Below are 66,445 nucleotides of genomic sequence, written 5' to 3' on the forward strand. Positions count from 1 at the left end.
ACTGTATCATGTTTCAAATATGATCTTTCCCTGTTGCTTGAAGGCTAAAATGTTTGTTCACCAGTTTTTTGACTGAAGAAAAACCTCTATTCCTTGGAATACGTATCAAAACCACCTTGTCGGTAAATTAGTTCTATGAAGATGAAGACGTTGACCACTGCTCCAATTAGTGTCATTGCTGGCAACAATACCCAGTTCAGTTCTATTTGTTATAAGAGCGTATTAACGCCCCAAAATGACATTCTTTACTATGGACTCTAAGCTAACTGGTCAGGAAATAGATCCAACCAAAGGGGAACTCTTTGGCAACCAGACTTGGAGCGTTCTAGATCATACTATAGTAGGTCTACCGTCTAATTGTCATCAGACTTTCCTGCCAGCCTACCTTGCCTCGCAGTAGCCCACTTGAATCCCTTTCATCCAAAGATCCGGCACTGCAAAAGAAAAGAAGAAAAAAGCCTGGGCAGAACACCAAATTCTATATCTAGTACCAAAACGGGTCTGTCCCTCTGCTATCCTTTTCGATTTATCACTCTTGTAGGCCCGAAAACTGCAAACACACAAGCACTAGTGAAAAGCATATTAAACAATTTGGAAGATTACAATCCTCACCAGTATTGGGGGGGGGGGGGGGCTCAATTGAACCCCCTAAATGCCTATGGAGTTGTACCATTTATTCAGAAATAACAAATAAAATATATACATGTATATCCTTCGCCCTCTTTATCATAGCTTCCAATATACGCGTACTTAAATTTTTAGCTTTATACGAAACGAGCAGCTTCCCGAAACATCTGAAACCGCCTTCACAGAGTAATCATTAGTCCTGCTCCTTATGTTTCATTTATAACTGCTATTTTCAAATTCCTTACAATATAACCCCAACCAGCGATGCAATATCATCTGCATATATGTGCGTGTTGCAACTTCGACAATATTTCAAAACCAGATTCAATAAGCTTCAAATAATCTGTTCCATTTTAGACTATAACTTCTCTTATCATTTTCATTATTATTTATTATTCTTATTTCAGTATTCGGTTTTACCTCTACACCACTGCAGAAATAATCAAGCCAAATTACTGCATCCAGCCCATTAGATACATTTTCATAATCAACGGGCCACCAGCACGAATATTTCACACGCTGTCCAATTCCAAGAAGAATATATACTTTTTGGAACCTGGTTTCTGATTGAGCAATCGGTAAATTTCGTTTGATTGGCCAGTATACATATATGGCTTATTGCATTATTAAGGCATCCGTATATTGTGTCCCCCGAAGCAACAAAGGGGAAATGACAGTATGGTACAAGATTTCAGACACTTTCCAACACAGGCCCATGCAACACAGGCCCATGTCAATCGACTACATCAATTTCTACTGAATGCCTTCAAGAAATTAGCTCATAATTATAAGCTCATCATTATTATTTATTATTTTATTTGCCGCCTTGATCATGTATACCAAATCTATAATATATTATCATTATTTTAAATGATACTATCGATATCATCTCAGTTCAAATCATTGATCAGCCAAATAGGCCTATTTGATATATATCTTGAACCATGAGGTGTAAGGTTCAATTCTGAAGCGCTTTGAGCGGTTAGAGGTTGATAAAGCGCTATATAAAAACAAGTAATTCAATTCCAATAGGGTCTAAGCATTTCCATTCTTTCAGTTTAATTTCCACAAGATATAAACCATACAAAATCATAAAAAATCAAGGTTCCTTGTTAGGAGGCCCATACTATTATAATAACTGCTCGTTGAACCCCTTGACTTCAATCTAAACTAAATTGGGGATTCCAAGCTAATTCGAAATTACATCCGATTATCATGTGCATGGTAAGTTTACTTTTACATGTACCATGTTTCCTCGAAACTTCGAGCTCACAGTTCTACCAAGCATCGGCATTTAATTCATGCAAAGTGAATTCCCAAAACCAACCTCCTTTCAAGGCGTACATGTTTAAACAGAACTGCTTGGTGCAAGTGGAGGTATTTATATTTATAATGCTTATCAAAGTGTATTATTACAAAATGCTAATCACATAATCATAATGATAAGCATCATCTGCTACTTTCCAAAATAATGACTGATTCAACAATAACATTTGAAAGCTGAGTAGAATATATAATTATTACCGCTACCGGTCTATCCACATAATTTTGCGACCAAGAACACAGCTCTCGCTGGCCCATAATCCAGAAAACGTCAGAGAGGTCAAATTATAGGCCTAACTGAACCATCTGATAATAGGGTCTATCCCCAAACAGACATGTAAAACCGCGTCTACTGTAAGTAGATCTAACGTTAGGCCGAGCCTAGTTTCACTCTGTGGTGTCACCATGCACTGCTGCAGTGCAGTAGACTACTTGTAAATTTATAACAAAGTGACATTTCCCACTCAATTATTTATCAATAATACCGAAAAGTTTGAACTTTTCGCCAATCACTAGTAGACCCTCTATTTATTTTATTATTTTCACCATTTTTCAAAAACGGTGGCTTAAAATTAATCATGGTCCTAAATAGATCTTAGCCTAGTCCATAACTAGGCCTTTTAAAATAAGCTGTTAGTGTTAGCGCCAATATAGACTACAATTTCCTTTTGATTTTCCATCGTATACATATTATCGATAGGCTACTAGCCGAAATTTTAGAACCGCAATGTTGGCATTCACTGGGCCAAATCCAAACCACCGGCTTCGAAATTGTATATTACAACCGTATAACCATAGGCCTAGGCCCTATGCACTAGGGCCTACGCCTATATACGCTACGGTAACCAACGTTAAATTAAAATTGTTGAACTCATTCTCAAAACCTCCAATCTCCATCATGACACACCTGGACCTGGTTCAGACACCAAAACAAGTAGTCAAGTAGGACCAGGTCTAGGCCAGGCAAGGCCTGTGCTTAAATTTTGAAGCTAACCCCTCCCTTTTCCATCATGATCGTAATTAAAACACTTGGACCAAGTTTAAAATTTCCAGGCCAAGTCCAAGTTATGTCTAGGATCTATGGCTTGACATTTGACCTACAGACCCCAATAGCGTTAGCAAGCCAAATGGCAAATAGACCCCCCCCCCCCTGTTTGCCTGACTACATTAACTAGGGCCTAGGCATTTAATTTGCCTAGCACATGGGAATGGGATCTTCGCGTGCTAACGTAAAAACCGGGGGGGTATTGAAGGGCCATGAAATTGAAAGAGATTTGTCAGACTCAGAGTCAGAGCGTAACTAATCGACTTCTGACCAATAAGAACATGATTTTTTTTTTTTTTTTTTTTTTTTTTTTTTTTTTTTTAAATCTCAGAGTCAGACTTAGGGCCTAGGCAGGCCTACCTGCGCTAGTCTAAAGAAAACTCCACAAGTTACAAATCACCCCGATACTCCTACTACTTGTACTAGCAGTATCACTGCATGTACTCTGTCTCTGTTACTCTGTAAGACTGTAGCAGGCCTCGATCATTCAACAAGCCTAACTAACAATAGGCTTAAGTTAGGCCTATATAGGCCTACTACTACTAGTAGTAGTAGTACTAGTACTTTAGCACCTACTACTACACTAATCCAGACTGAGTCTAGCCTAGGCCTAGATCTATTCCTGCTTCCGTACTCACCGGATAGGCTAGGTCTTGCAGAGACTGGAACTTGTAAATTGTCTGGTACCGACCCCGTTCCGTCTGCTAATCCAGACCGTTGCCTCGGCTCAGCCACAGGCACAGGCTTCACATCATACTCGGTCTCGGGAGCTAGTAGTAGTAGGACCTCTGACTCGGGCTCTGACTACCGTAACATTCAATACTCATAATCATGATGAATCCCAGTCGACCGTATGTCGTTGAACGGAATTCCATCTAGCAGCTCGAGTCAATTTCTCATCGTTGCGGAAACCAAAAAGTTCTAGGACCCAGCCGATCTACTTAGTGTTATACGGTACTAGTTATAGCGACAACACGTAGTCGTAGCGTAGCGTAGCTCCTCGTACCGTCGTATAAAACTCGGTTCAAAGCAGACGGTCGTTAGGCCAGGCAAGAAATAGAGAATCCTCAAGTAATTCGGACAGCATTTACAGCTGCATTAAGCAAAATTAAGATGATTCCCGATCGATGATGGTTTCAACAAAAAATCTTGTAGATCTCGTTGTACTTTGTAGAAAAATTACAAGCGAATATTTTGGACGTTCATCTCCGTTGAAAGCCAAGACTAAAATGAAGGAATTTTCGCGCCTTCGCCTAGGCGCGCGCGCCAAAATATGGGCGCTCCTTGCGCCCAGTATAAATTATTGTCATTGTGCGCATAAACAATACCGTCTGGCGCACCATTGTGACGTATCACCTCGTCAACCGCGCCATTCCAAATTACAAACACCTTCATGACCTGGCTTTGTTCGCCGACCTATAAATCATTTTAAATCGCCGAGTCGTCTTTAAAATACATTATTACTGGGTAGACGGACTTGGAAAGGTTTCCAGTTGCCCCACTTTTTCTTAATCGTCGTAATAGAATTTCACTTTGTGGATCGATGATTCATGCGTCATTATACCTAATTAATGTGTGGTTTGCGGAGAGGGCATGACCCATTAACACAAAAAGTATTCGTGTGTTTGCACGTCCGACTGATGCTAGATGGCAAGAGTACGCGTGATATGCAAGTACCCTTGCGCAAATGAAGTAACCTGCGCGGAGGTATACCGACACAAATACATAAACGTTCCCCTTAAATTCCAACTTTCTGGTCATGTAATCAAGCGCCTTGATAATTTTATCATCTCAGATAATTTTTGAAGCAATTCCCCTTTCCAGATACAAAATTCTGCAAGCATATTTAACATTATATTAGTACACATAGACCCTTATTCGGTTGTCCGGTTTTATTTAGCTTAGGTCATGGTCTAACTCTGTGCCGAAATTATGGGAGGCCGAAAATGTCAAAATATGTTGATATTGAATGTCCCTAATGTTCAGTGTGCTCTTTCGTTATGCAATAAACTAACGCAGTTATTATGATTTAATCAAATGATTCGTTCTTTTGCCGAAATCATGATCGTGATATCACATGTGAGAGTTGGTATAAAAATTGATACATTAACCAAACATGATGGCTAAATAATAAACACATGACATGGTATGTGAAGTTTCATTGAAGGCGAATTTAATCACCAAACATTTACTGCCATAATTGAGTTTTAATCAAAAACGAATCATAAAAAATCACAATATTTACATTAGATTTACAAGATTAAAACAAAATCATGGAACATACAAGGAATACAAAAAAAGCAGGTTAAAAATAAGAAAAAAGGGATAAAACTTTCAGGGATGAGGCGAGACGGGAAAGTGACCAACTTTTGAGAAGAGAAAAATACACAACCAGGCCACATGGGCATAAGAAAATAGGAGCAGGAGATGTATATCGATACGTCTTGACAATCAGTCCTGTATTCTGATTCTGTCTCTGTATGACTGGCACGAGTTAAGATGTGTAAAGACCATACAGTCACCTATCTGATCAAGACATCTATCAGCGCGACCAAACCTCGTTTGATAGAGAAACATACTGATGAAATCTAATCCGCAAAAACCTTCGTTAACAGGTTCTGGTTAACCAAACTACGTTGAGCAGACTCCCTTGAACCAAAATATTACTCGTATTACCGAATGGTTGGGTTAAGTTACTGAAGGTAAACGACGACCACAATGCCCTATCCATTCTGTAAATTTAAATAACTTCATTTCATCTCTTTAACCAACTTCATTTCATCTCTTTAACCAACTTCATTTCATCTCTTTAACCACATAAAAGTTGACGTCTCCATTTCAAGAATGTTTTAAACTGTTGCCATAGCTTTGACAGGTCGAATGGATTGGATGAGTCAATGACTGTAGAAGTGGCTATGAGAAAGATTCACAAACGAGCGGATCCTATGGCAGACTCTTCCAAGAGGACGGAGATTTCATCAACCATATTCTCACTAGCTCATTAATATGAAGTAAATGAATAATATCGTTAGTGACTGCTGAAATGCAACTGTCAAAATATTTTTCTTCGACAATTTACCTGTTGCCATGCAGCGTCAACTGTCATTAAAAAAACTCCGAGTTTGAGCGAATGCTTGATGGGTGAACCAATGGTAGCTTTTGCGGTTTTTAACCGCTCGTGGGCTATCCGGAATGGCAATGAATGGCGTTACCCCTTTCGGCATAATTCGACTCACATCACATGAATGTCCGATGCTCTTTCGTCATGATGTTATGCGCACGCGTATTGGGGGGATGGCTCCCACGTTGTCTCGATAAAGCGCTATCACGGGAAGTCTTTATCTTAACACTGCATGGTAGAATATAATTGACCAATAACTGGAAGTTTGATTCACGCTTTCAAGAAATTAAGTGACGTATTTATATGTCTCAGAATAAAAAAAAGTAATGGTAAGCGGAGACAGTGATCTAAAAATATCTTATAAAAAGAATAAAAACAAAATAGATAGTAAAGAGAGAGAGAGAGAGAGAGAGAGAAAAAAAAAGAAGTGAAAAGTAATCAGCATTAATGATGGGCATGTGCGATTGCTGGTTATTAGAGAACAATTTCAATGGACATGCACTTTCTAACATGAAGCCGTCGCAACTCTGTTAAAGAAGGTGTTCCGATCTTTTAAAGTATTACCCCCTAAAGACCTACAATGACCTACAGATACATATGTATATAATTCATTGGGAGTTTCCCAAGTAAGTAAGGGTCATTGTAATCGCAATGCCAAGAGGACTTATTTGATAGGCTTACCACCTTCAGTTTAAAGATTAACTAGTTTGGTTCCCGCCCAAATCTTCGGATGACCGTATCCTATAAACAATGCCCGATGCAATGCCATTTGTAATCTTATCCTTGATTTAGGGTGTGATATCTGTCTATTGTTAAAATAATCAGGATTTACTTCGTGGGGGGTAATTTCTCGGGTTTATTTTCATTTGGTCCAATGCCAATTCGTCCAATTGCCAACTCGTCTACTATCATTTGGTCTCCCATCAGCTCGTCCAATATCCACAATGGTCTAATTGCCAGTCCGTCCACTCACCATTTCGTCTGATAACCAGTTGGTCCAATAGCCATTTAGTCCATATACCATTTGGTCTAACTAGAGTAAGTGTTAATAGGGCTAAATTAATGAAAATAAAACGAATATAAGACCAACTGGATATGAGACGAAATGGTCATAGACGAACTGGTGATTAGACGAAGTGATGATTGGATCAAGTGGTTATTGGACCAAATTGTTGTTAGACGAAATGTTGATGGACGGAATGGCATTAGACTAAATTAAGGTAGACCATGTGATGAGTGGACAAATTGGCAATTTACCATTTCTTGCAGCTAATTCATGCGAACGCAATTTCAAGCATTGTCACGCAAATAATAAACAATGCATATTACCATTTTATATTTTTCTGTTGCCCTGTAGCAAACGTCACCAAGAGAATGACAGGTAACGATGACACCTTTCAATATTTTATACAAATCTGAATTTCTATTAGTTTATCTTTACTAAATCACTTACTCAAAGAAAAAAAAGGTGGGCTTAAAGTATTAAATAACTAACGAAATGTAAATTCACAACTTCTGACCGAGAACTTGAAATTATAAAAATTGAAGCTAAAATCATCATGACTACTTTTCCGTTCTTTAGTTGGATTAGCCTTGAAAATGGTTTGATCAAAAGACAATGGCGATCATTTAACGTGAGTTGTATAAAGGTTAAAGATAATTTCAAATTGTGACCAATGTGAATATTAAACGTACATACGCTTAAGTCATCTAATACGACAGAGGAGAGGGCAAGAAGGATGTCTCTGAATGCTTTCAGGCCTGTCAATATTATATAGCCTCATCAGAAAAGACAATTACTAAATTTTATATGACAGTCAAGGCTTTCTTTCTACCTTGATAACTAAAAGAAATCCAACAAAAATGACCTATCACTCGAGACGGCATTGTGATAGGCTGTGGCTACTATGACATTTCCTTAACTAACTTTTGTGAAAGGTATGAGTCATCGCTATGCCGAAGAAGGCAGGCCTATATTCTCTCTTCCTGAAAGATTTTGAAAAATATGCCTCTCATTTTACGAGGATATCTCTAGCTCGGAGCAATAATTAAAACAGATTATGAGAAAAGGTTGGCATACGATCCCTTCAAAAATATTAAGCGTAATATTGCATCGTAGAAAAAAAAGTATATCCAAAAGGAAATATTAGGCTTTGTTTCGTTTGACATTTTATCAAATATTTCTTGGAATACGCTTGCTTTGTCACCCAGGGTCAATTTATTTCAGGAAGTGTTGCATCCTATATGCTTTTCATTCAAAAAGTAAAGATATTTGAAAGACATAACTGAATTAAACACGTGATTTTTAAACAGGGCGGAAGAGTTAAAATGTATATTTCGTTGTCTCATTGACGTCAATCTGAATATGATATAGATTAGAAAGAGAAACGAGGCAAAGAATAAAGAGAAGCGGTAAATTTATCGTCTGACATCACAAAAAAATTAATTAAACCAAGAAAAACTGATAAATGATGGTATAAAGACGATTATAGCAGCAACAGGGACGATATAGCATCACTGACTGCTTTTAAAAATTATTTTCAGCACTGGCTTACAGGTGGAGGGCTTGGGGCCATGCCACACACCTCCCATAAAAGGTTTCATAGCCAAGAATGAAAGGGGACAAGAAAGAAAAGGAAAGGAAAATTTGTATAATGTGAATTTTTTTTTTAATGTTATGTCAAATTCTATCAAAGTTTTTGGTCGCTCGCTTCGCTCGCTCGCAGCTTTTTAAAGATGTTTTTCATAAATGTACCCTATACGCCTTGTCTAGCCCCCACAATTCTTTTTGCTCATTACGCCTCTGATTTCCAGGGTATATTTAATTTAAGAACAATATGACACAGTTTGACATCTTGTTTAGGTATTTTATTTTATAAATGTTGGTATATGGAATCACAAGTTCGGGGATATCATATTTTCATGTCTTTTCCTTGTAAACAGTCGAATTCATAGCACCATCCTCATTTCAGATTTCACCAATTCCAACAGAGTCCAAGTCATTTCCCTTCACGATTGGCTCTATCAAGAAACAATATAAAACAATATAGAGGCCTTCGTCAAAAATGAATTGATTTGAAAACAAAAGATCTCTCATCTGTTTGGTTGTCTTTGCCCGCTGTTTGCCAAGGTCGGGACTTGTTTCCTGTTTTTTTCTTTTATCTTCTTGTCTTTGAAAATCGCTTGGGAGGCCACACGGCTCATAAATATGAAATATCATATTTGAATCAGTGGGGGATTGCAAAAGGAAATGTTAAAGTATCACCAAATTGATATGTTGTCAATGAAGAAGTTTAGCTGAAGACGGGATAAAGGAATTGCATGAGATGGAGGAGGGCCTCGCGTCTTTTGAAGTGTGCATTGGGGGAAAAAAAATTGTAAAAATATTTATCAAAATCATTCATTTCAAAATCATAGTAATGGTATATTGCAAAATGTTACAATATCAACAAAACACTGTTCACAAAAGACAAATAATTATCCATAATACAGATAATTGTACAAAATATCATAGTATTTTAACATATTCATACAGGCGGATAATTTTAGTAACAAAAAATCAAATATATGAGCCATCTATAACCAATATAAATTAACAAAATCATGCTTTAATAGTTATGCAGAAAATTCATTGCTCAACATTAAGGAAACTGAATTAAACACCACCCTGACATTTATATCGGAAATCTCCAGAGATTTGTTAAAACAGCACCTTGTTAAAAATCGTTGTTGTTTTAATACTTATAGACGTTGTTTTAGCTCCTATCTGGTGTTGGCCCAAACCAAGCTGATGCAGTTTCAACACTTACCGAGGGTCTCAGCTGAAATAAAATCATAGGATTCCTGTACTATGTCCAGCTTGGTACTTGGTATAATTTATCGGTAAATGTATAAGCTTTATGAAATATTATTTATTCTATTTATCAATCATAGCAACGTGTCTATAACAAAATCAATGCTGCTCTATGAAATATAAGTTAAATCATAAGGGACTATTTCTAGTCTATTATTGTCACAACATCAATACTAATGCTCTTTGTACATCAACTGAATGTCAAGATGAGCAATGTAAATAGTTGAATCTACTTTAGGATATCGCGAACAGGATACTGCTATTATAGGGTGGTGTAATGGATCTTTCTATGTACTTTGTTGTTTAAATTAAGGTGACCAGCGGGAAACCAACATCGATAGCTTGAAATAGGACTAAGCAATTAAACCTGCATTCTCAACTGTAATAATAATTCATATGGTGCTATGTTCTGACGAAATTTTTCATGTAATTTTAGAATATTTTTAGCAAACGTTTCTGGATTTATTTATTTTAGCGCTGAGAAACGAACATGCAAAGTTATATAATAAAAATTTCAATGCAAATAATGGGACAGATTAAATACAACTTGAGATATCAAAGAAGAAAAATTACCAATTAAAACGATTGTTTTCATTCTCATATTTGTTTATTGATTCATGTTTTTATTTATTGATTAATTAATTAATTCATACATTCTTCTATTTCTGCATTTGCATTAACTCTTTATTTTGCACATGTAGGATAATAACAATAACGCAATTCTTGTATAGCTCACATCACATTATGTCATAACGTCCCCATGCGCTTCCAAAGGACTTGGATATTACATGGACCTATTACAAATACGTCCATGGATATTATAATTACCATGGCTTTAGCCCCGCAGCCTTTTACAGCACGGTTGCATTATTTCAAATTCCTGTCAGGTACCCATTCATCTCACCTGGGTTGAGTGCAGCACAACATGGATGAATTTCTTGATGAAGGAAATTACACTGTAAAAATGAAGTGACTGCACTACGAGTGCTGATTTTTTAATTTAAATTTGAACGACCCTGTTTCAAAGTCAGAAGACTAATCGACTGGGCCACAACGCTCCACAGGATAGAACTGACGGTAACTCAATCGCTACACTTTATGGCCATTTTACTCAATATCCCTGAATATTTTCTTACATTGGAACCTGCCATTGCGTAGATAAACAGCAGCGATGTTAAAATTATCAATAATTTTTATTTCATTATCAGAAATTGATTATTTGAAAGCCGCATCTGCATACTGTGGTTGGTAACACCTCCGCGCAGGTCGCTCCGTTTACACAAGGATACTTGACGTATGTACTCTTCCGACCAACAGCGTTAGTTTGGATCTGTTATTTTATATGTCAAGGGGCGGGCGTAGGCTGGGGGTGCAGTTGGTGCACGTGCACCCTCCCGCTGAGCCAAAGGAGTTCCGACACTGGCAAGCACAACGATATTTGTGCCCCTTCTTCTGCTTTCAACAACTTTAGTTCCACATCCCCAGGATGTGCACCTCCCCATGCTCAAACCAGACTGCGCCCTTGTATTTATTCACTAATTCATTTTTATTTATTTATTTATTTTTACATTCATTTACCTAATAATTTACTTATTGATTTACTTAATTAATTATTATTATGGTTTATTGGTCATAACAAATCATAAAATCGTCTGTTTGCCTATTATCTATTTTCGTTTTTTTATTGATTGAATGATTTACTGAACAATTTGTGTTTGTTTATTCATCTATGCCTTTATGTATTGATATATGCATTTGTTTATTCATAGTTATCGTTAATATATTCATTTGTACATTAATTGGTATACTCATTAATTTATTTATGCATTCAATTTCGATTAATTTAAATGTCAGTTGTTTACTTACTTATTTAAGTACTTTTTCAATATTCATAATAAATGTTCTCATTTAGGCCTGTACATTTTGGGATTCTGGGAAATTATGTATTTTTCTTTACTAGATTCCGATAACCACTGGCTAATTATGCTTAGCCAGGGTCAAATGTTCAACTGGGTGGATCAAAGTAGCCAGAAAATAGGCAACAACAATCGGATGCGTTACATTAAGGTGGCTTTAAAATATTTACCGCGTTTAATCTCTCACGTGTTTCATGTGTATTGGTAGCTGAATTCGCCGAGAAAGGGAGGAGAGGGGGAGGGGGGGGGGGGGCAATAGGAGGTATTAAATATAGGAAATCTTGATGGTCATAGGGGGTGAGTATTACACCTTTGGAAGGTAGATCTTTAACAGGTGATATGAGATAGGGTGATATAAAAAAAATAAGATCACAATATAATGAGGCCATTTCATCCTTCCTGTATTGTGATATAGATTGAACGAGACCGGTCCGTATAGGTTACCAAATAGGTGTAGCTACTTACAACATGACCCTGCATTGTTATTCATTCCATACTGTAAGTAGATCCCCTTACGGACATCATAGATTCCCTCGTAATTGTGATAATACAGTGCATGGTGGATCAGTGGTGGAACGCCGCTTAGTGAACGGCAGGTCATGGGTACGAATCCCGGCCGAGTCATTTCAAACACTTACAAAAAGTGACCTTTCTTGCTTGTCGAATCATAATGGAAAGGGTTATGATAATATAAAGGCCAGTTGGCAGGTTGGAGTTTGATGGCTGAAGTGGCTACCCTTTTGCATTTAAAGATTGATTGCAAATTGTTTATCTCGCATTAACTTAAAAGTGCTTCAGCGAGCCACTGTTCTGTTTCGTATAACAACTTTCAAACAACAAATTTTAACGATGTCGTTTGGCAGGTTTGTTAATTAATTCATCATGTTTATGAAGCTTTTCTGTCTACAGTATTATTCATTTTTTATGTAATCTTTATATCAGTTCAACGCCGCTTTGTGATTAGTTATATGGTTAATCAAAAGCGACAATAATAAAAATCGTTCCTTTTTTAATAGTAATTATTTTTTATGACCTCGCAGAGATGTATAATTTGCAGGTCATTGATTTTCAATCTGCTAAAAAATATTTCATTTGATATGCTTTGATTGAGTATTACTCACTCTTGAAGCAGAAGCGTGTCAGTCAACGAGGATTACTAATTCTTTTGATGCGATTACAAAGACTATGATAATAATTTATGAACATAAAATTGCTTTGAATGAACGATGAAACTCAAATAATGAGACAATTGGATTAACATTCTATAATAGATACATATGAATAATAGATACAAGGACATATATGGCCTCATAGAGCTCTTAAAGAACAAGAGAATTTAATTGATAAAACAAAACCACTTCCGCAGTTCGGAGTATTAAGAAGGTCCTGAATAATTTTAGTCGTGTCGCGATGCGTCGCCACAGTAAGTTCGACGGATCATATTTGCTGTACGCATTCCTTGTTTTTCTCAGCATAAAATATCAGCTTGAAGGCTGTAAATTCTGCCCCCTTCTTTGTGTGATCGAAGTTCGTCATAGATTAAATGAAACAGATCATTGAGGTGGGTTTTTCTAATAATCCATTATCAATTTGAGTGGGGGCAATGACGTCATGTACTTCTTCCGCCCACACTTTATAGAGATGTACATGGAAATGGGGGAGGCGCGAAAAGGGCATCGGTTTTTACCGAAGTGACAATTTAGGTTCTAAATGTTGTGAATTTGATTTCGTTATCCGCTTTGAGGCAAATACATGTAGCTTTGTTTGTATCATACATGCATGATGCATGAAGACGTACATAATGACAGATGGGATAAAGGATCCCTTACAATTTACAAATGAACAAAGTCAAGCAAACGAAATATATGTATACTAAAATCGTAGAAAGAAAAAATGAACACCACATGAATTATCATGATAGTTATTCCATTTAGATAGGCCATATGGACAGTTATTTATACGAAAGTCTATACTAATCATCTTCGAAATCACTATATATTGTTTCATTCATGTATATTTTCTTGTCATATTGTTTAATCTGAACTATTTATAACATTAGTCCTGTATTTGCCCTAAAATGGCAAGTAATCTTGACCTATTTTATTGTACTTCCATTGTTTTCTATTCGAATAAAGTGACATACAAGCAAGAAGAATAAGGTCGTGAAGATCTAACCCTGCATTACTCATGGTGCATATTAATTAGCTTATAAATCTTAATACATTAACTTTCCATTGTATCAACCTGTAATTTTTTCAAAAATGTAAAGCACTCTTTCACATAATAATTTTGAGAAAATCCTTAGGCCAGTTTCGTTTGCACGCCAATGTAACATACTTCAGAATTCCTAGCGGGAAATTTTAATTTATTCATCATTTCCTTTCTTTCCTTCGCAGTATCCTGTCAATTGGGACAGCTTTATTAACCAGAACATCATTCTTCATGACACAGTCATAATGGTGAAACCTGCCCCAGCCCGACCAAATCTATCACGTTATTTCCAATGATATACTATCGATCTATTTGGAGTCGGTTTCACTGGTGTGACGGAGCATTATTAATAATTATAATATTCCGCATTTATATAGCGCTGAACACATCGGAACGACGTCTCTAAGCGCTTTACAGATATATTATTACCCCGGTCATCGGATCCTTGCATGCCCGCATACAATGTATGCACCTTCTCCACTCCCTCGGGAGCATTCCAACAAGAGTTCCAAGACTCGATTGCCAGGCATACTACATATAGGCTTTCACATCCTACCGGGTACCCATTTAACACCTGGGTGGAGAGTGGCAAATTGTGGATTGACGCCTTGCCAAAGGACGCTAGGCCATGGTGGGATTCGAACACACGACCCTCTGATTACAATGCGAGAGTCATAACCGCTACACCACGGTGCTTATTCTGGTTCCACCTTCAAGCGAAGACATTGTTCATATTATCAGGACTCGGGTCTCACAAGTTTTGAAGATCTACACGATAGCTCCTAGATGATAATCTTATTATCGGAAGTTAAATGGCAGGATGTCGTCTGCGCCGAAATTGTTGACGAACACAGATCCAAATATCTGCTTGTATCTGTCAAAGACGGTTAGGCTGTCATATGGTTAACCTCATTTTAATGAAAGCGTCAAGATCGGCGATGCCCGTTATGTTATGTGTCATATCAATACTGTTGGTACTTATAAACAAGGCAAGAACGATAATTAGTCCAAGTGTTTATTAGATCATGTTAGGCAATGTTTATTTCTGATTCACCTAAACAAACTTGAACACCACTAACGCATCAAACAACCGCGCTAGTCTGGGAGACAACATGTCAGCAAAGTTAAAGGATGTCGTCTGTCCCGAAACCTGTAAAGAGCAACTTCATATTAATGTTTTTCTGTTGAAGACAAGAAGGCTGTCGGATTAATTAACATTATTAATGACGCTGGAAGAACACCGATGCCCGTTACAAGTTGAGTCACTGAGTAGTATCAAACACCTTGATCATAGAAAAACAATTGCGATGATAAAGTACTGCGCCAATTTTTATAAAGACTTATCATAATTTCGTAGTCATTTTATTAAATTTTCATTTAGGACTATTTCATTTTTAATATGATCTTTTTGCCACTATGGTAACTAAACATGGAAACAGGGCTAAGCGGGTAATCAAACATTGGTGATCTCCATATGCAGTTTTTTTTTTTTTTGGGGGGGGGGGAACGCCCCACCACCCCCACCCCCTTCTCCTCCACGGCTCCTAGTTTGTTTCTTTCAAGTATAAAGCTTCACATAAATCCATGTTCGTTTGATTCAATTTACTTTGAATGTCTTTGGTACAATTATATTGTAAACATAGATGTCTGTTCTTATATATTACACGTGGGATCATGGGTCGATTTCAGTGGGTTGGGGATGAGCAAATAAGCTAATTCATTGATATGACCTGATGACCACAACTACGTCACATCTTACGTCATTGTCGTGTTTGCTTTGTCTATAGAGAGCATTTTGTGTCATCTTGGGACCTCTTGGTAATTATTATACTGCATATAGGTGACCGTCGACGAGACACTGGTTTGATATGACAGTTAGGAGTCTTGTCAGTATACAGTTAATTTCCTTGTGAATTAGTTTACATTCTTGTCATCGACGACATCATTCGTCTAGTAGAAGATTACGAATTGGCGCCAGGAACAGTCTTTTAATACCAACGGACACATAATTCTCACTTTCTTCTTTTCGGTGAAGGTATAAATGAAATGATAGAGTCACATCGACGAAACCAACTTCAAACCGATCGATAGTGTGTCATTGGTAATAACGTAATAGCTTTGATCTGTCTGGAGACGGTTTCGTTGGTGCGACTGTAACCGAAACTGACTCCAAACCGATCGATGGTCTGTCATTGGTAAAAACGTAATAGCTTCGATCGGTCTGGAATCGATTTCGTAGCTGTGACTGCGCCATTTGGGAGTTTCGCACCACGACGCAGAACACTTTCAAAGACATAGAAAATGTATTGTCAAGTTCCCATCAAGACAATGACCTCTCAAGAAGTCTTTTTCCAAAATATTGGTGAAAATCAAAACAGCAGCTTCGTCCTGGACTCTGGACAAAAGACATATATGCAATATTTTTCGTTAGCTCCGAAATTAAGAATGATCTGCTGTTCAACGGTTTACCAGTTTTCGACAAAGACCTCCCAGCAGTTCATTGTCATTTGACGAGTATTTTCCACATATTTACTGTGTTCTTGAGTTCGTTTTGCGTCGTGGCGCAAAAACCCGGTAGCATGGTTCAGTATAACCGACTCTAAACCGACCGATGGTAAATATATGTCTTTGGTATTACGGTCTGGATTCGGATACATTGGTGTGTCAGTGACAGGAGGCATTCCTAAAATCCCGCAATGGTGAAGTATTCTTATTCCTCCTCCTCCTCCTCTTCTTCTCCTTCTTCTTCTTTTCCTTCGTCTCCTCTTCACCTCCTCCTCCGTCTTCCTTTTTTCTTCTTCTCCTTCTCCGTCTTCTTGTTCTTGTTGTTCTTGTTTTTGTTCTTGTTCTTCTTGTTCTTGTTCTTCCTTTCTTTTTCTTCTTCTTCTACTTCTTCTTCTTTTGGTTTGGTTACAAGAAATGATGAATCATGAAAGACTGAAGTCATTGACTCATTCTTGTTCATGTTGTCATTTTATAAAATCCACGGCTAAATACAAAGTCTACATTTGAGAGTAATTACATTTTCACCTAACCGTCTTTCAATAAGGGTGTTAAATGATCTTGGCTTTGGAAGGTAATTAGCGTGACATGGGTCATATGATGTAAAGGTTATAAGGCCTCACGTCGCTTTACCTTTTACTGTTCTGTTATTGTTGATTTAGATCGCAATCTATTTGCATAACAGCTAATCCATGATAAACCCATTCAATTTCCTACAATAATTTGTATCTTTTCCAATCTAAAAACGATGTTTTGCTACTGAAGCATTTTTTAAGAGGGGAAGGACACTCAAGGTCCATGGCCCTGGGAACGATTTTTACACACTCTTAAAATAGTTGGGCAAAAATGGCCAACTTTTAACCAACCCTGGGCAACATACTGTCCACACAGCTCTTTGTTAAAATCTGCCCAAATTGGGTAATAAAAACTATTAATTGGGTATAAAATTTGCTCAATTTGATAATAATTTCCCAGAATACATATATTTTTTACCAGCATACATTACCCAACACAGTGGACAGTATGTTGCCCAACATTTTAAGTGTGCGGGGGTGCTGATGTAAATTTGACAAGCAAAAATAAAAAGCGTTTTACTATAAACTGTAGGTCATTTTGGTCCCGAGAAATTTGACCACAAAATGTAGGTCATTTTTATTACATTTCTCCATTTTGCCACATCTACCAGCGTTCCAGGGGGTGCTGCATATCGAGAAGAGAATAACACACGCAGCACCCCCAGGAAAATCTTGGCAAACCCACAGCATCCCCGCTTCCCTGGGCCACGTCAAGATCATTTAAAAGACCACTACTTCTGAAATGCGTTTTGCGATCACAATCTGTATGTCTTGATAAAACAAAATATTACTCTTGAAAATTATTTTGATCTTAAATAACTTAACTTAGTACCCGATAATAATATGATCCACTTTCCTTTTGAATACGTATCATTTTTAGATCATGGAAGATATTTTTGATGAGCTACTTAATTTTTCTCCATAGGATACGGCTACTTAACAACGACTTATACTTCCAGTCAGGTGGTTGCCAAAGGCACTATCTGTTCCCTTCGACACGCCCCTTAGGGATTTACCTTAATCCCCACAAGGCGGATTTAAGACACGTAGGATCTAGAAGAATATAAGACTTCTTTTTATTCCTTATTTTTTGCTGAAAACAGGTGTAAATTATTAGCATCTTTATCATCATTAAAGTGTTTTTATATAGAACTTTTTGATTTTCAGGTAAAATATTAATTTATACTTGGGAAGAAAGAAAGATATTATTTTAAATCGATGTCCTATTTAGGGGAGAAAAGATCGCAAAATCAATGGGAATCGTAGATCACATTTTAGCAGGTGGACAGCTTAACTGATAATGATATTATCAACATGATTGATTTTCACAATGATTTACTTTTTAAATCGTGTTTTATTGCATAAAACAAGGGTCCACCCTATTACTCACATTGTCTCTCTTTCAGTCTTATGGTTACCAACTTGCCATCACTTTTATTTGTACTTTAGATTCTCCTCACACCTATTTCCCCTTCTACCCTTATCATTTTGTTATATCAATCACCCATCTTTTATTCCTCCTGCACCGCTCAGTCGTTTTTCATTACACTCTCATTACCGAGGCGCTGCTCGTCCGCTTCGCAGCAGCCAGGCAAAACCAAGTGTCAGAATGTGATCATTAGGACATGGAAGAGGGTTTATAAATAAAGCCGTGACAGCTTTCGGTAATAATATTAATATCCGCTAACTCTTAGCTCTCTTTCTCTCCTTCGTTTTGCGATTTTCCCCAGGCGCGCGACTGCTGCCACTGCGATATGCCTTCATTGCAATACAACGGGAGCGCGCGGCACGGCAGTCAACAAAAGCGTAGACCCTTGACAGCTTACCCTTTTAACTTTCCACCAATCTGCTCACAGACACACACACTGGTAAAAGCGAGATATCGTCTGCCCCGGTCTGCACACTTTTGCACCTGAAAGCGTAACCCAACACGCATGCGCGAACTTGTCTGTGTGTTTGCTCCGTTCATTACTCGGGTTTGTTATATGAGTTCATCCATCGGGCGAGTGCTCAAGAGTGAATGGGGGAGAAAGGACGCAGTCGTGTTTCGAAGCTTGCATGGAGCAGTCGTTGCGTGTGCGACTGTAGTTATCTGTGATTTTTTTTAAAGGAAAATAGCAAATCCAGGATTGTGGAAATAATGATTGCAGCCTTCCGCTTGGAACTTATTTCTTGGAGCTAATACATTACCCTTATCCTTTGAAACAAATTAGATTACACTGTCATGTAAGTATTATAATTTATTTTATAATCTTTGTCTTTATTGCTCGTATAAAAGCTGTTACCGAACAGTTTACTCCTTGTAATTTTATTTTCAAAGTGTTTTTAGTAATTTAGTGAAAGTATAAATGGAAGCACTTGTGCCTCTTTTTAAAAGCACTCTTATAACAATAGATAAAGGATACAAAAGTAGGTATATATTTTTTATCAAACTTTTATTTTGGAGATCTATAGTGTTACACTGCAAAAACTCTGGTGTTGATTTAACACCAGCCCGGAATCTATATATGTCCACACCAGAGAAGCGTTAAACAACACCAGTTTCGTTTTGGTCTAACACCAGATATGTGTTTGTACAACACCAATTAGTGTTAAAACAGCATCGGTTTGATTCCAAACTGGTGTTGTTTCAATACTTCTCTGGTGTGGACAAAATTGAATTGAATTGAATTGAATAATATAGATTCTGGGCTGGTGTTAAATCGACACCGGAGTTTTTGCAGTGTACAATTAATATTTGTATGTATATTTTTACAGGAGATGATGAAAAAAACTGCTTTGCTGATTCGAGTGCTTCTTTTTTTATCCTGTATAAATATATTGAATAAATAAATGAATGAAATATGTATTGATTAAAGTGACCGTGTAGCCAAAAAAAAAAAAAAATTGCTTTATTTTGTCCTTTTGCCAACGAGACTATTTTTATTCATCCACTATACTCCTAATATGCAAATTTATTTTGTCAATTCACACGACAAATCTTCTTAAACCCAACCTATATCGATGAAGCACCTGTCCGGCATTATAATCGACATTGAATATCAGGGATGATTGTGGGGGAGACTAAGGAGCAGAAATAGACCTTCAATTTTAATGATAAATATAGGAGATAACTCTCCCTTCTACTCTCAAATGAAATCAGCTGATGTGTTTTCACCTTTGCTTTGGATGAGTTTTATTTTAGAAGTGCTGTGCTATTTTGCGATATAACCTTCAATTGCCAAAACAGTTACAGCTAATGTTTGCGAACTGTATTTCGTTCATGTTTTTTTTTTATTACAAAGGCTTATTGTCATGGTTGTCTATTTGCATTTGCCAGTCAAAATGTGTCTTTGTCTCAAATCTTTTGAACTATTTTTATATTAAAGATTGGATAAAAAAAATCCTTGAAATCAATCAACCAATATTTAAATAAATAAATGAGAGCAATCTAGACATTCTTAAAACGCAGACTTTATTTTACTATGTATATGCCGTATAGAAGATAATTCTACCATAGTAGCTCCATGATTCTACCAAGGAATCTCATAAAGAATTCCCAACAAAAGACGTTCTTTCCAGGTTGCCCAATCGGTGTCACAGCATTTGCTCCGGGAGTTAGAGTAGGATTCTAATAGATTTTCTGGTTTAGAATAATGTAATGATTTTATTTTATATTTCTAGGCTAGACTTTATATTTGGCTTTACGTGTAGTAATTGTTGCCGGAGCAACTGTCATTGAACCGCGCAATCGGTATAATTTGTGTAGATGTCACACCAACATCCCGCACCGATCGATACTGCATATAAACGAAAATATCGCAATCGTTTCTATCGGTTTGGAAGTAGTTTCTCTGACGTGAATGCGGTATTCCATTTGAAAGCAAGTGATCAACCGTCTACACTAAAAAAAATGTGGTGTTAAAACCGACACCGTGACCAGATGGTGTCCCTAGAAGAACACGCTCTAAGGTGTTTAATACGCCGTGGTGTTACAATTACATCCTCTACATTAAATATAACACCAAACACTATTAAAGTAACAACGAAAGGTGTTACAATAATAACACTCATGGTACTGAACTAACACTGGGAATTTTACACCGAAGTAAAATGACTGATGACACCAGTTAGCACCGAAGTTTTTTCTGTGTCTTGTCCATGAGGCTATGGACCTATACATCAATTGCAGCGAAAGTGAACAAGTTCACCAAGCGTTATCAAAACCACATTTTGTTTTCATGGGGGAAACCCCGAAAATTAATGTGTAGCATCTCAGATATCAGGCAAAGCTTTTCATTGATGTGAGATGATATGGATCTTTCTTTATTATCACAAGTAAAATCTTACACGACCCCAAAACTTGTTCCCTCTCAACTCCGGTTTGAGAGGCAAATGACTCAACATCTTGGAACAAATCAGTATTATTGGTTTGGATTGGATTACTAAATATTCGTTTTCTAAAGAGGTGCGCATTTTTGTTCAGGTGGCATGAGGGGGGGGGGGGGGCTTCAGAGATCTACGTCAATTGTTTCGCCTTGTCTGGTAGATAAAATCTGCAATTTACGAGCCAAGTGATGTCATATATATTATGTTGACGTTTGATAGGGGCAATGCGATTTCCAATTGTTAATGTAGCAGCAGACATTCTCACAATGGATGAAAGTTTGTATCTTGTTAAAAAGTGTTAATGACATAGAATTGAGTCCAACCCACATATTATTTTGTATTTAAAATGTAGGTAATGATATGAGCGCATTACAAGAACAAATTATGGCCAGGCATAGTGGCTCAGTGGTAGAGCTTTCGCCTCATGAATGGAGATCTTGGGATCGATCCTTTTTGGAGTTGATTTAAACAAAATGGTATCTTCTGCCTCCTTGTTAGGCGCTCGATATACAGGTAACATGGGTAATGGAATGGATAATGAGACAATATCACTATCATAATGTGCGGGACCCAGTGGTCACTCATCTGACTATTTGACTCATGTGCAACGAACGACCGGGAGACGTGTATTTCATTAGTATTCGAATATAGTCCTCTTGAATAGAAATATGATCCAGATTGTATGTATACACTCTAAACAAATATTGGGTAAAAGTGCTCCATGAGGGTATGTGTCCGACCAACATTGGGCATTTCATCTGGGCATTTTTATTTATCCATTGTGATGAAAAGTTTGGCGATTCTGAAGTAATTGCTGCTTATTTTTTAATCCTACCGGACAATATGCTTCCCGCATTGGGTAAAATACTGCACGAAATTGGTTGACCCAATATTTTTTACAGTGTAGGAAGTTACAGCGAATGAAAAGCACCGTCATGCGTTTCTTAACTTGAAGGACCTGGATTCGTATCGCGGTCAAATAAGAACAAATAGATTTGATTTTCTTTTGCTGAATTAATGAGTGATCCTGGTCAGCCAGTTTCTCACACTCTGAATGCGTTCCCCTAATTATACTCCATTATAGAAAGATAAAAAGTGACAGAGAAGGGCAGAAAAGTTTAATGTGGTTTCTAAAACTAACCGAGTTCGCAATGCCTGAATGCTGAGTAGATAAGCCATTAATCTGTTCGAGAGAGGGCATCTTGGAATGTTTTCAGCTCTGTTTGCCTTCCCTATAAGGAAGTCACATCAATCTAAAGGATTGTAATTCATTATCATTATAACATTCATTTGAAAACGAAAGGTGCAACATTCACTCCCTCGTCATTTGTAAGGCAAAATGAATACCTCTCGTTTTAGCCCCCGCACTTTTCCTGCTTTTTTTAGCCCTACGAATAAAACGCATTAAAATGTTATTTATATTTTTGATATTCGTACATTTCCTGTCTTCATGGTCTTGAAGTGGGTGAAACCTTATTACTTGCCCATAAAGTATGTTTGATAGGGCAAGACCTCGTGCCATTAACCCTCGTGTCGATTTATCGAAATTAATGATTCGGTTTATAAATAATTATTATTAATGGAAACTTCTCACTTTCATTAATTACGCAGTGATAGCGCTAGTACATGTATCATGTGTTGCTTAATTCAATATAAAACATGTCGTCATATAAATAAGGGTTCAGTAAATACACATCTTATCCTGTTTTTGTGTGCTGTGCTCTTAATTGTAACAGTCGTTTCAAATTGTCTTATCTTTTTTGGAAAATCACGCAGGTATATACTAACTGTAAAATGCGATTTATCAAAATCTATAGAAATGCTTTATTTTACGATTAAATACCCATGCAGTCAAAATCCCTCTCCGTTGCATTGGTAATTTCGATTCTTGTAATAGGTTTACACATCGAATTATTTCGTTGTATATAACTATTTATTAAAATTGGTACATATTGGCCAGAATATCACAATTATGATTAGAAAACATTTTAAAAACATCTAAAACTTTCATTTATTCAAGATTACCTTGAATAATACATGCGAATATTTAATTTGGCACAGTACTTTGACTCTTGATCATTTTTCAATTTCCCTTTATAGATGAACACGATACTCGATTCCCTTTTTTCTTTGTTTTACTACTTTCTTCCTTTCTTTTTAATTTGTGATGTAACTGTTTTTATCTTGACCTGTTTGTTTTCTTCTCTTTTTGTCAAAAACCCATAATGCTCTTCGTTATATGTCAACCTATTTTCCCTACTCTACTGTTAATTACCCAAGGTTAAAATCACAACTTATTTCCAGAGGGTTTACCAATACACGCTTTGCTTTTTAATAAGTCCTTCATTTTCATTTTCATACTTTAACTATGACCTGTAATTCTCAATTATTTAATTTTCGAAATGTGTTTTCAAAACTGCAACCGATCACTTTTGCATATTATTTCTAACTGAACTATCTATTATGACGTTTACTCTGCTTTGTATATTATGTATCTATATGTTTGTTGTTACGTTTATTATTTGAAATGAAAATAAAATAAACTGAATTGAAATTGAACTGAAATTGAAAAAAAAGTGTACGACCCAGATATGCATGGTGGCAGTGGCGTAACTACGGGGGGCATGGGGGGTCCCCCCCCCCCCAATCGGCTGGCAAAAAAAAAAAAAAACGGGGAAAAGAGGGAGAAAGTGAGAGAAACGTAGTGGGAAGGAAGAAATTATTGTTAGTCATGTTATATTATATCATGATTATGTTATGTTATATTACATAAAAATAAAATATCATAACTTTATGAAACATAACTTGCTCAGGGCCTATGTCTCATTGTTCCTGATGCTCGCATTTTCTGTTTAATGAGATATATAATCCTGTTGTACTAAAACCTCCCGTTTTCAAGTCAATATACACCAAATATATTTCCTCGCACTTCGAATTATTATTGTTTTATGTAGTGACATATCATTTTAAGGTCTTAATATAAATCATATCGCGTTCGCATTAGTGGATTAGTGAGATATGTCTGCTCTTCATGAATTCCTAAAATCAGTCCTTAAAATGTCCTTTTTCTGATCTGAATATCAAAAATTTCAGCTTGCGCTCGCATCATTTGGTTAGTGAAATACGCATGGTCTACGTGAATTCCTACAAACAAGCCTTAGAATGCCCCTCTTCAGGTGTGAATTTCTTAATTTTCGGCTCGCGCTTCGCGCTCGCAATATTTGACTAGTGAGATGCGTATGATAATCATGACTACAATGACTACAAAAAGTATGTATTTAGGTGTAATTCTAACAAAATCAGCATGCGCTTGGCACTCGCATTAGATGACTATGGTGAGATATGTGTACTCTTAATGGATTCTTAAAAAAAATAGCCCTTAAAATATTCATGTTTGGGGTCAATTTATACAAAAATTTCAGCTCGCGCTTTGCGCTCGCTTCATTTGGTTAGTGAAATACGTATGGTCTTCGTGAATTCCTGCAAACAAGCCTTAAAATGTCCCTCTTCTGGTCTGAATTTCCTAAATTTCCAGCTCGCGCTTCGCGCTCGCAATATTTGATTAGTGAGATGCGCATGTTAATCATGATTACAATGACTACAAGTGCTTTATGTGTTTGGATGCATATAATTCTAACAAAATCAGCAAGCGCTTGACACTCGCATTAGATCACTATGGTGAGATATGTATACTCTTAATAGATTCCTAAAATATAGTCCTTAAAATGTCCGTTTGGGGTCAATATATACAAAAATTTCAGCTCGCGCTTCACGCTCGCATTGTTTGTTTAGCGAGACAGGAATCATGATTACAAAAATTTGCTTATAATGTCCCTTTTTAGGTCTGAATGTCAAAAACTTTCAGCTCGCGCTTCGCGCTCGCATTATGTGATCAGTGACATACATATCCGTTTAATGACACTGTCCTTAAATGTCTCTATTAGGTCAGCATACCTAGCAACTGAGCGCGCTTCGCGCGCTCACCAGGTGACTCAAAATTTTTGCTGGTGCCCCCCCCCCAATGCCGTGACCCACGGTACGCCACTGCATGGTGGTATTATTTATTGATTTAAACATGTCTCTTTTTAATTGTAGGTTTATGTTTATATGATTTCGAGCACTTTTCTTATTTGCTATATACATAAGTTGTATAACACAAAATCTGCAACTAATATAATTAAACAGAATGAAATTGAATATCAATACGAAAAATCCTTGGTCAACTTGTAACTCATGACCATAGCCTTCATCTTCACCATTGTCACCACCGTTCTTATTATCTCCATCTTCATCATTAGAATTATGAAAAAATATTACAATTCTGCTTTATAAATGTATTAATAAATTTAATGACTTTTTAATCCAGGGTTGTCATTTTTTTTCAAGCAATCTGCTTATAACGACAATCCTTTTCCTGCGAATTGTAAATGTTAAAGTTAGTTGGTATGAGATAATATTTGTTAAGAATTACATTTTATTTAAATATTTTTTTGTCTTTATGATTCATGCAAAAAAAAAACAATAACCAATACATTATGTTTGTTATGTAATAATAAGCGTATTATATACAAATGTTATGGGGGCAGAAGAAAACAATTAATCAAATCATATCAAATCAAATAATTCAATCTATATACCCTAATTCTGTTTGAATAAGGATTGAAAAATAAAAATGATGGATGTAAAAACTGAAATAGGTAAGCCAAGTAGCTAGGTAAAACATAGCCTCTCGTTGAACCTGCCTAACATGTAACTATATCCCGAAACATGATGCATATGATAAAGTGTTCGCATTGCTTGTCGAGTGCTGGGGCGGTTTCGCTCATTTGAAAATACAACCCAAGTCTACGTAAATATTTGCTATCATTGTACAATAATACACCAATAATGAATTTAAAACGATGATTTATGTCGGTCAGTGGTCTGTCTTGTTAACAATAAGTATATAACACAACAATTCCCTTATTTGATAGCCCCCCTTGTTTTTACTATGGAGTACAAGCGTTGTAGATAGTATCAAACAAGCCCGGATCAAACCCGTTTTCTAAGTTTGTTTTCTCAAGTTTATTTCCCTTTCGTAATGTCTTTGTCAGAACATGCAAGTAGATATTTATTCCGGTTTATCATCTATTATGTATTTTTATCATTAATGGAAACTTGAATCTGTAATAATCGTTCTCTCTCATCCATGTGCATGAATGTTTGTTGAACGCGAGGGTTGATTATGTCCTATTCCGCCAACCAAAGGTGCCGAATGTTCAAACACTTGATGAATGAATTACCACTCTTCTAAAGAATGGGCTTTACAGGGGGGAGTGTCATTATGATATAATTCTATTTATTTATATTTGTAAAGACACCAGCCGTCTTGTGAGATCACTCTTGGATTGCCTGTCCTAGCATCGCCCACAAAAGACCCGAGTAGACTCTGGCTAATAGCAAGCAATGTGAACGCGTTCCTAATCGCTATTCAATATGGCGATAATGAGGGTGACGTTACCGCTTGACTTTTCATAATTTCCGACAAACATGAACATTTTTGCCTCGGGCATTTCTAAAGTCAAATCTCACCCTTTTTTCATGTTCTCTTGCTACGTGATATAATGTGTGCCAGGCCAATGCAACGATACATTCTATACACAAGTTGGCAACTAAAAAAAGATTGAGTAAAAGTTTACCCAATATTGGGTAAGAAGGGAACGTGCGCATATATTCTGTCCCATATGAGGCCAAGTGTATGTTTGATATGTAAACCTGAACATTGGGTAACATTTACACAATACGTGGTATCATTTACTCAACAAACATGCATGTTCCCTTTTACCAAATATTGGTTAAGCTTTTTTTAGAGGATATCGAAAATGATCGTTGGAGTCAAAATATTGCTAATTTCAATGGTATAACGAAAAACAAATCGAAGCATTAATACGTCTATACCTGTGAAAATTCGACATTCTAAATGATTTTATTGAGGATAAATTACTTCTACTCTATTGTTTTATTTAAGATTAATGCATTTTCCTGACTATTACAAAGTAAGTTTTTCAGCTGCTTTGGTTATTCCGAGCAGAATTAATGCAGTTGAAGTAATTGTGTAAATATAAGGGTGATTCATATACTTCAGCAAATCTCTTTCCACAACTATTCTGTCGGCATTCTTAATTATACTTCGTAATTTCAAACCCATATCTGTGGCAAAATCGATACAGAACATTGCACGGAACATTTTGTATGGTGCAGTTTGCACGGTAGGCTAATCCATGAAGAGTGCGTAGTTGCTGGTAGCGACTCTTTTGAAAGGAATTCCCTGAGGAAAATGTGTCGAAAGACTGAGGAAAATGTCAAGGAAAGATATCCGACATACGAGAACCATTTCCACCGGTTTTTATCCCTAAGGTTTCCTCAACTATCAGGGGGAATGGCCATACGTCGACATCTAACCATTCTGAAAAAGGAGACTCATATGATATACTCCTGTTTATGTTATTTGGAGTAAAACATGCGCCTCGGCGTTTGACGTAATTTATTCATTTCTACGATGTATATTTTACTGGTGTGTTTGTTTTGATGAATGTATTGATGGCCTCTTTGATCCCGAAAAATAGTTTACAATATCTTCCAGTAGCATGGATAGGCCTAAACATTGCAAAGTCGAAATGTGTTGGATTGAAACTCACAAGCTACATCATAGTGAATGTTTTTATTTTGTAAATACTTTATCACATTTTGTTAATGGAATATATTATATAAAAAAATCATCCCTTGAAACATTTCAAAAAATGTCTTCACAACCATTCCTAGTTGTTAAATATTGCTATGCATTTGTTGTTTTATTTCTATCAATTTTCAGTCAACCCTCTTTATTCTTGAACTTTCATTCAACAAAAACACGTAAATCAAACCATTGTAACCAAGTCATCACCGCGTTTTATAATCCCTTCTATGTCCTGGGAGGGTTTCACCAGGCATTTTGCCAGTGATCTCCACCGACAAAATGCTCCTAGCCAGTTAGATGCAAAGCTTTCTATACCTTTGGTCCGTTTCATAAAACTTGTTCTGAAAACAATTGTACAATAACAGTTAAAAGCTACTGAAATCCTTCAATCTGATTGGCTGATAGTAAAGCTGTTATAGACGATCACTTCATGAAACTCTTTCCAGACTGTCGAACTTGAATGTTCGTCGAGACACAGGACGTCGAACCCAATACTCGAGCCACAGTCGCAGTGGCTAAACCGATTCAAGACCCACCAAATGTATCACGTTATTTCCTATGAGACACCTCCGATCGGTTAGGAATCGGTTTCGTCGGTGTGACTGCAGCAACAAAGTCATCCAATCAATCACTAAATGAACAAATGGAACATTATCCCTTCCCAAAATTTCCAACCCCCTTTCTTCGAAAGTCATTAATTTCTGTCTATTTTGCCAGTCATTGCTCTTAGATCTGATTACCAGTGATATCAGAAAGAGGAATTATCGTCTCTAAGCAGTATGTTCGAATGTCAGGTTGAAAAAACCACTATATCATGGTTGTGTTCGGAAGTGGCGTAGTCTCCCGTGTCTCTGCTTAAGAACGGTGCTTGCCTTTGGAAGGTCCGATTAACGGATGACTCAAAATACATTCACATAGAAAGGGGGATACTGGATGCGAATCTCAAGAAGTCATACTGCACACTGTACAATGAAATTTATCAGGGGTGTGAGTGGTCACAAATAAAAAGATCTAAAAAAAGCTGATACTTGTAGAAAAAGTCTGAAATAGAAACAGCTCCCATACTTTTTGTACAGAGGAAAGCCCAAAATAAGCTGAAATTAAGCTGAAAATCAAAACGAAAAAAACTCAGAAATCAGATAAAAATCTGAACTCTCACATCCCTGAATTTATTTAATGTTTTCTTATGAAAACATATAACCATGATAACAGTGTATAAGGAATTGCAATGTCTTTTGAGATATTTTCTGTTTTATGTCATCGGTTTTTATAATTTTGAAATGAATTAGTGTGATCACTCTTGTTCTTTATTTCTATCAAATGTATATATATATTAAGAATATTATTCATTTTTTTGTGAATTTATTTCATTGCAGATCCTCTATCACCATGCAGTACATGACGTCATCAATGAGCCCTGTGCTCCTGAGTGTCTTTCTTATCCTATGCCAAGTACTTGATCCCACCGCTGCCATCGGTTGTATCCGACCACCGTCCTGTGATACAGATGAGGAAGCAGGCTTTGCCAGTATGCTCTGCGGTCAAAGACGTCTGAACTGCATTCCTCAGGAACAGCACCACGCGCGCTTCCTGGACATGCATGGCAACAGGTTAACCAACCTGCTCCAAGATGCCTTCCGACAGTTCTACAACCTTGAGAGACTCGACCTGAGCTCCAACGAGATTGCCTCCATCACTCCTGGGGCATTCTCCGGACTGCACAACCTCACTAGCTTGATCCTGAAAGGGAACAGGATCCAGAGCCTCAGCGCCAGTACTTTCTCGGGTGCAACCAAGTTGGAGACCCTTGATCTGTCCAGGAATAACATATCCACGATCACTGTTGGAGCTTTTAACGGCCTGAGCCAACTCAGGACGCTCTATTTGAACGAGAACCAGTTAGATTGGCTAAGACCTGGTATGCTTCAAGGTCTACCTAGGCTCGCCCTTCTATCTTTCCACAGCAATGGTATGCGTACCATTGATGCAGCTGCCTTCCGAGGACTTACGCACCTTCGTGCTCTTCAACTAAACAACAATAACATCGCCACAATGGACAATGTCTTCAACTCCTTGCCATCACTGTCAACGCTGTGGATTGGTGAAAACCCATGGGAGTGTGACTGTCGAATGGAGTTCCTCAGGAGGCTGTTGGTGCCCAGGCACACCGGTGCTGCGGGTGTCCTGGATGTACGACACCCTGTGATCTGCACAGGTCCAAGTCTCATGAGGGGACTTGATATGAGATACGTCAACGATCCTCTTCAATGTACCAGACCAATTTTCAAAAGGGTAAGTCTAGTATACAATATTCTGAGGAGCTGTGTCATTTTCACTTCGTTATTCATTGTGCGTTGGGGAAATTTAATACAACTCATTTCTAATTCATCCAATATGAGATGATATAAATTAAAATGATATGCCTTTATATCTTCTGAACACAAAAGTTCTTGATGATTACTCTGGTTTGATGTAGCGACGACTAAATCCTCACACCCATGAGTCAACTTTATAACGCTGAGTGTAGCTACTTGCCGTCCGGGGTCAAACGTCGATTACCAAAGGCAGTTAGCCAAATTTTCAAGATTAAAAAGAGCTTTAGATTTGCGACGCAGCTTTTGTGACAAGGTTATATTCGGTAAAGAATATAGTTTTTGCTTGCGACGATCGAGAAGCTACTTCCTGTCTTGCGCATATGCACAACTGTGTTTTGGTCAGACAAACGTGGAGGGGAAATTAAATGACAAGTCCATCCCAACAAAAAATTGATTTGAATAAAAAGGAAAAAATCCAACTAGCATAACACTGAAAATTTCATCAAAATCGGATGTAAATAAGAAAGTTCTGACATTTTAAAGTTTCGCATAATTTCACAAAACGGTCATAAATTATGCACATCCTGGTCGGTATGCAAATGGGGAGTTTGATGACGTCATTCACTTACTATTTCTTTTGTATTTTATTATATGAAATATTCAAATTTTCTCATTGTCAAGTGAAACAACAATCATCCCTGAACATGTAGAATTAGCATTGTTTAACACCATGTGGTTTAGTCAAGTTAGTCCTTATTGTCAAATCTGTGTAAAAAATGAAATATTGTATAATTCAAACAATAAAAACAAAAGAAATAGTGAATGATGGACATCATCGACTTACTCATTTGCATGTCACTGAGTTGTGCATATCACTGTTTTGTGAAAAATAAGCAAAATTTTGAAATGCCTTAACTTTCTTATTTTACATCCAACGAAGTTTGATTTATCTCTATTTACTTAAATCAACATTTTTCTGGGGTGGACTTGACCTTTAAGTAAAAAGAGAATTAAAAGAAATAATAAGGGGGGCGGTGACGACGCGTCGCGACGGTAGACATGTAGGCGGTTACAAAATTACGTCATGATATATTAATCCACACTGCACGCTCTTTTGCTACTACATGACTTTAGAGATTCTTATACATGTCTTATAAACCTTAGGCAACGAAATAGCTTGGAAATGGAATCCATGTTTCTTGGAATTTCTCAAAAGAACTTGAACAAATTAAACAAGTAAAGATATTCACTTTACGGTTTATTTGTGGGATGTTTCATTCTTATTTTGATTATTCCGCATTGTGGCCTCCTTTTCGGGGGAAAGTTTATGATCTAATTAATCCTTGATGAATTGACAGATGTGTCTCCTTAAAATCATTGGAAGGCAAGAGCAAAATTTAAATCAGACATCATCACCAATTAACCACAACGCCTCAGCCAATTACCAACTTCTCTCACAATTAACACCTATACTGCTAGCTGTTGCCTAACGGCTATAGCACGGTGGCAGTGATCTTGTAGGGAAAACCAAAATTCAAGTTGATGAATTCAAAATTGAGTTATCAATCTTCCCTCTCCGCGAGCCGAGATCGTATGCGCGGGAGATTTGTAAAAAGACATGGCCGCCGAACGGGGTTATCAGTACTTCCGGGGTCGGGTACTGTTTCCGGTAAGAGCCTGGGGATTGCCCAATTCATTCATCAAGACGGGATAACAATCTTCTCAAATATTTTGACGAATGAATGAATGAAATGGATTCCTACCTGACCAAAGTATTCCCGAACAAATTTCTAAGAACTATTGCCCCACATCTTGGGATCTGTAAGATATGACCTAAATTTGCGCACCTGAACTTGCAGGATATTGAAACACAGGATGTTTATTTTGTTCGTTTGACTTGAGCACCGCTGCGTGGTCAATTTCACAGTTAATTGCCCCTTTCCGAAACAAATTTCTCTCTTTTTTATTTTGGTAATCACAATATTTTCTTACTCGATTTTTAAGACGCTCTTATTGATACACGTATATCCGAATATCGAGACTTTTTCATTAAACTGAATCTATTAAATTAAATCTGAATGTATAAATTTAAAGTTTAGTAATTTGATATTTGAATATCTCTTCATCTAACCTTTATATCACACCAGGAACCGGAAGACTAATATCGTAGCCAAATTCGATAAGGATTTGAATAATTATAATCTAATTCATGCCAAAGTGATATAGCAAATGATAAAATACCAAACCAACTATACTTAATTACTTGAATTAATGTTCTCATGGAATCAAATAGGTCCATGATGCAATCAAGAATACAATGAGATCCTTGCAGATGATCATGCATGGATGTTTAAATGTTCCAGCTGTAGCGTAAGGGTGTAAAACAGTAATGTCAATTACTGACGGGGTTACCGCGTTACCGCGGCTGAAATAAAACTAAATAAATAAATAAACTACATAAAATGAAAACTTGAAATTCGAAAATCCAATACAATGTTCATTTTCATGATTGTAGCCTTTTGTAGGCCCTTCGTCAAACCTTATTTAACTTTATAATAGGGATGCCGCCCCCTCCCCCTCCCCACCCGATTTCCGAGCGGGTTCAATCCAAAAATTAAGATGCCATATTCCACCCTTCAAATGCAATGCTGGAAGCACCCTTTTGGTTTCAGCTATGCACCCTATAAAGAGGTTTTTGCACCTTTTAGGGTGCAATAATTAGCTGCATATTGCACCCATTTGGGGGAATGTACCTTTTAAGGATGGTAGAAATGTCAGTACCTTTTGAACGCAAGAATCGATTAACCCTAAAATGTGCAAAGTTGAATCTTTTAAGGTTGGAAAACGGGCATTTCAGTGGACAAAATGGAACAAAGGTATTTTACACCTTATTCATTTAAGGTGCAAGATGACACCTTGAGTATTCCCGCCACTGTTGCGTTACGGGGTGCACTTGAACGTTTTTTTTTCTTCATAATAACAATAAGCATGATAAGGTATATGATATCAAATATTCATGCAACAATATTAAGTTCAATAGTGAAAGCCAATTTCGGCTCATCCGACAAGTTGGATCTGAAAGTTTGTAAACAGACATGCGATAAGTCCCTCAGATTTGGGCGGGAAAATTCCTGTGGACGGTATATCCTCCTCTTTTTTATCGCGCTTAAAGAATGATTTCCATCCCAGCTTTTCGTTGATCTTCTTTGAGCACGCGACCTGACAGGCTTCAGCTCGAATTTCCAGAGAGGGGCGCGATTAAAATACAGGGCTTCTTGGGCTACACCCCTCTAACCTGCTAATCACGACAGAACAGCTAGCAGTTATCCCCATTAAAGGGGTAGATCGGGGTGAATTTAATACCCGATAATCAGTATAATATTGATATAGTCCATGTGTAAGTAAAGCAGATGAAATATAGGCCTTCCTTGGGCTGACAATGGATACAAAATAACGAAGTGATAATGAAAAAATGCTTGTTTATATATAAACAATATATAATATGATATGTTACCGAACTGACATGCGTTAAACTTGATTGATTATATCCCAAGATATCTCATTGATTTTAATAAAGTAAGAAAATATATGTGTTTCGTTGCAGGAAATTAATAAAAGTATTATAGTTATGAGTATATTGGGATGATGAGTTAATAAATGTTATCTCATCTGGTACAACGTAAGTACACCATTATTGTCTCAGTGTACTTTTATAGGTGCAACTTTGCACAGTGCGTTAACTTGGCACCACTTTCGTCCTAATGAACCCTTAATACATACGTGTAACTTTGCACCTTTCACACTAGGAGGAGACAAAACTGTTCCTACACAGTGTGGAATTGCTACAGGTGCTAATTTGGTGATTTTTTTTATTAGTGTGTGTTTTGTAAATATCGTGAAAACCGATTGTTTCCATAAGTATGAACTATGAAACATTCTGTAACAGACGTTGCCGATACGAATCCATTTTACGTATAATATACATATACAGTAATCCGTATTCCAATGTCTAACATTATCCAGAGTATTAGACTAAGAATCAACACACGTGTCTTTCACATATCTCCAGTAATTAATAACAAATCTGACACGTATTGCCTTGGAAAACCTTAAACAGTCTATTTCCATGGCAACCAATAAAATGGGGGCAGGACGCCAGATTTATTATTAACATTCTCACGGTGAGGACGAGCTAAATAAAGCGCGCTAATGAAAAGAAAGTTGGTACGTGATCGACATAAGATGAGCAACTGGGACGTTAAGAGGAAGTCATGCTGTTCGTTTGCCTATCTTTGATAAATTTACCTCTACTCGTATTTTGGTGAAGGTTTATTTTCACTGAATTCGTCTGCTTTATCCATGTTTATTTTTACTGATCATGTTTACAAATGAAAGGTTTTTTTCGAAGAGCAGAGCATTAAGTGAATTTCATCATGTTCATACAGATACGTGTCCAAAAATGTTTCACTAAACATCAACTGTAAAATAGTATGTACGATCATGGACCTACTAGTAGTAGGTCCATGGTACAATGCATACCAATCTTGTTTGTGCGATCCGATCACAAAGTAGCTTTAACTTGATATTAAGAAATATATTATTCGGGTAAATACTAAAGCGTGATAGTATTGATAATTCCTACCTTATATCTTGGTTGAGGAGTAATTAAAATTTTGTATTCTAGATTGACGATACAGGGAGTTTTTTGTGGTTTCTTTGACTCATACACCTTTTTTCTCTTCTATCTCTTTCTCTCCAGGAAAAGTTCGAGTATCTTATTGCGAGAGGACAGGATGTCTCGATGACATGCGACGCCTCGGGCATCCCTTCCCCAGCCTTGTCGTGGGTAAGCCCTAGGGGTGAACCCATCCCCTCGATCACAGTGGGTACAGCCAACATGAACTACGCCCACGCACCCCGCATCAGTGTCCGCAGCGACGGATCCCTCAACATCCGACACGCCCAACCCAATGACGCTGGAAACTACACCTGCTTGGCGCAGAACCCTGGCGGTCAAGCCATGGCCGAGATCCGGGTGACCGTCGTCAATGAAATCCCGAAGCCAACTGTTCATGCGCCAGGGAAAACAACCCCTGATATGTGGCCGAGGAAACCGACTGGTGGCAATGAACCGGAAGGAGGTTGGCCAAACCAGGAGCGTCCACCTATCGCGTGTATACCTGAAAGATCCCGCGCGTGCGATTCTGCAACAGGTGTTGTCGTAACGGCCATCGTGACATTTCTCACTACCCTGATCACGTGCGTGGTTGTCTTTTACCTCTGGTATCGAAAGCAAACAGCCAAGATCCACTTTGCCTCGGCGCCACTCCCGAACACGCTGAAAACTCCGAAGAATCAGTCATCGATGAAACCGACACTTCAACGTTTTATCAACGCCATCTCCAACCCCGCGCACCTGTACGCCAAGCCCAAGCCAACGAAAAACCAGCGCCAGGGCGGATTCAGCTTTCACAAAGCCAGCAACAAAGTGGACGACGCGAGCAGACACATTATAGCCCCGCTGACAGAAAAGCCATCCATTCTCAGTCAAGGCATGCCCGAAATGGATGCGCCCACGCCACCGCCCATGACCGGAATGAACCGGTCACACCCGAAGCAAACCGATCAGAAGAGGTTAAGTGTCCCGAGAGAACTGCTCCGAAACAGCGCCACGATATCTCGTTCTTCACACCTATATGAGAACGCAACAGCTTTAAATGACGATCCTAATTACACAGCACTTGATCCCATGACAAGATGTATAGTCAACGACACCTATGTGTCCTAGATAAGTCAAAACAAGAAGTATGAAGAACTTTTATTTATGAAGAACACTGTAACTGATTATTAAAATCGTGAAAGGACATGTCTTAAACTGTCACGATTGAAAGGAAATAGAACAAAACTAAGTTATTTTGACAACAGTGACAAAAAACGACATGTGCCCAGTTCAAATATATATTTTGAGGTCTAAAAACTAGTTTTTGAGCAAGAGACGTTGTGACAACTGCGACACGCTTTGAAATGTTCATCGCGAGAAATTAACGAATATGACTCGGAGAGCCAGTAAGTGATTTGTAATTTGAATGTCAGAAAGCTACTCTGTGACAGTGAAAGAGAGAGACATGGTTTTCCTACAAATTAATTGATTACCACAATACAGAATACAAGCAAGTGTATACAAAAGCATATAATACAAATGCCTAAATAAAATGAGCTCCTTGCGTAAAAACAAACAAAGAGATAAGAGGTTTGGAAACCTGGTCTTCTGAGGGTTCGTTGGATCATGGACCTGTAGGTCCATGGTTGGATCAACTAATCATGCTAATGACTCTTTTAACAGCATGGATGACATGGATGGTGCGTGATATATAAAACAAGCTTGTATTTGCACGGGATGTTAATGGCTTTAAGAACTCGATGTTAAGGGAAGGGCCCCTTCATGAAGAGGTTGTCACGTTCACCTGGGCGTCTTCGGAAGCGAATGCCGACATAGTGAGGCTATGGCAAGTCTTCTTTTTTTTCTTAACCCCATTTCTTAATATAAACTATTGCCTTATGTTAACAATACAAATGATTCTCCTTGAAATTATGTGTTGTTTGCAAAATGAACTTAAAAAATGGAATGCTTGATGATTATGAAATGAAATTAAAGGGGAAAAGGTTTGCCATAGTGAGGCAACATACGCTATTTAAAACCAGGTACCTCACACTTCGATCCCTGCTAAAACGTACAGGGCCCATAACAAGGGATAGCGATTGATCGTATGCTTGATTTTCATGATTGATTGTACATTGTGGTCAATGCAATCATATCATAAAGATATTCTTCTACAATGATTGCTAAACTTCGTGTTACGGGCCTCAGGGAGGATATCATCTTTTCCTATGAACCCAATCACGACAGGTGTAAAACTTTCATTATCACCCTCATTTCTCTAATGAGTTCCAGCATGAACCACCTGGACCTGTAACCTAAAGCTTAGGGATTGACCATGGGGTTAACTTCTAAGATTGATTGCATTGGTTATCGTGTATGATCGATCGTAAAACTCAGCCCAACGATCAATCACTTAGCTTTTTGTTAAAGGTTCCCGGTCACTCTGTGCAAAATATCGCATGGTAAATGTCCTCACCCCCTTCTCTCCTTCTTCATTTCTTCATCCTCTTCCTCTTCTTTTTTTAATCACAAGATTTTTATTTTAGGGTTAACAACCCCTCTATGGCTTCAGACCATGCTTTTAGAATCATGAGCCTCATGCAAAGCTGGCAAATGAATGAATTCCGGTCCTCTATATCCGCTCTTGGGTTGGTTCTCATCCAGCCGTAACCAAACATGCCTGGATGAATAGAGGGAGTAGCATGCTCTCTTGGTAGGGACGTAATACTTCGGTTAAAAGCATCCGGACCCTCTATTTATGTCCATGCTTGAGAGCGGTTTAATGTACACCAGCAAAGACAGTAGATGAGTTAGTCTTGATAGGTCCGAGAATGAATATCACATACGAATGTAGAACAATCCCGACCACTTTATCTTGATTGAAATAATTTATGTTCTCAAATGCTCTTGGTATAAACTGGTCAAGACATTCTGTTGGGTCTTGATCAAGATATCCCGTTAGATCTGATGATATGAGCTGTTTAAGATATCTGTCAGGTCATAGTTCAAAGTATTCTTTTCCAGACAAATCATCGTCAAAACACTTTGTTGTGGTATAGCTTGATTATGTCTCGAAAAACTCTCGATCAATCGAAACGAAAGGTGAAGAGTGGGTAGGAACGTTTGAAATATTATCAAAGATTTTGGGGAACTGCAAGTTCACTAAGTGGCAGTGATGAGTTTCAGTTGCAATTCATGGTTATGACTATAGTTTGTAATCAGTAGTTACCAAAATGTGCATTTCTTCTCACAAATTTGAAAAAGAACCAACTACTAATTTTCTATTATAAAATGAATTTGACAAATCAATGCAAGCCCTTAAACAGTTAATTTATTTTTTTTTGTCATTTGCCGAGTCGCAAGTCGGTTGGTTATACAAGGTTTATGTCAACCATTGGTATATAACTAAAACTTGTACAGAAATTGTGTGTGTGAGATATATCTTAATTATATCATCGTCCTTCAAAATGTCACATTGAATGGTGTAATATTCGTGCTAGATAATATCACGATTCAGCGGGGTAAATGGTGTTACTTAAAGTTGAAATTGGGTATCAACATTCATTTCATCTGTGATATTTTTTTTTTCATTTGACATTCGCGCATTTAAAAGGTTTTGTTAAAGAATTCTTTACTGATATTTATGATGTGTAAAAAAGATTATTGGTATATTTAGCAGAAGAATAATATAATGATTCAGCTATATATTCGATTCTTCATTAATATTGAGGATAGCAATTACTCATGCTTTTTAATCAATCGATGTGTGTATTTTCATTAAATACTATTGGCGACCAATTTGGGATGGAATGTTGCGGATGATAAGTGTTTGTTTGTGAATTGTTTTCATTGGTGAAATGTGCATATATAATGTATTATAAATTGTTGACTATGTAAATACTATTTTTACGTCATGATAATATGTAAAATAAAACTCTATGAGCAATAAACGAGAATGATTTTTATTACGAAATTGCTGTCTGGATTTTTTTAATTAAATGTGGTCACAGAGCATTTTCGGAAGAGAGAAATTGAGAGGAGAAGAGGTAGGGAGGAAGGGAGAGGAAAAGAGAGAGGGGATGGAGGGAGAGAGACAGCGGAAGGGAGAGAGGAGGGTGAGATTAAGAGAAGGACAGAGGGGGAGGGGAGAGAGAGAGGGAGGAGCAAACGTTAGAGAGAGGGAGAGAAAAAAAATATCGAGAGATTGAGAAAGAACAGAGGATGAGACCGAGGGGGAAGTGGATGGAGAGCGAAATGGCCTACACGTAAATTTATATGAACAATCTACGTTTATCAGGGGCGGCGCCAACGAAAGAGCGGGTGTGGGGAGTGTGGCATGCAGTGCGACCGTTCCCTATGATTAATTTTTGTCCAAGTTTTTATATTAAGAATACAATTCTTGTAAAGCGATCAGGATCACAGTATGGACTTTCCGATTTGTATGTACATAGTGGACTGCGACGTAATAATAGTCTAATTTGTCTTTACAGCATATACAAAGTGAAGCATCGCATTACACAGAGCTTATACGCAAGCCCCCGAATCCCAACTATCACACTATCCGGATGGGGGATGTTATATGGGGAACATCACATTCGTCGTCACGACCAGTTACTATGTCAGGCAAAGTTATTCGAGTTTGAGCGAGCTCGGTGTCTCGATCTCCATCACTCCACCAAATGTTCAACACAAAGCAATCAACTATAACGTACTTCCGTAGTAGTCCACTACTGAACGAGCAAATCGGAAAGTCCATGTTAATGGGCATTACTGTGACACGACAAACGTAAAGAATAAAATTGGGGAGCATATTTCACCCTGTGTCACTCCTGACAGGCCAGGGCCCCGTCTTACAAATAGTTAAGATTGATCCGATCAATAGCAAGAAAATGGACATCCATCAATGTCATATTTTTTTCTTCTGGAAATTTGCTCACTGTCCTTTGAAAACAAAAAGAAGCACACTGACTTTTCAAGAAAACAATAAATGTATGAATGAACATCATATCTAGAAAATTTTGAACAAACATGCAGTTTATAGATGTTGACGTTGATGGCTTTCTATAGTTGTGGTTGATCGGATCAATCGCAACTCTATGTAAGACGGGGCCCAGGATTGTGTCTTATAGTGGTTTCTAAAGTAACGAACGGTTTGGTGTAAAAAAATAATAATAAAAATAAAAAATAGCGACAGAGGTACTCCGTTTTTCAGCTTTAATAAATATAAATAAATATAAATAAATATAAATAAATATAAATAAATATAAATAAATAAATATAAATAAATATAAATAAATATAAATAAATATAAATAAATATAAATAAATATAAATAAATATAAATAGATATAAATAAATATAAATAAATATAAATAAATATAAACAAATAAATAAATAGATAAATACATAATTTGAAATAACGTAGTATATTTTATCAGTCTGGGGATGTTTATCAAAGATTTAAGTGTATTTGTTACAAGTTTTCCATTATAGTTACCACAATTAGTCTCAAACAGAGGATCGTGGGCTCGAGTCCCAGCCATGCCGTATTATCATTCGGCACGATATTGATCCACATGAATAAAATGAAAATCCTATGGTAAAATATGACAGTGGTGAAAGTCTACTATGCTTTACAATCATAATTTTTTAAAGTGATATGGTCAGATGAATCTTTGTACTACTGCCGATAAACATCTAAAATTCTTATGATGGCAGCCATTTTGGATTTATGCAAACTAGACGTCTTTCCACAACTGATATTTTTCTGGACTTTTAGTATGTCATTTTGGGGGTTTCAGGGAAATGCACTGTGGTAAAAATATTATATTGCAATTTGTTTGCGGTTGACCCCAAAAATCGGTTATTTTTTATCAATTTTACCAAAGATGTAACTTATTATGAAATGGGTTCCATGATGATAACTCATGATAAAAGTGTCGGAATTTGATTTAAGTACAGTCAGCATCAGATGGCGGATCCAGGGGGGGGGGGGGGCACATCCGGCCCGTGCCCCCTACCCACATTTGAGAGCCATAATTAAAATTTGTAAATGTAAATATGCCGTTTTTACACAAGTGCGCCACTTTGAAAGTCACAGAATATATTTTTTATGGGAATATGTCGTTCAAACACAAGTGAGGACCCTTTTTTTAGTTTGCTTTTCAAATTTTACTTGTACCAAAAAATTGTAAAAAAAAAAAAAATTTGCTGTCAAATTTTCCCGAGGAAAATGTGCCCCCCTATGGAAATCCTGGATTCCTGGATCCGCCCCTGGTCAACATAGCTAGTTAGTCCAGGAAGATGTCTTCGGTTATACACACCGTTGGAGGAAACTCCGACTAATCTCTTCTGATCACTTCCCCCATCTACTCTTCTATCTAGCATGTCGAGATAGAGAGGTGGTTTAAGACTTAAGCTATTATATCCCGAGAAAAGGAAATTAAGGACCGGTATTGTGGTCTTGGATTAAACCGAATCCGATCCGTGCCACGAACAAAAATAGGTGATGGAAATATAGGGAAGCAGGATAGCCGGCGACAGGACGAATTAGCCTCCTTTGTCGTGATTCAATTGGTTGTTTTGTTTTGATCAGGATGACCAAATTAATTCAAAATTACCCTTCAGTTTTAATTTCCTACAAAATGTTCACTGGACAATGCACTCACATTCTCAACCTTCAGTACATGCTGGGTCTAAACTTGAATTACATTAGACTTGTCCATTGGTACAACTCACAAAAAACATAGCAATTAAAATCAATAGTTATTGTTTTATTATCTTTCTTATTAATAATTTATCATTAAATCAATCATTGCTTGCATAATGCCTCTTGATTTATAAGAACTATAGGCTATATGATTTTTTTTTCACATGTGATGCTATAGGTAGAAAAACACACAAATTTAGATTTACAGTGACCGATAAAAAATCAGAAATATCATATTATTATGACTATAGGATTGCAATTAAGTGATTTAAAAAAAACACGCCAATACAACCAACCTTCAAATTGACCCCCCCCCCAAAAAAAAAAAATAATAATAATAAATAAATAAATAAATAAATAAATGAATAAACAAATAAATAAATTAAATAATTAGATTAAAATTGAAATAAAAAAATTAATTATCTAGTCGATCTGAAGTTCTACAGACGTGCATTGAAAAACGTTAACATGGACCAATTTCTACTTTTTTAAGGTCATTCATGATTTTAAGGAAAGTGCAAAGATATATGGAGTTATGATCGATGGACTATACCAATACGCATGCAATGTACAGATTGAAATGAGTTGATCGGCTCACCAAGGATTAAACCTCCATTAAAACAGTTGGTCCCAGGTAGATGACTAAAGCTTATTAAGGGTAACGGTTAGCCCAACACGGTCCAATTAGACAGGTTTAAAGCCCTATCCATTGAGTCATGGGGGGAACTGTCATCAGAAATAACACCAGACCCAATGAGCAGGGCGCTCTAAACGACCACACCCATGGGGATTAGCGAAATAGACGAAGGGGGGGGGGTGGGTAGAGGTGGCAAGCAGCAGCATATACGCTCACAGCAATTTGAGTCGTATAAGAAATTTGTGTTTGTCTATAAGAATTTTTTGGTGAAAAATATTGGGAAATTTACGAGAATGATTGTAATACATAACTCATTAGGTAATATTCAGTATATAAATGAAAGAAAAAACAGAGAGAGAGAGAGGGGGGGGTTGAATGGTTGCAAAGTAGGGGCAGCGGTACAGGGAGCAGGGGTCGCCCCTTTGATAACTTTTCAAGTAGTGAAAAAGGGACACAGGGAGAAAAATTGAGAAAGGATCATTTCTATCTACCAAGAAACAGAGGTCTGAGTCCTGTAACTATAATATACTCATCCTATATCAAGTGAGAAAAAGGCGATGTCTCCTTTCGCCCCTCCCCAATATAAACACACACACCATAAAAATAACTTGTTGAGTCCCCCCTCCTCCGGGGAGCAAATATTTACCGTTCAAAGCTTCACTGTCATCATAGTTCGTCGAAAGTTCATATAAAAAATTATGGAGATAAGGATTATAATCAATTACATTCTTAATTTTATTGGATCATTATAATATTACACCGGGGCTACACCTTAATGTTTAAATTTTCCTTCTCTCTTCTGCCCCCCCCCCCCCCCCATCACCTTATTTTTTTACATTAAAACTGTTCACGGCTTGTCTACTGTTTTACTTTTAATCCAATTTCTCTTATTTCCTTTCTGTGGCTGAATGCACGTACGTTTGTCAATTATCTATAGGATTTATGCCATATCGAAAAGAGCCATGTTATCCCCAAAGAAAACATGCCACGTTTAAATGACGTGATAATTTTTTTTAAACAAGTACACACCTATACCAATAATGCATATATAGCATTTCCATTTATTTGAAAGCAGGATAAAAGAGCATTGTTGATAAATGCCTTGCTCACGGGCATAGATGCCGCGGCCGGGGATCGAACCCCGGACTTTCCATGTATAGCCAGGCGCCTTAGACCACTCGGCCACGGCCATAAATTCATAGATCGATAATCATTTATTTTATTTATTTATTGTGTGAAAAAATATATAAACTAACAATGTAATTACAATGGATTCCGATTATCAAAGTATCATTTAAATGCGGGCCATTTCAGAATCAAGGAGTTTATAATCGTCATTGCAATACTAGTATGCTTATTTTTTCGATTTTTTTTCTGTGTCAGCCTGTTTGAATGAATACAAACATAACTTCGAGTCCGAATGAGTAATACCTTCAGACGTCTCTATTTATCATAATCGCATTTCTCATCAAAAAGCCTGACGGGCATTTGGTATTTGTATATCTGTATATCTCACATTGCTCGAATTATTATGGGGCTCGATGGTACATTAGAGACCAGACTTTACTTTCTGATAAAATCTTCCTCTGTCGTTCATCTGTGTGAGTGTTAAAAGAGGGCAGATCCTAAAGTCAGATTTGTTTTAAGATTGTTGAATAAAGACGATTTTGTAAGTTGGCGGAATGGATTATCAGCCATCAGATATCTCGTCCTTTTAGTTCCTTTATATAGGTAGAGGCCTATTCGCATTTTCAAAGTCAGAATAATGCACTCCTGAGAGTTTGTTTTTCCTTTTACGACTTTTTTCATGACTGAGAAAAAGGGGGGGGGGGTGAATGATGGGTGAGTTGAAATATTTTGGAATGTATATTTATTCTACTATAATAATTTCCTATGCCAAAATGTTATAATAATAATAATATAGGCATATTTACCCAGGGAAGCCACTTCAGTTCTGAAAACTGTTCTCCCAGCGGGCCCTGCTATTATTGTTACCCATTCACCTCACCTGGGTGGAGTGCAGCACAGTGTGGATAAATTTCTTGCTGAAGGAAATTACGCCATGGCTGGAATTCGAACCCACGACCCTCTGTTTCAAAGTCAGAAGACTAATCCACTGCTGGGCCACGACGCTCCACGTTTACAATTATAATTCACATATTTTGTTACAATCTTAAGTTATTATATGTTGATGATCATTCATACATCTTGACTACCTTAAAAAATATAAACGTTCTACTCAGGGCAGCGTTAGGAGAGTAACATTCTGATAATTAATTATTGTACCCGGGTTGTTTTCAGGAACAGACAAACAGCCAATATCAGCTGCGACTCACAACAGCCTAATGTTGTTGGTTTTTCCCCAGGTCTGTTGAAATTGTGAAATGACGTCATAATTACGTATGACACGTCACATCGACTCATAATCGGGCACAAGGTTGTGTTACCCGCTTTGTCATCCTATGCTGAGTTTTCTCAAGGATTTGCCACATTTTCCTTCTTTCTTGAAATAACGATGACGGGATATCAAATTAAGAAATCTGGGAGGGCAAGACAACTAGAATGGAGGGGGGGGGGTGGCGTATATGATGTTATCTGATTTTCTGCTCCCTCAAAAAATGTCTGTTTTTTTTAAATCCTGGTAATAATAAACATACATTTGAAAAGTCATATTCATAAAAGTTGTCTCATGGCGTGTATGTGCTATTCAATAACATTTTGACGTGATTGAGTTTTAAGAACTCCTTCAGTTTAAAAGTCTTTTAAGATCATCCATTAGTTTGCTTCAACATGTTCAAATTAAGCCGCTACTTTAGCTGATGTATCTAACAAGAAAAATGTGATAAAATTTCACCAGGCCTCAATATAATGTATATCAGGTCAGGCTCCCCCTGCAATACCGCTTATCAGAATCGTAATGAACCAAAGTCTTTTAGGGGCAGACAAGGAATATGGGCTATATTTCTGAAAGGCTGTGAGGAGCGAAGCGAACGAAGAAAAAATGACTTTTTTAATGCAAAAATCGAATTTTCTTATTATGTTTTCAATTTGTCCTAAGGCTCAGAAAATATTTTATTTAGATATTTCATCCTTTTTTCGCCTTGTTTTTCTTGGTCGTAAAAGTATTTTTTAAGGGGGAGGCTATGGCCCCAAACACCCCCACCCCCATTCAGCGCCGCGTATATCACTTCATTCAGGATCGTGTGAGGAACGTCCTATGTATTGACAGGAAGTGAGAAAATGACTCAACTTTCTTTACAATATAAAAACCATACACGCACTGATAAAGATAATTATCAAGTTGATCATGGGCTGTATTTAAACATTGTTGTTTGACCCGATGATAACCTTGATTGTATGTACGTGAACATTTGTTACCAATAAACAGTCACCATGGTAACGAATGTTACAATTTGGTCAAATCAATAGCCGGATCGATAAGGTTCGGGTGTGAGGCAGGCATAATCATCTTTTTATATATTTAATTTAACCATACACTGGAACATTTTGATTAAGAAGCTGAAGGTATAACGATTGTGATACACTGTAAAAACGCTGTTTAAAGTTTTAAGCACGTTGTTTAAACCCATCACTCTAAACAACTATTGTATTGTTTAAACTTTTTAAACAATTACAAAAAACTACTTAAACAACTTAAGGTGACAGGCTTAAACAAAGTTTTTTTTTATTGCGTATCACCTCTGTTATTCCTCTATTTTTATTAAACACTTTCACGTTTTCGATTTGAGGCAGGAGCGTATTTTATAGCATTCACTTCGCAGACGCTTTCTGTAACTTTCAGAATCTATTGAAAATGTCCGTTAAATTACAATGGACAGATTTTATAGAGGTAATTGTCGAAAGTTGGTGAACCGGGAGAGCACATCGTTTTAAGATTAAATAATAATAATATTCCGCATTTATATAGCGCTTAACACATCGGAACGACGTCTCCAAGCGCTTTACAGATATATTATTACCCCGGTCATCGGATCCTTGCATGCCCGCATACAATGTATGCACCTTCTCCACTCCCTGGGGAGCATTCCAACAAGAGTTCCAAGACTCTATTGCTAGGCATACTACATATAGGCTTTCGCATCCTACCGGGTACCCATTTAACACCAGGGTGGAGAGTGGCAAATTGTGGATTGACGCCTTGCCAAAGGACGCTAGGCCATGGTGGGATTCGAACACACGACCCTCTGATTACAAGGCGAGAGTCAGAACCGCTACACCACGGTGCTTCGGACCGGACTACATATTAATGTCGTTTGTCTAGAGTCCAGTACGACACTGCTGTTTTGATTCACTGATTTTAGACAAAGGCTGCTTAATTGTCATGAATGGCTTTTGACAAAAGATGCTCTGCGTCTCTTTAAAGTGTCTGCGTATTGATTACTAAAATTCCCTACTAAGCAACATCGAGAAGGAAAGCATGACGCAAACATATAAAAGGCTGATTGTCAGTGGCGTAATGTGCCTAAAATCGAGGAGGGTGGGGGATGGGTAATAAAGGGCGTATGCGGGAAAATGTTGGCTTTAAAAATCTAAAATGAAAATCTACTCTTGTGATAGATTTTTACATAATATTCACCCCAAAAATATATTATGTCACCCTTTTACCTTTTCCTTTTTTTTAAATCTCTTTCTTTAACTCTTTTTGTTCATGATCGTGAAACGTTTTTGGGGCCAGAGCCCCCCCCCCCTGCCCCTCCGCCTGTACGCTTAACATGTTTGGGGTGCCGATTTGCTACCAGGTCCTTATACAGGTCTGTTATTCCGTTCTTTGTGTTCGTTTGGACCATACTGCACACCTGCTGTCAAAAGAGGGAGGCCCGATCTCTAAAAACATCCTAAAATTGATAGTACACACGATACAGGGAATCATTTTTTTTTCGCTTTCAGACAATCAAATATTTCCACAACTTCCGCTTGATGATATACCATGGACTTGTGTAGTAGGTCCATGATGATACACGTACGTGTCAGCTATCGTTAACACTCTCCATCGTAGACATGGAATGAAAGCAGATTAGGAAGGAAATAAAACTTAAATAGACCATGATTCAAATCTAGGATACAATGTTCATGTATAAGATCGACTTTTGAAAGAAAAAATATATATTGAGGTTTTTGTGACATTTCAGCGATTGACGAATAATTGTTATAGGTACCTGCCTCTGATGGGAAGAACTTATACGGACATGGTAAAATAGATCTCTGTTGAAGACAAACGAGCATTTAAGATTAAACTGTGAAATAGTGCTGATGTAAAAACAAACCAAAAACAAAAAAATAGGCGAAATCTCCTTTTCGTTTTTCGTGCGTCGGAGATTTACCAACTTGCACCTCTGTCATGCCTTTGTCACATCCACTGGCGTAAAGATGGGGGAGCCTTGGGGGCCCTTGCCCCCTCCCCAAAATAACATCACACAACAAAGCAAAAAAAAGGAAAGGAAAGAGAGAAGGGTAAAATATGATATAATTTTTTGAGTATTATGTCAAAATCTATAACAAAATTTGATTTTTGTAATAAAATTTTTTTTTTGCTCGCTCGCAACTTTTTATAAATTTTACGCAATACGCCATATCTAGCCCCCTCAAGATCTTTGGCTCATCACGCCACTTTTCACATCAGACCTATCAAAACTTTGACGTTATTTTCAATGACATGCGTTCGGTCGGTAGGAGTTGGTAACCATGGTAACTGCGACATTACAGGAATTACTATTTTACTGATAACTGAACACACAAAAATTATCCACTCCCACACCCAATTAACCATATTCATTCTTTCCGGGGGCAGTCAAATATATTGCTGTACACATGCGTGACCAAAAACCGCGTTTAAAGGGGTGGTTTTTTTCAGTTTTTGACGCGGGACGCGCGTGCACTCGTTAAGGGTATAAAAACACGAATTTTCAAAAAAAAGGTGGTTTTGAAAGACTGGTCAATGGTCAATCGCGGGGTCAAACGTATTTAGGGTATTTTTTCCAAAGTTTTATTTATGACTCGTCAAACGTGTTTAGGGTATGTTTTTTCCCACAAGCTTTTTCCCCGGAGCTATTTCCTCCTCGTTGCTGGCAAGTGTTCGGGCCCGAAACAGAACTTGTTTAGGGGTCATATTCTGGCGATAACTTGTTTAGGGGCCAAAATGTGTCAACTTATTTAGGGGGTTATCTTGCACACAGAGGAAAAAAATCGTTTGGAAATAATTTGGTCACGCATGTGTACAGCAATACGTGTGACTTGCCCCCGGTCATTCTGACTGTACATAATCATATAAAAGGAAAACATGAATGATATTTTTCAGACATGCACGTGAAGTTTCCTGAAACCTTGGAGATTATTTATATCTCCATAATATGACAGAGCTTGGCTTGTGGTTTATTAGGTAACTCAATTATTTCGTCATTATTCTTCCACTTAAAAAAAAGGTATGAGAGCGAAAGTTGATAATGTCACTGCACGGAAACCTTTGGGCTAGTGAATTGTCACTCGGCTGGAGTGGATATGATTCACGCCAAATGATTTAAAATTGTGGAGATCCAAAACTACCTTTTAACATTTTTTTTGTTCTATTCCAGAGGTGTAAAGTTTCGGGGTTAGGAGAGAGATTTCGCACTTGTGGTGGTAATTTTGCCTCGAAACACGAATTTGAGTTGGAAATTGAGTGATTCTGTTAGTTTGCGGAAAGGATGTTTGCTCGAGTTTTCACCCACACATTCAAGCCCAGGGTCTTTCTAATTAGCTCTTTTTGTATCCTTGTGGTCGGACTCACAATTTAAAATGAATTATGGTTCATTGTTTGAGATAAATGTTTTTATTGAATAATACCAACCGCACATTAAACATTATCATATACAAAGATGGCAGTGAGGGAGTGAAATTTAATTGTGAACAAAGAAGAAAATCATGTAATGCATTGCTAATAATCATCAAATTTCAGTTGACATTATTTTTTCATGTCATTAATTTTTGAAATTTTTGTGATTTAATTTTATTAGTCACTTATTCATTCATTATTACTTTTAATTCATTCATTTATTATTAATCTTATTTTTTATTTATTAAAGGACAGGTCCACCCCCCAAAAAGTTGATTTGAATAAAAAGAGAAAAATCCAACAAACATAACACTGAAAATTTCATCAAAATCGTATGTAAAATAAGAAAGTTAGGACATTTTTAAGTTTCGCTTATATTCACAAAACAGTTATATGCACATGCGGTCGGTATGCAAATGAGGGAACTGATGGCATCACTCACTATTTCTTTTGTATTTTATTATATGAAATATGAAATATTCTAACTTTCTCCTTATTGTCCTGTGAAACAAAGTTTTATTTCTCCCTAAACTTGTGGAATCACTATTGTTTAACATTTTATGGTTCAGTCAAGTTGGTCCTTATTGTAAAATCTGTAAAAATAGAAAAATTGTATAATTCAAACACTAAGAAAAGAAAAGAAATAGTGAGTGAGGGACAACATCGATTCTTTCATTTGCATATGACTAAATTGTGCATATAACTATTTAGTGAAAAATAAGCGAAACTTCAAAATGTCATAACTTTCTTATTTTACATCCGATTTTGATGAAATTTTCAGCATTATGCTTGTCTGATTTTTCTCTATGGATTCAAATCAACATTTTCTGAGGTGGACTTGACCTTTAAAGTTATTATCATTATCATTGTCAGTTTATTATTCTTATTTGTTGGGGGGGTACATACCCCTTATCATTGCAGAGCCACTGGTACTCAAAATTTACACCTAATTAATAAATTTTTTAAAAGTACATTTAACGACTCACAAGTGAAATAAAATAAAAACCCTGAGCATGATGAGCCCAAAGCAATATCAAATATTTTGATCCATCTATATATTTTTCATTTATTTCTTGGTATCAATTTGTCATTAGTTCATGATATTAGAGCTCGTAACCCCCACACAAACACACTATCATTTATAGCTATACTGTATGGTCACATTTCCGGGAGAGCACATTTTTTTGAAGATGTTAAAATGTTCGATAAAGAACAGACTTTTAATTAAACAGGGTCTTCCGTTATCAACGAGTTTGACGAAAGTGAGGAAAAAGAAACGTTAACCACGATTCCGTTTTTTATATATAGAAAGAACGAGAAAACATTTCTGTATACATGTATAATGGAAATGTCCGAGTTTCATTTTTGTGCGCGAAGTTATGCAAGACTTGTCTGTATATCACTTTCATTTTACCTGTGTTTCTTCTATTCTAACAAATTGAATACATGTTTGTATAACAATAAATTTGGAATAAAACATTGTAATGAATCAGGGGCCGCGGAACCGGAGGGGGGGCTGGGCGGACTTCAACCCCCCACACCCACACACTTTTTTCCCCAACGATGTACAAAAATGTAAAATAAAATACCATCTGATTGTGATTTTTTTTTGCATGCGTGGTCAGCCCCCCGCCCCCCTCCCACTTTTAAAACCATTCCGCGGCCCCTGTGAAATGACACGAAAGCACAAATTAGATTACAATCCATTCTAAATAAAAATATTTAAAAAAAAAAATTGCATGATAAATAACTTTAATTTCGTGAATGAAACACTAAAGGAAATGAAAGAGGTGAAGTATAAAAAAAGGGAAGACAATGAAATATTGTACTACTTTGTCTTGTTTGTCCAATGTTTCTTTCGTCAATTATACACTAAGCAACTGAAAATATAAAGAAATTAAAGGGATGCTCCGGGCTGAAGATATTTACATCTCAATTAATAGAGTAAAATTCACAAAACAAAATGCTGAAAATATGATCAAAATCGGATAGCAAATAACGAAATTATTAAATTTTAAAAATTTGCATTATTTCGGTGAAACAGTTCTAGGCATGTCTTTATGAATATTTATCAGGTGGGCTGATGATGTTATAACACTTCCCTGGTTATATCCTCACTCGTTGTTTTGTATTCTATTATATAAAATTAGGTTTATTCACTTTTTTCTACCAAAAACTAACTATTGGATTGGCAAGTGATTAAGTGCATTAGTTGTTTCTTGCTGCAACTTATTTCATCATAATGGAGACACATCATTTACAAGTTAATAAAAAAATGAAACAATTATGATTTCATGTAAAAGTAGAAGAAAAAGGAAAGTGGGGATGTGACAACATCAGCCCACCTAATGAATATTCATGAAGACATGCCTGAAACTGTTACACCAGAATAATGCAAATCTTTAAACTTCAATAACTTCATTATTTGTTATCCGATTTTGATCAAATTTTCAGCATGTTGCTCTGTGTATTGTTACTCTATATATCTAGACATAAATATCTTCAGCCCGCGGAGCATCCCTTTAAAGATTGAATACTGGAGAGAGTTGGACAGGTTAAGGGCAATAGAAAGGTTTTATCGAATAACAATGTCAAATAACGTGGGACTACCTGGTATGTTTGTTATGGCGTCTGTGAACTGTCTGGGGTGGATAGCACGCTGTTTGAAGATTATCTCGCCCCAGGCGAGAGAAGAAGAAGAAGTGGGGAAAGTGTGTCAAGGAACTGGGTCTTGGGTATAAGTTAAAGGATAACATGGCTTTGATCCGCTTTGCATGGGAGAGCGAGTTTCTAGGCATCCAATCGGAGCGACAAAAAAGTTCTACGACCAAGAAAAAAAGGGAGAAAAAGTTGAAAAGGGGGATAAGCAAAAAAAGAAAAAGAAAAGAGTAAATGAAAGACGAGAGGAAATATTTTATTTGCAGAATACTACACTTAAAAAAACCAGAAGATTTTACGGAAGAACAATTGAAAAACAGATTTTACAGAAAGAATATCCAAATTATTCTATAAATTGTTATAACAGGAAAGAATTTCTACAATTTACAGAACAGGGGGAAAAGTTTTATTGCAATATTAAAATTTGTAAGGTTACATACACCAAATGCCAATTTTCTGTAATTTTACACAAATGCGGTGTTCTCGAATAGTCTGCTTTTTTAAGTCGAAATTTTCCAACAGTTTATAGATATTCATCCTAAACTTAGAATCTTATTTTAAAATATAATTTTCTGCTCGCTTGCTCTGGACTGTTGATGAATTTTTGTCTCACACGCAGACCTGTGCCCCCTCAATATTTTATAGCTCATTGCGCTACTTCCATTGATATGAACATGGCTTTAATATTCTTCTTGCAAATCTAAGAAAACAATCGTCTACGCCCACTTTAATTACAAATTTGCTCTTCGATCGCGTCCCCTTTATAATCCTCCATGGTGGTAGGAGGGGCAGGTGGGGGGGGGGGGGGGGGAAGGGGTCATATTAGCAATCCCATCTTTGATTTTCGTTTGGGAGAGATCCAAATTAAGAATCATCATAAAACATTTATTTCTTAAAGAGTAGCACTGTAATTTAGAGCCCCTTTAAAATGTTCTTGTTCTTTTAGTCGTCCAATATGTTTTGAAATTTAAATGTATACATGTATTTCAATATATCTGTTGAGAGCCAATTAAAAATAGGTGATAGGCGTACACTTGTAAATCCGAATAATAGTTTAAGAAAGGATGTAGGATAGTAAATACAACAATGGTAAACACAAAATAGTATTCGAAATGAATTAATTATTCAAATTTGTATTGATTTGATAAAATTTAGAAAAACATTCTTGAATATCACATTTCATCAAGTTCTATGAATATTTGAAATAAACAGAGCAAATGCCAACTTTCGATCTCACAAGTGTTGATGTTTTTTTTCTTTCATTCGCCCAAAACGTGATGTTCAATATAATAATTATCGACGTGCTTTTAATATAAAGGTAAAATAATTATCTCAAAAGTCAGAAACAAATACTCGGCACTTTGAATAGTTTACAGAGGTGCCCTGAATATCTAGTGAGTTCTTTATCATTACGGTCAATACATCAGAGTGGTTAAATCAAGTAATTGATTCTCCTAGAGTCATTTTAACTTCAAGTGACAATATAAGCCTTCTGCAACCCCCGTAGTCTTTAGCAAGGGAATAAACTGGGTCAGCCGCGAAGTGACATTTCTGGAAATTTAATCCTAATTGGGTCACCCGAAAATCCTAAATACAGGTTTAACATAACATGATATCGATGACATACACCGCGGACAGGTAAGTTTGGGTGACGGTGCATTATTTCAATATTTTGTCAAGGCCTGTAGTGCGATATTGGTCCTGTTTTAGTTTTTCTCAATGCAAATGATAATTATAGGATTAATGAAGACATTGGGATGCTTATATTTTCCATGCCATCCATAAGAATTAGATGCTTTTAGCGTTTTCTGCATGGATGTATGCTATATGCACAATTGATATGGATAGGGAAATGTTAACACATCGCACGTGAGCATTAAAGGTCAAGTCCACCCCAGAAAATGTTTGATTTGAATCGATAGAGTAAAATCAAACAAACATAATGCTGCAAATATCATCGAAATCGGATGTAAAAGAAGAAAGTTATGACATTTTTAAGTTTCGCTTTATATTTCACAAAACAGTTAAATGCACAACTCAGCAATATGCAAATGAGAGAGTTGATGATGTCCATCACTCACTATTTTATTATTTTTTATTGTTTGAATTATACAATATTTCAATTTTTACAGATTTGACAATAAGGACCAACTTAACTTAACCCTAAACTGTTAAAATAATGCTAATTCTACATGTTCAGGGAGAAATGCAACTTTGTTTCATTTGACAAGGAGGAGAAAATAAGAATATTTCATATTTCATATAATAAAATACAAAAGAAATAGTGAGTGGGTGACGTCATCAGTCTGCCAATTTGCATACCGACCAGGATGTGCATATAACTGTTTTGTGAAATTAAGCGAAACTTTGAAATGTCATAACTTTCTTATTTTACATCCGATTTTGATGAAGTTTTCAGTGTTTTGCTTGTTGGATTTTTTCTCCTTTTTTCAAATCAACTTTTTGTAGGGGTGGACTTGTCCTTTAAGTACGCGTATTACGTTTGTACAACAAGGAGGTCTGCTACCGCCGCTATTATTCATTAACATTATTATTGGGAAGTGGAAGGGTGTGTATAGGGTATGTGTGTTGAGATGACGGATTGGACGTAAGGGATTTTTGTCACCAATGAACCTTTATAGTTTCACGTCTTCAGTTGGCTTCATTATTACCGTCATCATCATCATCATCACCATCACCACCGCCATCATCATTATCACCATCATCATCACCATCATCATTATCACCATCATCATCACCATCATCATCACAGCCACCATCATCCTCATCACACCACCACCATCATCATCATCATCATCACACTACCAGTACCATCGTCATCATCATCATCATCACAATCAACATCAACACCAAAGCACAGTACAAAATAGATCTCAACATCAATAATAAAGTACTGCATCCAATTTATTCATCATAAAAAGAGGGCAAAATATAAATGTACAAAACTAATCAAAACTGCATGGTTTTATTTGATGTACTAACAATACCAATGAACTGCTTAAGAAAATAGAAAAATAGAACAAGATTGTAATACCAAAGAGATACGTGATAACAATTTGGTAATACTCAGAAAATGTTACATAGTTCTAAAGACTGCACTTTGTACTATCAATATCTTACTTCATTTGAAGTTTGAACGTAGTAATGGGTAACAACCAACAAAATCTATGCATAATCAATATACATGTACAATAAATGTAAAGGGGAGGGGGGAATAGCACCTTTTTTATCAACTTCGCTGTAATAAAAATATTTCAAAGCATGATGAAAAAACAACAACTAAGAACAGATAGAAAGAAAATGACAAAGAATGAGTTTAAATAATGTGTAGCACACCGACGGTAGCATACAATGAGAAATAAATGCATATCTCTTTCTACAAATGTAACTTGCAAATCGTGAACGGGAATTGATGATGTTTTATGGTGTAGCGGTAAGGCTGGTGGTGGTGGTGGTGATGATAGTGATGATGATGATGATGACGATGGTGGTGGATGCAGAAAATAGCGATGGTGATGCTGCTGATGATGGTGATGATGATGATGTTTATAATGTAAATGGTAGTCATGCTGATTATGATTATGATGATAATGATAGCATCTACTTCAGACAGCCATTTCTGATTGAACTACAGAAAGAGAACTGAATATGAATATAATGTAATGCCGAAACAACATGTTAAAAATCAATAAATAACTTAAGGGCAAGACATGGGAGTACAAAAGAGTTGGTAATTGCTAGAGTTGGAGCCTCTGAAACATAAAAATAAAATGTTACTACATAAGGTTGCTACTGGAGTAGAAATGTCAGTACTTAAAAAAATACCCATAATTTGCAGTTTAAAGCATTTACAAAAAAATATTTAAAAACCTATTCATTTTTCAACAAAATCATTTCACAAAATGCTTGCGATACAAAGCATGCAAAGGCTGGTCAGAAATATTTCTCAGTTCACCTTTTTATCAAAGTCATTAATCAATGAGTTGGCTCTGTGTGAAATATCAATTGAAAATTATTACTTCAAAATCACTACTCTGCTCAAAACTAAACATAACGTTCTAGGCATGCAACTTAACATGGAAAGCAGAACTCTATCATTTCAATCTTTTTCTTTTTTACTTCAAAATACTTTGCATGCATACATGTACAATCAACTTGCATAGATAGGAGAGAATTTGTATAATCTCTTTGTATAAAAATGGCATAATTTACTTATTTTTACAACACACAGCTATACAACATATGATTTTTACATTAAGTTACCACATATTATTGATGATAGAATATTTTGGCAATGATATGTTCATGATTTGTCACATTTGATCCTTTGTAAATAATCCCTGCTAATAATATGTTTAGATTTTAATACATGATCATCATGAGTTGTATAAGAGACTATCACAATAACAAGATTCTTTTCCTTATTTTTTTGTTGAAAAAGTAGAAATTCCTACTGATGTATAAAAAGTGGTATCGATGGCATTGTTAAAATCATGTTTGGTTTCACTCGTTGCATTTGAAAAATAATTTCTATGGCAAGCTAGCAAGTGCTCATCTATAATACTGTGTTGGGCATACTACAATATAAAAATAAGATCCATAACAAAAAGGGTTGATTATAAATAAGCGTGGCTCAAACATGGGAAGCCAAACCGGTCTATCTAGGGCCATTTTATGCTGGAGGAAACTAAATTTTGCTTGAATTTCTCCAAACAAGATAATTCCTTATCCTCTTTCAACAGCCGTTACTCACATGTTCATGTCACTATCATATAATACTTTCACATACTATCCCATAATACTACCACATCTAAAGCTGCTATAAATTTACTATTTCATAAGTACGTCAATGGTCTTATCTTTGGGTGACTTTTCATTTCGTCTGATGCCATTATTAGGTGAGACTCCAATTTGTCTTATTCTTCGAGTCTCCTTTGTTCATTCTCTCTGCCACGTTCAAGATATTCCAATTTTATAAATTACAATCAAGTCTGCTGAATTTGAGATTCATATTGATCGAGTCAATCTCACTCTGTCCAATAGAGGAGTATTTTAGGGGTAATATAGGAGCGACTTGAGCATCTAGCAAGGTGGATATGTGCGCTATACAAATCCTATATTATTTTAATATTATTATTATCATTTATCTATTATTTTAACTAAAATTGTTGGAAAGAGAAAAATGTGAACATAAGATCCACAAAAGTCTTTTTCAGGGAAGGAAATAATTTGCAATTTGTAGGGACTATTTTTTCTTTCAAATGGGGATTAGGGAAATTTTGGGGCTATTCTTATTCATATCAAGGGCAAGGTTTTGCACAATAAGCAATTATGCAGGAAAGCAAATATCATCATTCTGCCGATTGAAGAATACTGATTTTTAAAATATTTCTTTAAATACCATTTGTGGCAGATCTTGGGCGGTTAATAATAAATTTTATTGAAATACTTGGTTTGGATTGGCTGAGAATGTATGTAACAAAGGCAATTTTCAAGGATGTGACATGCCAAGAATAACAACCTTTTACCTCTCAGTGTAGGGATGACTCCATGTATGATCGGGAACAATGAATGGAAAAGTAATCAAATATTCATGGCAGTAATGCAAGACAAAAATTGAAATGGCATCTTGGGCAAATTGCATTAAACATTTCTCGCTATCGACAAAAACGAAAACTCCCAAATGTAGCTCATGCCATTTTATTGTATCACCCAGTAATACCTTGGTCACATTTGCTCTACGGCGGCCGTACGGCGAGTAAAAAACAGCTGTTTTATTAATTTTAATTCAAACCACCTATATGCAGCTGGTACAAAGTGTTAAAACGGCTGTTTTCAACACGCCGTACGGCCGCCGTAGAGCAAATGTGACCAAGGTATAACTCCAAGTAGCTTGAAGGCAAGAATAGTAGTATAGCAAGAACACAAGTACTAAGTTTTTTTTAATTAGGATTCCTCCTCGAAATGTAAGAAGAGATAGAGAACAAGGCGCAAAGCTGATGTGACTGGACTAGCCCGAGCTACGGTTCAGGTAGACCTGAAGCTGTTGGGTTACATATCACTGAACAAGGATAAGAATTTCTTGTGCAGCATACAAAGTGAATGGCAAATTCATGCGTACCCAACATCCGGGAACTCTTGGTTATTGTCGAAAGCGAGAAGTGTTTGTAATAACTTAGGTTAAAAGTTTGGCAGGATTACGGATCAATGAACGAGACCATGATGTATCTAGTTCCATTAGTAGTAGGCAGACCTTCATGATAATGGGTTAGGCGGCCTGGATGCATGATGGAGTGACCGACGGGTAGACCGACCACGCTGCAGTTGTAACGGATAAAACGAGCGCCCCCTCCCTGGATGAAGAAAAGAGAGAAAAGAAAGGACGGACTTGAATAAAAATTCATTTCACCAGCTGTGTATGAGGTGCTCAGAAGCACAAAAGCAATATACATAACAATGTGAGAATTTATGCACTATTGAAGGCTTGCTATTTTATATCATAAGCATCTAATGTATATGTTTCCAATTACTGTTTAATGCACATGTTTTGTTATAATTTTGAATAACTATATTGTCTCTAAATATATAAAGGTAGTTCATGCTCACATTACAAAAAAATTATAATGATAGACAATGAATGAGTGCTTCAGAGAACAGGAATATGATTAGAAAAGTACTTTAAGAGGTCAAGCTTATTCATTCCAACTTTTTTTCATTTCCATACCTGCCAAATACAGAAATCACACATGAGAAAAAGAAAAAAATAACAAATTTGATTCTTACAATAAGGAACATTTGATGTGTATTTAACAGCTATAGAGTTAGACGCAATTATACAAGCAGAAATTCCAGCAGTACTCTTTTTCTTCTTTCCATGAAATAGGATTGTTCTTAATATAAAAGAAACAATGGGGTAGTAATATGCATTTACAGGATTTTGTTTCTTTCATTTCCCATTATGTCCACACAACTACAACTAAGAATTTAAGTACTTTGAGAAAAGAATAAAATATGCTGTGAAAATAGCAAAGCACGAATAAATTTTATTGTATCAAGGTAAGTAGAAAAGGTAAATTGCTAATTTGTCCACTCTCCACATGGTCTACCTTCATTTAGTCTAATGCCATTCTGCCAATCCACACTTCGTCTAACAACCATTTGGTCCAATCATCACTTCATCTAATCACCAGTTCATCTATGACTATTTCGTCTCATAATCAGCTGGTCTAATATCCATTTTATTTTCATTCATTTTGCCCGATTAACACATGAAGTACGATGAGACTAAATGGTTCATGGACTAAATAGCTATTGGAACAACTGGTTACGAGACGAAATGGCAATAAGACCATGTGGAGAGTGGACAAACTGATGGTAGACCAAATGATAGTAAACGAGTTGGTAATTGGACGAATTGGCATTAGACCAATTGAAAATAATCCGTAGAAAGCTTCCAAGCCATCAGTCGGATTACAAGTTACTTGTCACATAGAGAGCAGGTGAAACCTATTTCTGCTGAAATAATATAATTTTATTTCTGTCTGGTCTCTGTCTGGATGTGATCACTAAACTAATTTTGTATTAGGCTCCCGGAAAATTATCATATCCACATTTTTTTAAAAATATAAATTAGCAATAGGAGAAGTTTGCGGTTATTCATCTCAAATCATCAAGGATCATTCGTCTTTACCTAGTGTGCAATTTTAAATAACAATTTCCAATGAATATTAGGGTCAATCCTGACAGTGCAGAAAAGGGTCACTTAAAATGGACTACATGCAATTGACCTAAATTTATAGACAAATGAATAATGAATAGAAAATGAATTAGCCTAGTCATCATAACTCCCATTCCATTCAAATGTGATATTTTTTATTCATTCATGTCTGCTTCCTTTCCAAAGTCTCTTTTCTCTCTCCTTATTCCTTCTTCTTCTTTTCTTCTTGTTCCACTCCTTGAGGTTGTTTGTCCTTCATCATCTCTCCATATTGCCACCCTCCCTTTTTCTGCAAACTATGTTTGAGATCATCATAAACATTATCATGATCAAAATCATCATCATAATCAAGATCATCACTATCATCGTCCTAATCATCATCATCATCATCACTATCATCACCATCATCATCAACATCATCATCATCCTCACTTTCATCACCACCACCACCATCACCAAAACTACCATCATCTTCAACTTAATTTTGGATGAGAATAGCATATACATGCAGAAGTAAAAACCCTCAAAATAAATGGGTCAAGAAACATAGCCCCAACTCAACAACTGGGAATGTGTACCGTTCTCAGAATCTCCAACATTCCAAAAAACATAGCCCTAATAACATGTCAATTATAAGTCAGACAATTGTCATCCTGGGACGAATAGCATTCATAACTTCCGACCTACTTCCTTTGATTTCAAACTTCCTCAGAAAGTTGAGAGGAACAGAAACAAATTAACATCTACAGACAATAGTCATTCTCATATTTCCTTGGGTGTCAACCTCATGCAACAGGGAACTCTCAGAATTCACAGGTCGTGTCCAAAAAGATGTTCTCGTTTTTTTCAGCTTCCAAATGAAATGAGATGTAGAAAGCTGAATAAGATTTTGTCTCAAAGGCTTTTTTGAAATAATATGATAGGGACTGATGTCTGAATTATTCACCAAACATGTCATTTTTCATTCAAAAGATTTTTCTACAAGATCACATGATTAGAATTAACATAATCAGAAAAGGGCCTATTACATGCATGTATGCCCCGACTCCTGAATTGCCTAAGCTGATGGTAAAATGCAATTATGACCATGTTCCACAGGTAACATGAATCATGATTGAAAAATTTATTACAAAACGCAGATATAAAGAGAAACAAGTGGAATGCCTCTGGCCGTCTCACCTGCATCACGCGATTCAATATAGCAGCAGTGCTGATTTTGAAAACTACTATAACTCGCACAAGATGTTCAGTGATACTTGGTTACTCTTATTTCCACGTTTTATGAACTAGACCAATACACTTATAGAGATATGATGGCAATTCAACAAATACCCCCAACGTGGCCAAAGTTCTTTGACCTTACATGACCTTTGACCTTGATCATGTGACCTGAAACTCGCACAGGATGTTCAGTGATACTTGATTACTATTATGTCCAAGTTTTATGAACTAGACCAACACACTTTCAAATTTATGGCTGTAATTCAACAAATACCCCAATTTGGCCAAAGTTCATTGACCCTAAATGACCTTTGACCTTGATCATGTGACCTGAAACTTGCACAGGATGTTCAGTAATACTTGATTACTATTATGTCCAAGTTTCATGAATCAGATCCATAAACTTTCAAAGTTATGATGGTAATTCAACAGATACCCCCAATTCGGCCAAAGTTCATTGACCCTAAATGACCTTTGACCTTGGTCATGTGACGTGAAACTCATGCAGGATGTTCAGTGATACTTGATTAACCTTATGGCCAAGTTTCATGAACTAGGTCCATATATTTTCTAAGTTATGATGACATTTCAAAAACTTAACCTTAGGTTAAGATTTTGATGTTGATTCCCCCAACATGGTCTAAGTTCATTGACCCTAAATGACCTTTGACCTTGGTCATGTGACATGAAACTCAGGCAGGATGTTCAGTAATACTTGATTAACCTTATGGCCAAGTTTCATGAACTAGGTCCATATACTTTCTAAGTTATGCTGTCATTTCAAAAACTTAACCTCAGGTTAAGATTTGGTGTTGACGCCGCCGCCGCCGCCGCCGTCGCCGTCGCCGTCGCCGCCGCCGTCGGAAAAGCGGCGCCTATAGTCTCACTCTGCTATGCAGGTGAGACAAAAAAGGGTGTGTTCAATGTCCTCCATTCCCTGTCATGAAAATAAACATCTTTCAGATCACGATCCGGAGGAAAATTTAAACGTCGAAAAAGATGAGTTTCTAAACGCAATCACCTCAGATTTTACGACCTTCAGCATCGCGAAAGCGTAATTGAAAATGATTGAGTTTTGAAACTCTTTATATTTGCTCTCGCAGTGGAAGCCTACACAAGCAGGTGCCAAAATGGCCTTTTTGGTAAAGCTGCGCTAACGAAAGCGGGAAATTTAAAGTCGATCAACATAATACACAGCTTTATATTTTGAACAATGAACAGTGCACCGCTGATCGTGTTTGTGTTCTGTAATTGAGTTTTCAATCATGATTCATGTTGCTTTTTAAATTTGAAATTCGACAATGAACACACCTTCATACACCTGATCTAAATTCATTATTACTTTTTATTGCTAATTAATGAATACTGCAAAAAGAAAATACACACACCACCCAGAGGAAGATGGTGTATCCAAAAAGTGAAATACGTCTGAAATGTAAAATGATCAACTTTCAGATGACATTCTGGCTGGTGACTGATAAAAGTTTGCATGATCAGTTGCACAAGATATAGCAAAAGTAAGTAAAATCAAACTTTTACGTTTTAATGAATTTTGTCCCAGAAAAATTGTTGCATGGCTGGCGGGACAGTAGGTATTAGTGCCGGCGATTATCAAATTCCTGTGCGACTTGCAGATTAGCTCTAGCGTGAACTATGGGAAACATACTGCCCGCGAGAGAGGCAACGCCCTTCTGCCTGACAACAGGAACGGGACCTAACATCCTTCTGCCAGCTAGGGAACAAAATTACATCTCTGACCATTTCTTTCTCCAAGATGAAGTTGATAACGTGGGACAAAAGTCATCCCCAACCAACATGACATGGCGATAATTCTCCACTGTCTTGTCTAGACTGGGATAGCTGTGTCTCGGTGGCCAGGGACCCCACCAATTCCCATCTATTCAATTAAACTTTGATTCATACATCACTGAGCTCATTACAAGAGGAAATGTTTTGATGTCCTACAACAGCTTTATTGAGATTTTTCCATTAATAAGACTTGTGGAGCGAGAGGTCTAGACAACGATTCCAAAAAGTCAACCTTTTTTTTTAACATGGGCACTTCCCCCATTTCTTGACCAAAGTCATACCAATATATTGCCCCCAAAGACCTTTCTCTTAATTATCAATGAAACATGCTGCATCACTGAGCACATTCACACTAATTTGAAAAACAAAATACCTAGTAGTTTTGTCGGAGTAAAAGCAATTTACTTTCTTAAAGAAAATACCTGCTCCTTGCATGGTCAGTACTTTAAATTTATGATAAATTTTGCAGGCATTTTCCCAAGTTTGTGAGTTTTCTTAATACAGTGTGAAGGCTATTACAAGAATTTTTCTCCCATGCCTGCTAGTACGATCAGCATGGACTTACAGGCGGCATAGGCACTTGGGTAACTGGTTAGCTGATCTGGTAATTTTGAAAGCGTGCAACTTGTCTAATAAGTACCATGTGAGAAAAAAAAAAACACCTCACAGATCCCCAATTTAGGAAAAAAACACATCATGAACACCGAATCATTATATATGGCCTGAAGGAGTATCTGAATTCTCCCACTTAATTTGATACCATATTTATGTGTGTAGTATGTGTTAACACTCTCTGGTGTTTTCCGATATAGGTAACGGGCTGGTGTTAAATCAACACTTGTGTTTTTGCAGTGTACATGCACAGAGGCCTGGTTAAGAGGTGCTAGTGTCAGGGCATTTGTCCTGGCACCTGCCCCAGTATTCTAATCATTATTTGGGCCATATTCTAAATCTCAAGATTACATTCACATTTCTTCATTAGTGGCGAACCGTGTGGAGTGACATACTTCCAGCTATCACCCTTCACCAGTCAATGAAAATGTGAGTAAATCACAATCATCCATTCAGCATTCATCACTTCATCATTCCGACTTAACACTTAATCCTTTAATTACAGGTGGAACGTGCCCAGGTTGAGTACAGTCATTCACTGTGATGTACTACACGCTTGGCCCTGTTGCATAAAAGTTATACTAATTATGGTAACTTTGCCATTCAATGGTAACTTTCATGGAATCCTTGATTTTGATTGGCTGATGACCATCGTTACCATTGGATGGCAAAGTGACCATAGTGGTAACTTTGCCATTCAATGGTAACTTTCATGGAATCCTTGATTTTGATTGGCTGATGACCATCCTTACCATGGTAATTACCATTGGATGGCAAAGTGACCATAATGGTAACTTTGACATTCAATGGTAACTTTTATGGAATCCTTGATTTTGATTGGCTGATGAGCACCGTTACCATGGTGGTTACTATTGGATGGCAAAGTTACCATAATGGTAACTTTTATGCAACATAATGGTAACTTTTATGCAACGGGGCCATCTTGCATTTCAAACAAATTGAAGTTTTGATTCACATTGCATTGTCACCTTTTCTTCAATACAATATGTTGGTTAAAGATAATACCCAATCCATCTCCATTCCCCTTATGCTTTTTTTTTTTCGGGGGGGGGGGGGGGTGCATCCCATTCATTGTATATGATGTCCCTCAGCCTCTCTTTTTCTTTTATCATACTTTTCCTGTTAACCCTTTTCTCTTTTTGTTTCTTTCTTTCATTACCTTCCTTTTGTTTCCTTCCTATTTATTTTATTTTGCTTATCCTTTCTTCATTAGATTATTTTTGGTTTGTTTGCTTGTTTGTTTATTCATTTGCTTCTTCCTTTCTTTAATTCATTGAGATAAACAATGGCATAAATTTCATCTTCTTCACACATACATGACTGTACATGAACTCGAGTAGTAATTTTTTTTTTCCACTAAATAGTTTTTAACCCACTTATTTGAATGACACTTTCAAGTCAGGATCTGTTATTAAAAACACTCCAGCTGAGAAAGCTGGACGATTAAACTAGATCAAAACTTGAAGCTGACTTGCTGCTTCTAAAGATACATGTAGATGGCATTATCATAAATTAACTAGAGCCTCTTAATTCTTTAGACTTAGTAATCAAGATGCACACTTCGCATAAATGAAATCAGTTATTAAGGGAGACACCTACACTGAAGTCCCTTGGATAAATTCACATCAGTCCCAGACATAGAGATTTGTGTGGGCTTGAAAACCCGAGTTACACAGCAAGTCTCAATGGGAGTTGAAAAGATGATTATCTGCACCAGCGTTAAGTATCAAGAAAGATTTCATAGAAAGCTCTATCAGTAAATCTTCAAAGTGAATCTCATCTGATTAGTTTATCACCTCACCATCAATGGGGCCTATATCAATATCACGAAATAATCTCTTCATCCAAACAAATTTCCAAGGTTTCAGATTTTTTTGATTTTTTTATACATTTATCTATTTATTTATTATATTCATTTATTATTTATTTATTTATTCATTTATTTACTTATTCATTTATTTATTTATTTATTTAGTTATTCATATATTTATTCATTCATTTATTTTTTTTTTTTTTTTTTTAATTTATTTATTTATTTATTCTATTTATTATTATCATTTTTTTTTTTGGGGGGGTTACTTTTCACAATCTACCCCCTACATCTGCAACATTGAAGAACCTTTTAAACATTGCATTGAATGAGGATTTTCTGGGGCTTTCCTTTCATTTGGATAATATTGACACCAAGCCATTATGTAATTTTGCCCTTTTTCCAAAAAGTACTCAAAGCCTGTTGAACAGTAACAAATGCACAATTTCTTTAGCAAATTTACTACCACTACCAGCCAATCAGATTGAAGGATTTTAGTAGCTTTTCATAGTTTTTTTTTTTTTTTTTTTTTTTTTTAATATAACAAAGTTCTATGAAACAAGCGCCTGGAAAATTTACATTATCAATTATCATCACCATCATAATGATTATCATCATCATCTCATAATTATCATCATCAATATCATCATAGAATCGATAGCATATTGCGTTTCAATGTATTTTTCACAATGCAATCTGAATGCTAATAATAATAATAATATGTCCATTTATATAGCGCAATTACTATGTGCATATACTCAACTGCGCTTTGATACTTAGTATCATATTATTACCCCGGCTGTAGCTGAGCCACCATATTAATAGGCGCTAAAGCGTTCAAGGAAAAATCCTACCACGTACCCATTCACCTCACCTGGGTCGAGTGCAGCACAATGTGGATGAATTTCTTGCCGAAGGAAATTACGCCATGGCTGGGATTCGAACCCACGACCCTCCGTTTCAAAGTCCGGAGACTAATCCACTGGGCCACGATGCTCCACAAGGTTTACACACATGCTAAGGTTTATCCTCAAGAATAAAAAAATATCACTGTAGAGTTAGGGTGTTGAATGACTGGTCTTCAATAAGGTGATTATCAGACATCACTTCCCCGTACATTAACGCTAGTGGACTTGATCGCAAGACTCCTTTAGTAGACACTTGTTGTGCT

At 36.7% G+C, this 66,445-nt stretch overlaps 1 protein-coding gene across 1 annotated transcript; it reads left to right on the forward strand.

Moving 5' to 3' along the window:
- The first annotated feature begins 19,005 nt into the window (after positions 1-19,005).
- LOC129276411 (leucine-rich repeat and immunoglobulin-like domain-containing nogo receptor-interacting protein 1) lies at positions 19,006-39,204 on the forward strand. The gene is made up of 3 exons (XM_054912786.2): positions 19,006-19,399; positions 29,633-30,548; positions 35,331-39,204. The coding sequence occupies exons 2-3, from the start codon at positions 29,646-29,648 to the stop codon at positions 36,357-36,359; spliced, it is 1,932 nt and encodes a 643-aa protein (XP_054768761.2). The 5' UTR covers positions 19,006-19,399; positions 29,633-29,645; the 3' UTR covers positions 36,360-39,204.
- Positions 39,205-66,445: the final 27,241 nt, after the last annotated feature.

This window comes from Lytechinus pictus, chromosome 14 (genome assembly GCF_037042905.1).
Source record: "Lytechinus pictus isolate F3 Inbred chromosome 14, Lp3.0, whole genome shotgun sequence".
NCBI lineage: Eukaryota > Metazoa > Echinodermata > Echinoidea > Temnopleuroida > Toxopneustidae > Lytechinus > Lytechinus pictus.

Bases quoted from the DNA above. Each gene is read 5' to 3' on its own strand.
- LOC129276411 (XM_054912786.2), top strand. From the start codon at position 29,646: ATGCAGTACATGACGTCATCAATGAGCCCTGTGCTCCTGAGTGTCTTT. The intron at 30,549-35,330 runs GTAAGTCTAGTA...CTTTCTCTCCAG, and splicing joins CCAGACCAATTTTCAAAAGG to GAAAAGTTCGAGTATCTTAT.